At 43.7% G+C, this 72,089-nt stretch overlaps 1 protein-coding gene across 1 annotated transcript; it reads right to left on the minus strand.

Moving 5' to 3' along the window:
• Window positions 1-21,187: 21,187 nt before the first annotated feature.
• On the minus strand, window positions 21,188-22,117 carry LOC136524690 (uncharacterized). The gene has a single exon (XM_066517960.1). It carries the CDS (start codon window positions 22,115-22,117, stop codon window positions 21,188-21,190), a length of 930 nt encoding a protein of 309 aa, XP_066374057.1.
• Between the last annotated feature and the right edge of the window lie 49,972 nt (window positions 22,118-72,089).

A 72,089-nucleotide genomic window follows, 5' to 3' on the forward strand; every position in this document is an offset into this window, starting at 1 on the left:
CGAATCGATGTATGATATGCTCAGTAATGAACTCAATTACCTCCTTGTGCGTCATATTCTTCAAAGGAACTATCTCAATCCACTTAGTGAAGTAATCCATAGCAACCAAGACAAAGCGATGTCCCTTTAAAGATGGAGGATGAATCTAGCCAATGAAGTCTAGCCCCCAACCACGAAAAAGCCATGGTTTGATGATAGGATGAAGCATAGCAGCAGGCACAAGCCAAATATTCCCAAACCATTGGCACTCTTCACATCCTTTGTAGTAACGAAAGCAATCAACCATCATAGTTGGACAATAAAAACCGGCTCTACGCAATAACCACTTCATCTTCGAGGCCGATTGATGCATACCACAAATACCTTCATGGACCTCTCCCAAAGCAACTCTTGCTTGATCAGTCCCCAAACACTTAAGCAACAAGTCTTCGGCAGTCCTTCAGTAAAGCTAATTATTGTGCAATACAAACTTGAATGCACTCTGCCGAACACTTTTATCAACTTTAGTGCTTCGATCACGTAGATATCTCAATATGGGAGTCCTCCAATCCTCCAAATCGACTGTATCACTGCTGGAGATCAATTGGGGCCGATTTGGGAGTTTCTCAGGCCAGATATCCTAGCTGGCTAGAGGGGAGTCAGACTGGCCAATTGGGGCAGTCGGCTTAGCCGACTGGTTGGCCTGGCCGACTTCTAGAGTCGGCTGAGCAGACTTTGATGCACCTGCACACAAAACAACAAAGTTTTCTTGCATCAGCTTTTCTTTGATGTGAAAATTACACCCACCGATGTCAAAGCTAGATGCTTGTTTAGCTAACATGTTGGCCTTATAATTCTCATGCCTTAGAATGTGTCGAATTCGAAATTTGGCAAAGGATGCAATGATATCAAGGCACATATCAAGATAAGCATTAAGTGATCCCTCTAAGCATTGAAACTCACCAGCTACTTGCTGTACCACTAGCAAGGAATCACCATAGGCCTCAACATGTTTTACCACCATGGAATACAATATTTCCAAGCCGAACATAATAGCTTCATATTTGGCTTGATTGTTAGTGTAATAGTAATTCAATCAGCTTGACATCTCAAATTCAACACCATTAGGAGAGATAATGACTATACCAACACTTTGGCCTTCTTTACAAGCCGATCCATCAAAATAAAGTTTCCATGGGGTAGAAGTAAGGTAATTGATCTCATCTTCTAAATAAATAGCATGCTCAACAATAAAATCAGCAAGGACTTGACCCTTTAATGTTTTTAGTGGCTCAAACGTCAAATCATACTCAATTAATGCATATGCCCATTTGGCAATCCTTCCACAAAGGATTGGCCGATATAACATGTGCTTAATCACATTAGCCTAGCAAGCAACGACACATGTACTAGATAGCAAATAATGTCTCATTTTAGCACAAGAGTAGTACAGTGACAACAATAACTTTTCAATATGGGCGTACCTTGTCTCGGGATCAAGAAGACAACAACCAATATAAGCAATCATATATTCTTTACCATCATCTTCTTGAGTCAAAACAGCCCCAATAATCTTCTCTTCGGCAGCAATATATAATTTGAAAGGAACTCCCCTTTTAGGTGCACGAAGAACCGGTGGCATTGATAAATATTCCTTTATCTTCTCAAATGCCTCTTGTTGCTTTGCCCCCCAAGTATGGGGTAAAAGGAGTAATTTTCCCAGACAAGTTAGCAATAAACCTTCTCAAATAGTTCACCTTTCCAAGAAATTTTTGCAAGTCTTTCTTACATGTAGGTGCCTAAACTTTCTTGATGCTCTCTATTCTCTTAGGATCAATCTCTATGCCTTTATTATGAATAATAAAGTCTAAGAACTTCCTAGCTGATACACCAAAAGCACATTAGAGTGGGTTCATTTTCAATCCATAGCGGTGCATCCTCACAAGCCGATTGGATCACAATATCATCAATATAAACTTCCATGATCACACCAATCAAATCATGAAAGATCAAATTCATAGCACATTGATAGGTAGCACCAGCATTCTTCAACCCAAATGTCATCACAACCCACTCAAAGAGACCAACAAACCCATGACATATGAAGGTCATTTTGGACTTGTCCTCTTCAGCCACGAAAATCTGATTATATATGGCATTATCATCAAGAAAACTAATAACCCGATGTCCTGAAGCATCATTAATAAGCATATCGGCTATAGGCATAGGATATTCATCATTTGGAGTGGCTCTATTCAAATCTCTAAAATCAATGCGAACTCTTATCTTCCCAGAGTCTTTCTTCGCAACTGACATAATATTAGAGACCCACTCTGCATACCTGCATGGCTTAATGAACCCTGCTTCCAACAACCGATTAATCTCCTCTTTAATCTGGTTGTATATTGTAGAGTTAAAGTGGCGGGGGTGTTGTTTATAAGGCCTGAACCCATGTTTGATGGGAAGCTGATGCTCAATAAGCTCTTGGCTTAATCCAGGCATCTCCATATAGTTCCATGCAAAACAATCAGAATATTCTTTGAGAAGTGCAATTAACTCAGCTTTGTAATCAACTTTCAAATTTTGGTTTATTAACATCGGCCTAGGCATAGAGCTATTCCCAATATCAATTTGTGATGTGAGACCTTGGCCCAACTTATCAAGTTCATCAAAGTCATCAATCGCTTCACAAGCATCGGTCTTAGAAGTCTGATACTGCTCAACATGATGTTTTAACCATTCAACATTAGCATCCATTAAAACAATTACAAGATAATATTGAACCTATTGACAATCGGCTTCAAAGAGACATGTACAAAGCCTTCCCTAGTGACACTAATAAACAGAAATCAGAAAGGTCACGACCAGACAAATAAACAATACCATCATGCCCCCAAGCGAAGGAGCATCGGCCGTAGCAACGCAGGCCAATGAATCTGAATGGACAACCTCAACATAATCTCCCACCCACTGAATGAGAAACTAGTGCAAACTAGAAGGGACACACCGATTTGCATTAATCCAATCGCACCCAAGTATTAAATTATAACTACCTTACACCTCTACAACGAAGAAGGTGGTGGCCAAAGTCTTGCTCCCAATGGTGAGCTCCATGGACGCAACTCCTTTGGCCAAAATAGGATCACCTCCTGCAACCCCTCTGATTGTCATGTTGGTCTTGATCAGCTCATCATCTGTGCCACTAAGCTTCTTGTAAAGCGAATATGGCATCTAGTTTACTATCGCCCCGCTATCCACCAACATGTTGTGAACCGGCATCCCATTGATATGGCCCTTCACATGTAGTGGCTTGAGGTGGTTGACAGAGTTCTCTAGCTTCTAGAACATAGCACTTTGAGTAGCAAGTTGAACTGAGCCATTGTTGAATCATCTCCCACTACATAGTAATCGGAGGACAAATAGACAACATTGACTTCCATCCTCTCCGGAGTGGGCTCATAGTCCAACATCTCCTCATCTTGGTCCTCAGAAACCTCCTCAACAACTACATGATCATCAACAACAAAAGTGGAGGTGGAACCATCCAAGGATGCGCCAATAGCCTCTGAACCCGAGGAAGTCAGCTTAGCTGACTGGGAGTCAGCTAGGCTGACTTTGGGGTCAGCCATGTCAGCCCCTCATTTCAAGAGTCCTGAGTGTATCTGTATTTGTGCTAGGATCATGCGCAAATACGCACATGATAACAGAAATGGCACACAGATATATTATAAAAAATATCGAGCTTTTATTGATATCTAAATTAGGGTCTTACAATGGTAGTTCAAATGGCATAGCCATAGGCATTTTACGACTAGCGGAATGCTACTGCCGTGAAGCGGCATTTTATCAAAACAGGGTGGTAACTACTATAATGATATTTTACAGCGTAGCGACACACTATTCCACAGGCATGCTTGAGCACGGTCAAAACCCTAGATTCTAAGACTCCTTCCAATGATTCGCAAATCCTTTCATGGCTCCTAGTCCTCGTGGTTCGCCTCTTCATCATAGTTGTGGTCCTCTTCAGGGTCAAAATATGTGAGTCAACAATGGGTGAGTACATACGTACTCAGCAAGTCCCAACCATGGGGTATGGTTTAGTGGATGGTGGAGGCTATTTGGTGGATGTGGGAGTGATGGTGGAGGTGGAATTTGATAAGAGGGTACAGATATAAAGTTTGGACCCTAGGAGAGCATTACCATTCTCACTAGCTCCCGGTTAGTAGTTCATTAATCTTGTTAGCACATTTTTCATTACCCATAAAAGAATACTAATCATAAGAGACCTCATCCCAGCAGTTGCCCATTCCAAAGACGTGTTTATTCAAATAGATTCTATATACTCTGCAGAGGGTGTACACTTTTCCCCACATGATAGACGCAATCCCAACAATGATCAGTGGTGAAATAGGCCTAATGAGATCTTGTACCCAAAAGATGCGACCTTAGATTTCCATATAATTTTACCACGGCTTCTCAGGGGTCAGAAACCACACAATGGCTTGGAGAATCCCACATCATCCAATATAATATATATATATATACAAACACATATATATAAAAAGGTGCTCGCACATGGCACAACAATAATTTTACATGGAAGACCACATAGCAAACATGCCAACCAGACTATGGAAGATCACCCAGCATCCATGTCGTCTCCTAATAATCCACTACCACACCGGCCTCCTAGTAGAAATTATACTTCTAATGGGGTGTGAGATCAAGTCTACCCATTTAGTCATGTGGCTGTATGAAATATCAGGCTAGGCGAGATGGCCTATGAACCGGTCCTTATGTGACCGAGGCGAGTATCTCCCAATAGGAACCCCGACTAGGCGATCCTGTTGTTTACACCAAAATTTGGAGGGAAAAATGCGGGAACTCGAAGCTTCCAAAATTGTGTCGATCAAGGAACCGATTGCATAAGGATTGATATCAACTGATTTAGATACGACTCTAGAATCGGATCGCTTTGGATGACGTCAGCAGATAGCAATGATGAGCTATGGTTGGCGCCAGGAAACTACATGTCGGACTCTACAAAAAGAGAAAGATTAGGGTCCAAGTTATCTTAAATTATGAATATTTTTGTCTATGCCGAAGATTGTAATGAGTCGTGCTTGAGTAGGATTCATGTCTAGGCTCTGGGTATAAATATTAGACCCCTGGCCATTGTAAGGACACAATCAATTAAATACAAGTTCCTTACTTTTTTCGGCTCCGACCACCCCTTAGGAGTAGGAGTAGAGTAGATCTCAGCGAGTTCTTCAGTGAGCAGGGCTGCATCGGTCAGACCGTCCTCCGGCTTGTCTGTAAGTACCATCATGGCTTATACTTCTGTTCGTATGGCTGCATCAATCCGGTCGACCTCCACTGCGACTCTGGTATAAGCTAGTTATCGACTCTTGTTTAGTTCAATTACGGTTGCATCGATCCGGTCAACCTCCACTGCTCGAACTAGATTAAGGTCAAGTTATCAGCTCTATCTAAGGGTGGCATTCCTTTGGATAGATTCATTAAGTTACCGATATTGCTTATTGCTTTGATTATTTATTTAATTATAGCAATATCACTTTGCCCGATTGGGATTGATCTAGATCGGTCTTATATCCCGTTTAACCCATTGTTTGTTAATCTAAATTGATCTAATCTGCACCTTAAATGATGAGTTATGTTTTATCGGCTGTTTTATGTCAATCTTGATCGCCCATAGTGTGTGGTTAAGGCATGTTTTGTCTTGAATAGATCTATTGGCTAACGAAAACCGTTCTGTGGCCCGTTATCACGGCCTATGTGATTCTACCTCATACTCCACTGTTAGCACCATGGAGTGGGGATCGTTATTTGGTAGATCTATTCCTGATAGGGCATGACCTTAACTGTGCGCTATGCCTAAATCGATTGTTTTAGCCGATATCAAGCGCTTTCACATACGCAGTTCACGTCACAAGACCATTGAAGTAAAGATAGGTTGAAAGATGTGTTAGCCCCACGATCTTATTATTGTATTACAGCCTACATGATTCTGCCTCATGCCCCACTGATATTAGTAATAAGTTAGGGTCATCGAATCTATTGTTGTTTCTACTACCTGCATGATTCTACCTCATGCCCCACTGGTCATAGTGATAGATGTGATCTAATATGTTCATTAGATTTACCTTTATTAAATGGTTAAATGATGATGAGCTACTTCTTTTATATAAAAAGGGATTCAGTAACTTATAGTCATTGGCTTCACATAAATTGATTATTGTTGATATCCTATCGCCATTGACTAATATTTGTTTAAACAATGAGATTCATTCTGAACAATAATCGATGTTCCTTCCATAACCCATGAGCTTTAACTGATTTATTCTTATGAATATGCTAGAATTGACTATTTAGTCGATCTCCTTCAGTATTGGCTCTCAGAGCAGTACATTCAGGACTGTCTGGCAACACCGGCATGTTCCGCCTTAAATTACTGATTTGCTTTCTCTCCTTATCAATTGTAGGGTCAAATTGACTGGCATGTCTTGGGAGGAGTACGTAGGATTGACCACCCCTGCATTGAAGCTAGGCGGATCTACAGCTCCATCGAACAGACCCTTCCGGCTTGCTCGTGTGCCCTCGGTACGGGATGAAATTTTTGTGTCGGCACACGTTCTGGCACGCCCAGTGGGACCCCACAATCGTCATGGCGGTTTACAACAACAACAATGATATCCTTATGATACATTATGAAGACCTACCTGATGGAGATAAAGATATCATCGACAAAGCTATAGAAGAATTTCAGAACAAGTGTTTCTTGTCCTACATCAAAACACGTGACAATACAATTATTCAGAAATATCCACTACTAAGAGTTCTATTGCACAGGCAGACAGATGCAGATGAAGCTGAAGATAGGCATTTCTTCATGGAAGCTATAAACAAATCTGTTTGTGATGCCATATCAAGCCATAATAAAGCTTTCTTGGACACATTTCACAATGCCATGAAAGAGGTGTTTCATGGATTTCCAGTTGGTCAGGTTGGGCCGGCTTATTACAATATTCCACATCCATCGACCCAAGGGACTAATCAAGTCGGTACTAGCCATCAAGAAGCATCACCAACTAGTAATGATGATGTCCAGGCAGTTCAGAGTTCATCTGAACAAGCTCAAGGAGTTACTACAAATCAAATACAGTATAATCCTAGATCATCAGTGCAGCATGTGCAACAGCCGGCGGGGCAAGGTCAGAACTAGGTGATCAATTTTGGCACATTAGGTCACATACCGTCGTCGGCTCAAAAAATAGCATCATCAATTCAAAGATCCATAGAGATATAGATCCTAATGTCTATAATCAGAGACTTCAAGTAGCAGACTAGCAAAGGGCCCAGTAGATAGAGATTCCACAAGGATATCGTTATGGCACAAATTATAACACCCTTCATATGATTCCAAATCCAGGGTATCAAGGCACATGAGATTTCAATCCACAGATGGGTCAACAAGTGCAGAGAAATCCAAATTCACATGCTAACGAGTTGTTGAAGGTGACCGAGATGATAAAGAATCAGTTTGGTCTGAAGCCAAAAGGGCTGACCTTCTCGTACAAACATCAATATCCACAATGGTATGATTTGGTCGCTCTTCCTACATATTACAGGCTTCCAAAGTTTGCTAAGTTCACTGGCCAAGACAGTACAAGCACGATAGAACATGTTAGTCGGTATCTTACACAGCTGGGCGAAGCATCAGTTGAGGAGGACCATCGAGGTCGTTTCCTCTCCCTATCACTGTCAGGGCCAGCCTTCACTTGGTTCATCACTGCCAGTCCACTCCATTGCCAATTGGGCTGACCTAGAAAAGAAATTTCATACATATTTTTATACTGGGACTAGAGAAAAGAAGATTACCGATTTGACAACTATAAGGTGGAAAACTAATGAATCGGGCACTGAGTTTCTTCAAAGGTTTCGAGAGACTAGGAATTTGTGCTCCTCATTAAACTTGGCTAATGATCAACTAGCTGCTTTGGCCATTCAAGAAATGCTACCAATATGGAAAGAAAAGCTGCTGGGACAAGAATTTGACAACCTTGGTCAATTGGCTCAATGAGTGGCGGCGCTCAATAGCTAATTCCAGAGTATGCATAGAGATACCCGATTCTAGAAGAGTGCCACAGTGGCCAAAGCTTATAATCCATACTCAGTCGATGATGGCTATGAAGATGAAGAAGAAGAGGTCACTGTGGCTGAATGGAATTGGGGCAAAAGGATAGTAATGGTGCCAAATCCTTGGGAAAGAGGAGTCGAGGAGAGCTATGACTTTGATGTCACAAAATCAAACAAGCTCTTCGACTTCTTGCTTGAGAAGGGACATATCAAGTAGCCTAATAATCATGTTATGTTGCCCCCTGATCAGTTGAAGAATAAGAAGTTATGCAAGTTCCATAATGTTACTTCTTATTCCACTAATGAATGCAGAATTTTCTGGCAGCATATACAGAGGGCTATTCAGCAAGGAAGACTCAAATTTGATACGCCTTAGAAAATGAAAGTTGATGATAATCCTTTCCTAGGAGATCAAAACATGGTCGGTGCTAGGCTGCTCAAAGGAAAGACTAAGGTCCTGACATCAACTGAATTAAGAAAAGCTAAAATAGTCGATCCTGAGAGACAAATATCGACTGACGAATACAGAGAAATTAAAAGACGTCGCGACAAGCGAAAGAGCCGATATGAGCAGGGAGAAATGTCAAAAGAAGGGGCGACAAAGCCACGGATTACATCATGAGTTCTATTGAATAAATGGCAGCAGTAGAAAGAAAAGGATTATCAACGTTGGTTAGAAGAGCAAGAATACCAGCATCAACAGGAAAAAGAGAGGTATGAAAGAAAGAAAGCTGAATTGCATTGGAATTGTCCTTTCTTCAGACATTGCTAGAATGAAGGTTTAATTTGCCTACCAAGAATAGTTGTTTAGAGTGCAGCGATCAATATTGGGAGTTTAGGTAATCTCAAACCAACCACTGGTCTATCCATGCTCAAGATGCATATCATTATAATAACATGGATCGACACTTAAAATGAAAATGTTCATAATCGGCTTGGAAAAAGAGTTGTTGATCAAGATCGGGCTGATTATGAAGAAGAAAGTAATGAGAGAAAATAGGTTTGGTAGGAAGACCAATGGTGTCCAGGAGGTTTGACAAGAAGCCAGAAGAGAAGGGTGCAATGCCTAAGGAATAGAGAGTTGGAACAGGCTCATGCATCCGGTAAACCTCAAGTATGGCGTACTAAGCAAACAGCCGATAGAAAGCAACCATCGGCTAATATTCAAATAGCTTTTCTGTTGCCATCAGAATTCAGAGCTCCAATAGATTAAGAAGTTTATTCGGATTTCAATGAATCAGAGTATGAAGAGATAGTTGCCAAACTGACGGTTATACAGCAAGCTATATTTGATAAACTAGTCAAGCATCGCAAAATAAAGGCTTTATATGTAAAAGGTTTGGTTGATGGGAAATCGATGAACAAGATGTTGGTAGACTGAGGTGCTTCTGTCAATCTCATTGATGAGGATATCACTTCTTCATCACATATAAGCCAAGGAGAGGAGGAGGTCCAGCATGGGTGTCCAATTCATCTTTCTCATGGTGGAGGCCCAGTCCAACTGAAGTTGGAGCCCATCTCGGGTTCTAGGACTAGTCTGCCTTAAATTTGTCACCTAGGATGCATCCGGACTCCGTTTTCGACGATCCACATATGGTTGGAAAGCTATTTTGATAAGGAAGCTAATTCAAGTGGTCTTACATCAAAAGCCCTTTGGAATTAATAGGAATCATCAAAACAAGTCAGCATCCAGAATCTACCAGGGTGCTGCAACACTGTCTTTTGGTCCGTTGGACCGTGTATTGTGTTTGGGCCCATTAGGGGGCACGTCCATAGGGGTGACGCCCAAGACTCTATAAATAGCAGCCATCGCTCTTCTTAGGGTTTGTGTTTTATTTAGTTCTTGATTTTCTCGTGAAACAGACATCGTTTTGCTGTAACTTTGCCTCTAAGGCTACTTGCTGTGAACCAGGGCCCTAGTTCTTGATCTTGTTTGCCTATGGTGATTAGTCCTTTCAAATAAAGACTTAAAGTCCTTCTTGTTATCATAAGCCTCATATTTATTTGTAATTTTAGATTGCGTTCATCCCATTCTTGCTTGTGTTCTCGATTCGCTTGTAGGAAAGCCTTCTCAGCGAGGTCAATCACGATCACGTGGTTGATAACCAACAGAGCAGTGGTGTAATGGTTGTGGGGTCCGAATCAGTCTTGGTTCGAAGCCTAGATCATGAATGTCGAGTTTCCACCAATCGACGCTATCATACCTTTTGGAAGATCAGGCCTAGTCTACATCACTCATGCCTTACACCACTTTTCGCAAACTTAGCAAGGGGCCAGGAGATTTGATTGAGACTGACATGATGCTTAAGGACTTTGGGGGTAATGCATCCAAAACCCAGGGGGCAATGAACGTCGAACTAACAATCAGGAGTAAGTCTCTGCTCACCACATTCTTCATCATTGATGGAAAAGGGTCGTACAGTTTGCTCCTTGGTCATGATTGGATTCATGCGAACTGTTGTGTACCATCGACCATGCATCAGTGTTTGATTCAATGGCATGGAGATGATGACGAACTGGTTCGCACTGATGAGTCTATGAGCATCGCAACAGCCAATCTAGTCTTTTGGAAACTAGGAGACTTCGAATGCTTTTCTAACAAGTTATGGGAAGGAGGCTTCATTAATATCAGCAATGAAAGCCAACAGCCGATGCAAGCAATCGGCTCTGAGAGTTTATTTTAGTAAATAGTCACGGCTTCACGTCGACCATTGGATTAAGGAAGAATAAGCATTGATCCTGGAGATAGGCTTAGGCAAACATATGTGAAAGCTGAGTCGAATCATGAGTGCAATTTAGAGTTGATAGATCTATTAAAGGAAGTTTTGTTTCGCTTAATGAGGTACTTGGCCTGGATCGATCGATCATTTAACCTCTGGTATGAAAAGTTCTAGTGCAATCTATCAATAGCGGTCGATGAAAAGTATTTAAAGGGATGTTATCCTAGCATTTTATCAAAACTTGATAGCCGATTCATTTAGTCATCGGCTCTAATAGCCGGTACTAGAAGGTATCGCCTCTAGTTCAAAAAATAAAGATCTTTGAATATATAAAACCCGATACGATATGTACAAAGGAAAAGGAGCGATTGCGAGTGCAGATGTGTTCGAGGTCGGAGCCCTCGGCTGGTATTTGAAGCCATGGAACGAAGAGGTGGATGCCTCAAGACGTGCAAAAGGCAACCGCAATTAATTGGAGTTGAAGCGACACCTCGCTAATACCAAAGAGAATACGACATCGGGTGACTAAGGATGGAAGATCGAAGGGCTCTCTTAATAAAGGCCGTGTTTTCAGACCTAAATAGGATTAAGATCGAGAGTCTGAAATCGACTATTTTCAAAATCAACTCTTTAGCCAGAACAAAGAAAAACACAGTGAGACAACAGAAAGTGTGGTTGTCATTGGTTCTACACAAGACATATGTCAATACACAAATTACAAGTCTAGAACATCCTGGATCGCTTTCAACACTTCTAGCTGAATAGCATCAGCTTCTGTGATTTGTTGTTTATCTTCGTCGGATGATCCAACAATGCTCTCGAGGCTACTTCGGATGGCTCTGCCTTCTCTAACTTTGGTCAGTAGTTCCTGTTTCTTTTGTTGAATGGCATCAGGTATTTGAGCCAAGGTGGACTTATGATGATCAATGGCCACCTTCATGTTTTCTAGCTCCTTCTCAAGTTCTACACGCCTGGCTTACAATTGAGACAATTTTGGGTCAATACTGAGGGAGGAGTTCTTCAACTGACCAATTGACTGTGACAATTCTTTAGCCTCTTGCCTGTTAGAGTTCCCCTTGGCCAATAAAGTTTCATGATCAAACAGATTCCTCTAAGCCTGTTTCACCTTCAGGACCTGATCTTCAAAGATAGAAAAAGGAGACAAGACTCTGGAGAGAGCTGGGGATGGATTACCCTTGATGGCTAAGAAGACTCTATGCATTAGATCAGTATTTTGGACCAAATCAGCTATATTTTTCTCAAATATTGGCAGAACATCTCTTAGTTGATTTTTTATCTCTTCTAGGAAGGTTTCCTTGGAGGAAGTGGCTGACAAACTGATTTCATCTTCATCAAAATACTCCTCAAGATTGAAAGAGTAACTCGGGGCTGGAAGATTGAGTGTCTGTGTATAAGGAAATCTTGATTAGGAGGCTTAAATCAATTTATAACAAATGGATGGCAAAGAGGATACAGTACCTTCTCTGAAGTAGCCTCTACCTAGAGAGGAGGAACAGCTGATGATGTACTAGTGATGTCTGGTTGAATCGGCTCTGAGCTCTCAATGTTGACATCTACAAACCTCAGGGAGGATTTTTAGTTCATGTTTGTTGTAGAGAAATAAGCTAAGCATATGACTTTCTTACCATCAATTGTGTGCTGAACCAGGGAATCGACAGTTTGGATATCAGCAACAGTAAGATTATTTTCAATAGGGAGACTGTCAGACTCCTGCTCCTGCATATGTGTTTCCTCGGGAAGTATCTGACATGGCAAGGAATCAGATGAAGGATGGAAATTGAATAAAATCAGGAACTTTTGAGAAAATACTCCAACGAGCATCAAGGATAAAATGGAAAAGATTCACATTTTCTACCATTATGGGAGCATCGGTTATTGCCACTAAAATTGGCTCCTTGTGAGAATCAGCCGATGAAGGTTCAGTTGGCGCTGAATCAAATGCCTAGGACAGCAGCTCCGCACCCAGGGTAGATTAGGACGCAATGCATGATAACTATGAAAAAGGGGGATCAGAAGTTGAACATCAGTTCGAGAAGAATATGGATTATTTACATCATACACCTCCCAATCTCCACCCTTCTTCTCGGATACCCTATGGAACCAATCTCTCCACCCCTTGGGCATTTTAGGTCAATTTCTAAAGGGAGTTTTGGTATTCCAAGAGGATAAATCCACTGCAGACTGTTTGAAGGAGATTTGGTTGGTTTCTTGATGGATGAAATCAGATAGATCAGGATCACCCATAGGCCCAAGAAAATAAACATTGGAAGCAACAGCTGATGGAATCAAGATTTTGTTCCTCATTTCCTAGAAATTAGATAAAATGAATTTAAGAACAAAGGAAATACAGGGTAATGACCAACATTTCGAGAATGGGAATTTGAAAGCATACCTTGGGGACGTGGTTGATGGTTGCCATCAAAACCAAAGTAGATTTGAATTTGGGGAAGGCCACTTGAATAAGGGCTTGACGGGGTGAAAGATTTGCTAGGATTAAAGCTTTGGTGATGGCGGCGTCGGCTGTTGAGATTTGTTCGAGAAAGAAGGGAAAGCAAACAGGCCAAGTGAGTCGGAAAGGATACTATTGGGGCATTATATAAGACTCGGCACGGGAAGTCAGGAGTTGCATGTATATCTTGGAGCAAAATGGTTGCGACGTGGTAAACAGATAAATAGGAATTTTGGAATAAAATCGGTATGTGTTTACACCAAAATTTGGAGAGAAAAAACAGGGGAACTCGAAGCTTTCAAAATTGTGTCGATCAAGGAACCGATTGCATAAGGATTGATATCAACTGATTCAGATATGACTCTGGGATCGGATCGCTTTAGATGACGTCAGCAGATAGAGATGATGAGCTACGGTTAGCGTCAGGAAACTTCATGTCAGACTCTGCAAAAAGGGAAAGATTAGGGTCTAAGTTATCTTAAATTAGGAATATTTTCGTCTATGCTGAAGATTGTAATGAGTCATGCTCGAGTAGGATTCATGTCTAGGCTCCGGGTATAAATATTGGACCCTCGGCCATTGTAATGACACACAATCAATCAAATACAAGTTTCTTACTTTTTTCGGCTCCGGCCACCCCTTAGGAGTAGGAGTAGAGTAGATCATGGCAAGTTCTTCAGCGAGCAGGGCTGCATTGGTCCAGCCAACCTCTGGCTTATCTATAAGTACAGTCATGGCTTATACTTCTGTTCGTACGGCTGCATCGATCCGGTCGACCTCCACTGTGACTCTGGTATAAGCTAGTTATCGACTCTTATTTAGTTCAAGTATGGCTGCATCGATCCGGTCAACCTCCACTACTCGAACTAGATTAAGGTCAAGTTATCGGCTCTATCTAAGGGTGGCGTTCCTTCAGATAGATTTATTAAGTTACCGATATTGCTTATTGCTTTGATTATTTATTTAATTACAGCAATATCACTTCACCTGATTGGGATTGATCTAGATCGGCCTTATATCCCATTTAACCCATCATTTGTTAATCTAAATTGATCTAATCTGTACCTTAAATGATGAGTTATGTTTTTATCGGCTGTTTTATGTCAATCTTGATCACGCATAGTGTGCGGTTAAGGCATATTTTGTCTTGAATGGATCTATTGGCTAACGAAAACCGTTCTATGGCAGGTTATCACGGCCTATGTGATTCTGCCTCACACCCCACTATTAGCACCATAGAGTGGGGATCGTTAATTGGTAGATCTGTTCCTAATAGGGCATGACCTTAACTGTGCGCTATGCCTAAATCGGTCATTTAAGCCGATATCGAGCGCTTTCACATACGCAGTTCACGTCATGAGACCATTGAAGTAAAGATAGGTTGAAAGATGTGTTAGCTCCACGATCTTATTATTGTATTACGGCCCGTATGATTCTGCCTCATGTCCCACTGATATTAGTAATAAATTAGGGTTGTCAGATCTATTGTTGTTTCTACGGCCTGCATGATTCTGCCTCATGCCCCACTAGTCATAGCGATAGATGAGATCTAATATGTTCATTAGATTTACCTTTATTAAATGGTTAAATGATGATGAGCTGCTTCTTTTATATAAAAAGGGGATTCGGTTACTTGCCATCATTGGCTTGACATAAACTGATTATTGTTAACATCCTATCGCCATTGACTAGTATTTGTTTAAACAACGAGATTCATTCTGAACGATAACCGATCTTCCTTCCATAACCCCATGAGCTTTAACTGATTTATTCTTATGAATATGCTGGAATCCACTATTTAGTCGATCTCCTTCCATATCGGCTCTCAGAGCTGCACATTCGAGACTGTCTGACAACACCGGCATATTCCACCTTAAATTACTGATTAGCTTTCTCTCCTTGTCAATTACAGGGTCAAATTGACTGGCACATCTTGGGAGGAGTATGCATGATCGACCACCCCTGCGTTGATGCCAGGCAGATCTACAGCTCCATCGAGCAGACCCTTCCGGTTTGCTCGTGTGCCCTCGGCATGGGACAAAATTTTCGTGCTGTCACCTGCCAAGGTAATTTATACCACATAAATTACCCTTACTCGCCCCCTGTCGAAACAAGTTTGGGTTTACCAGTTTATAATTTATTTTAACACAATTATTATTCTCAAGTTCATCCACACAATAGAGCTCATAAATTACCATAAGAAGCTTTATCATAACATCAATATTCACATCATAACGCACGAGCTCATAACATATCACAATTCATTTAATCGAGTAGAGATAATATAAATTGAGTTTATTATTTTTAAGTGGAAAGGGATAGCGGTGGGTTTTATGGTGGAGGTAACGAGATATGGGGTAGTGGAAGGGGAGTTAGGACTTGCCTTTGTTGTTTTCTCCTTCCGTGTCCTCTACGTAATCTAGATCCTCGCCTTCCTGGTACTCACCGTCCTCTGTCGGTCGTCGCTAATAAATAAGACTACTTCCAAACATCCTAACAAAAGCAAAAGCAAACAAAGAACAATATGGTGGTACTAGGTCGAATAAATAGAGTTAGATTTTAGAAGAATTTTGGAGGTGGTTTCACGGGATTCAGAGCTAGGATGGCGAAGATATGATTTTTAGAATATTAAAATAGGGTTTTGGAATTAATGGAATTTATTGGAGTATTTTTTGGTAGATGGAAAAGGTATGGAAAAGTATGGGTATGTTACTGGGTACCCCTAGTTTATTTAGGAATTTTTCTAAGTAAGGAAAATAGGTTTTTAAACTTCTGTGTACACAAACTAGGTGTACCTAGCAATAACCACGTGCTGTGCCCTGTGTGAGTGAAGTGTGTGACTGAACGATGGGGCTAGGGGGTCAGTGGCGCGTGCTACTTACACGTGGGCTAGCCCGGCGTCTTAGGGCTTGTTTGGCAGGACTCTGGCTCCTCTGAAAATGGCTCTGACTCTAGCTTCTCTGAAGAGCAGCTCCTCTGGAAGAGCAGTTTCTCTAGAGGAGCTGAAACCGTTCTGGAAAACGTTTGACAAAATATCTCATTCGTACTAGACGACGTGAACCCACAATAAGGAGCCATGCGAAGCTTGTTTTTTAGGCTTCCTCTGCGTAGAAAAAAAAAATAGCTCTCCGGCTCTCAATGCGAAGTCCTTTTTAAAATAGGTATTTGGCACAGCTTCTGCAGGAGCCGGAGCTGAAACCCCTGTAGGAGCTCTGCCAAAGAGGCTGTTAGTTGGGACTGAGAGAGACGGCGTCATGGCCTCGGGCCCACCTGACAGAGAAAGAGGGAGTGACGGCAGCAGGACCGTGGCGTCCGGTGCGGCGGCGAGACAGGGGAAACAGCTTGGGCTCGCCGAAGCTTAGCTCGCCAACGGCGGTGTCCCTCTCTACGTGACACGGGGTGGCAGACGATGCTCGTGGAACAAATCTGCACCCGTTAGTGGGGTTTTCAGCGACGACGGGTGTTCGTTGCAGTGGTGGCGGCTGGCCGGAGTGGGTGCGGCGGCGCGATGACATGCAGGTGCGTGCACAAGGCCTATTATGGCCGGTTTTCTTTGTGTACGTGAGCGCAGTGGTGTAGTGAGTGTGCTAGGGGATAGGGTGGTGCTCGGCAGAGCCTCGTCGATGGTAGTCGACGACCATGGTGGCTCGGCGGAGGGTGCCTTCCAGCGATAGTGCGACACAGAGCGAGAGAGAGGAAGAGGTGAAGGAGAAGGTGGAGGAGGGACCCTAGGGCTCACCTTCTACTCCAATCGGCCTGAGTCACAGTAGAGAGTAAGGTTGAAGCTCGGCACTGATGGCGACGGCGGCGCACCCGATTTGGGGAAAATCGGAATAGAGCACGGAAGAGGAGGGGAGAAGAGGAATTGAGGGGGAGATGAGGCGTTCTAGCCCCGGGCAAAGCTCGTAGTGGAGCTGGTGATGCCGTAGCGTCACCGGCCAAGCCTATTTATAGGCCAGCCATGGCGGCGCCGGTGTCGAGATATTTCGCCGCCCATTGGATATTCCGCCGCTCGTGCACATGTTTGAATTCGTAAGGTGGTTCACAACAGTGCAGTCTTATCCATGTGCGGCCATGGGACCTCAGAGGTCGACCATGGTGGCAACGGTCAAATGACCTGTTACTATGGCGTGTCGAAGAGAAGTAGAGCAGGAGAGAGAGAGAAGAAGCTGTGGGGGCGAGAAGCTTCAGGAGGGAGCTATCGACCTTATCTGCTCGGCGCTGGCAAGGCAGTGGCGGCAAGGTCGAGGGACTGGCAGCAACGCGGTATTCGCATTCTGGTGGGAGGTAGACGACGGCAATGACAAGGAGGCCCCACGCGTCAGTGAGTGAGGGAGAGGGAGGAGGCGCTGCCGTTGGACCAAGCCATCAGCGAGAGGGAGTGAAGGAGGTGGGCGCGGTGCTCGGCTGGGCTAGGCTGGAGCCGACCCAGTGCGGGAGAAGAGGGAGAGGGAGAGGAGAAATTAGCCCTTGGCCTTTTTCAATTTAGGAATTCTTTTCTTTTTTCCTAGAAAATCATATTACACTAACTTATCCTCGAATAGATATGAAAATTCCTTTTTAAGATCATCTTCTCTTTCCCATGTGGCCTCGGTCTCGGTATGATTGCTCCATTGTACTTGACAAAACCTTACTGCTGTTCTTCTTGTTTGTCGAGTGACGGTATCCAATATCTTAATTGGTCTCTTCTGGTATTGTAAATCAGGCTGGAAATCTATTATTTCTACGGGTGTTTGCTCTTCTGGAACTCTCAAGCACTGTTTAAGTTGTGACACGTGGAACACATTGTGTATGTCTGCCGTTTTCGGGGGTAATTCCAGGCGGTAAGCTACAGCTCCAATCCTTTCAATGATCTTGTAGGGTCCAATGTATCGCGGCGCTAATTTCCCTTTGACTTGGAATCTTCGAGTGCCTCTAATCGAGGATACCTTTAAGTAGACAAAATATTCTGGCTGGAATTCTAATGGTCTACGTCGTGTGTCCGCATAACTTTTCTGTCTGCTTTGTGCGGCCTTTAAATTTTCTCAGACCTTAGCTACATGTTCTTCTGCGTCCTTAATCATATCTGGTCCGAACAAGGTTCGTTCTCTGACCTCGGACCACATTAGCGGGGTTCGACATTTTCTTCCGTATAGTGCTTCGAATGGGGCCATTTTCAAACTTGCTTGGTAGCTATTATTGTAAGAAAACTCCGCGAACGATAAGCTTCTTTCCCGGTCCTTTTCATAGGTGAGTACACAGGCTCACAACATATCTTCCAATATTTGATTTACTCATTCCGTCTGTCCGTCTGTTTGTGGGTGATAGGCTGAGCTGTAGTCCAGGTGTGTACCCAAGGCAGCATGTAGGCTTTTCCAAAATCGTGCTGTAAACTGTGTACCATGGTCTGACACAATCCGGCTTGGTACGCCGTGTAATTGGAGGATATTGTCTATATATAACTGTGCCAGTTTATCTCCACGGTAATTGGCTTTCGCTGGTATGAAATGAGCTACTTTGGTTAGTCAGTCCACTGTGACCCATATTGAATCATTTCTATTTTGTGTCCTGGCAGCCCTACTATAAAATCCATGCTGATTTCATTCCATTTCCATAGCGGAATATGTAGTGGTTGAAGTAATCCATTCGGTCGTTGATGTTCCGCTTTTATGCGTCGACATGTATCGCAGCGTGTGACATAATCTACGACGTCTACTTTCATTCTAATCCACCAGTACTTTTGTTTGAGATCCATATACATTTTTGTTGAACCTGGATGAATAGAATATGCTGAACAATAGGCTTCGTCCATAATCAGCTTCTTGAGCTTCTTGTCTTTGGGTGTGCATATTCTATTTTCATACCATAGTATTCCTTGTTCATCTACTATAAATCCTGGGGTTTCCTTTTTGGCACTCTGCTTCTTGAGGCATTGTATTTCTTCATCTTTGTCTTGAGCTTCTTTTATTTGGTCTTCCAATGTTGGACTTATATGTAGGGTATTTAGGGTGCCATACAGTATGATTTGTAGATTCAGTTGACGCACTTCCTGTGCTAGCTCTGGCCTTCGGTTTAGGATTATGAGGTAATAACAATAGGATTTCTTGCTCAAGGCATCGGCAACTACGTTGGCCTTTCCTGGATGGTACTGTATGCTCAGGTCATAATCCTTAATTAGTCCAAACCATCTTCTCTGTTGTAAATTCAGGTTAGGTTGGGTAAAAATGTACTTTAAACTTTTGTGGTCCGTGAATGTTTCACACTTGTTTCCAATAAGATAATGTCTCCATATTTTGAGTGCATATACCACAGCTGCTAACTCCAGATCGTGTGTCGGATAGTTTTCATCGTGCTTCTTTAACTATCGGGAAGCGTATGCGGCGACTTTATCATCTTGCATCAAGACACATCCTAATCCTTGTCGGGAAGCATCACAATATACTACAAAACTTCTATGGATGTCGAGCAATGTGAGTATTGGGGCCGTGGTTAATCTCATCTTTAATTCTTCGAAGCTCTTCTCACAAGCTTCTGTCCATTTAAATTCCTTTCCTTTCTGAGTTAGGAACGTCATGGGTCTAGCAATTTTGGAAAATTGTTCGATAAATCTTCTATAGTAACATGCTAATCCAAGAAAACTGTGAATTTCTATTACATTTGTAGGTTACTTCCATTCCGATACTGCCTTAACCTTTTCTAAATCTACTTTTACTCCATCGACGGTAATAATATGCCCCTGAAAAGCAACTTTTTGTAGCCAAAATTCACACTTACTGAATTTAGCATACAACTCATGTGCCCTTAACTTGTTCAGTATTACCCTCAAATGTTGTTCATGCTCTTCGGCGCTCTTCGAGTATACGAGAATATCATCAATAGATACCACGGCGAATTTATCCAGTTCTTCCATAAAAACTTTATTCATCAGGTTCATAAAATATGCAGGTGCATTTGTCAGTCCGAACGGCATCACAGTAAACTCATATTGTTCATAACGAGTTACAAATGTTGTCTTTGGTATGTCGCTGAGCCGGATTTTTAACTGATAATATCCTGACCTCAAGTCTATTTTTGAGAAATATTTTGCTCCTTTCAAACAAATCATCAATCCTTGGTAATGGATATTTATTTTTGATGGTAACCTCATTTAGCGACCGATAATCAATACACATTCGGAGACTTCCATCCTTCTTTTTCACAAATAAGACGGGCGATCCCCATGGTGATGAACTTGGCCTAATATACCCTTTTTCTTGTAATTTTCGTAATTGTTTCTTCAATTCTTCCAACTCATTAGCTGTCATCCGATATGGTCTTTTCGCTATTGGAGCAGTTCTAGGTATCAGATTAACGATGAATTCCAAATCTCTGTCTAGCGGCATTCCGGGTAAATCTTCGGGAAACACATCGGGGTATTCACATGTCACTGGCACTTCTTCAACAGTCTTAGCTTCTATGATGCAAACCATAGGCTGAGCTTTTGGAGCTTGGGGGTGACATTCCACTTTTATTCCGTTGTGATTTATTAATATTACTGCCCTATCTCTGCAAGATATATTACCATGGTGCTTTCTTAACTAATCCATTCCCAAAATTACATCCGGTCCTTCCATCTTTAATACCACTAAGTCCGCTTGAAACTCAACTCCATCTATCATTATTTTTACTCGAGGACCTTTTAGAGAACATTTGAGGACAGCTCTAGGGGTGCGTATCAAGAGAAGGGTGGGGAGTAACACTGTTCTTAAATCATTTTTAAGCATAAAACAAGCAGAAACAAACGAATGCGAGGCTACAGAATCAAACAACACGCTTGAAGAAGCGGAGTTAACGAGGAACCCACCGTACACAACGTCAGGTGCTGCTTGTACTTCTTTTGCATTCACGTGACTGACTCGGCCTTGGCCCAAAGTCTGAGTGTTCCTCTTCTGCTGTCCAGAATTCTGAGGTCCAGTGCTTCCAATTCCGGAGGCTGCAGTCCGGTTATTTCCTGTGGATTGTGCGGGAGCAGGGGCTGCTGATCGGTTGATGTATGGGCATTTGCTATTCTGTGTCCGGGTTCTCGGCATCCGAAACACGTCTGTTCCGAGGTTGCATTATTTTCATTCTTAGGCTGGATACCGGTGTTGTAGCTTCGGTAGGTGGGAGTGGGCTGCAGAGAGTTGGGTCCAGGCGATCTGTACTGCATAGTGGGTTGGTACTTCGTAGGTGGAGCATTGTTGGTTTTAATCCTCTGTGCCCTTTCTTGCTGACAAACTCGTTGTAAGTTAAATTTACGCTTCCTTTCTCCCTCCATTTTTGAGCGTTCTTCTTCAAGCAGGATGGTACGATTCATCATGATATTGAAATCAGGGTAGATGTGGGTGATTAGTTGTGTCCTTAGGGATGAGTTAAGCCCCCTTCTAAAACATCTTTGCTTCTTCTTCTCAGTATTAACATCTTCAAGTGCATAGCGAGACAGCTTCATAAACTTCCGGATGTACTGATTTACGGTCATTGCTCCTTGCTTTAGGTAGCAAAATTCCTCGGCTTTCATTTCCATTACTCCTTTAGGAATGTGATAGTTGTGAAATTCTTCTATAAATTCCTCCCAAGTGATGGCTTCCGGGTCATCAACAGCATCTTGATAATTTTCCCACCATTCTCCTGCTGCTCCAACAAGCTGATGTGTGGCCAAAGTAACTTTTTCTTCGTCGGTTGCTCGTACGGCGTTCAATTTCTTGGTGATAGTTCGTAGACAGTCATCTGCTACTAATGGATCATCCTCCGAACTATCAAAAGTGGGTGGGTGAAGCCTCATAAATGCAGCCATTTTTCCTTGTCCATTTCCATTTTCCGACCTTCTAGCTAGTGTTTCCATGAGACGTGTCTGGCGATCCATAATTTCTTCTAAGGTGGGTGGAGGTGGTCGAAGTTCTTCGGCTTGTTCTGCATCATTTTCATTATTATTTTGGTTAACTTCTTCTCCTACTTCTTCATTTGCCACTCCTTGTGCTGGAACATTGTTGTCCTGTGATTGTTCTTGCCCATGATTTTGATTTGGCTGCCCGCGATTTTGTTGTCTTCCACGGTTTTGCCGGCCTCTAGGTGGTGCAACATGTTCCTCTTCTTCCTGTACTTGCCTCTTAGCTTATCGCTCACGGTGTTGCTGAATCCAGGCGGATCTCCTTTCCATCTGTTGCTGTTGAACAGCAAGGATGAGGAGATATCCCATTTGGCTTTTAAGCAGAGGGAAGGTATTTTGAAAAAAAAAAATAGAACAAGCAAGCAAGAACATACAAGAATAACAGACACACACATTATATTACATCGCACAAACAGTTACACATATATGATACAGGGTCACATCATACACATTAACTGCTGGGACGATTACTACGCGATAACTCGATCATCAGGGACTCGTGACGATTCTAACGGTACTACTACTAAAGACACTTATATTACAACCGAATACTACTACTAAAGAAACTGCATCTCGTGAAGGTCCCGATACACAACCTTGCCCATTTCTTTGGCTAGCTGTTCATCTTGCAACGCATAGAGCTCACGTGCATATCCATCATCAACACCCTGCCTGGAAGGGACTCGTGAAGGCTCAGTGGTCATGGCATCCCCAGTGATCTTCTTGTTGTTGAAGTTGTCAGCGACGGATTCTTCAGTCTCAATGCTTTCAGCATGATCAGAGTGTGACTCCCTTGGAATGTACCCATTTAAGTCAAAATGGGGGTGTTGTGGATCATACTCTGGCATAGTTGGTGCCTTACCCGTGGATCTATTCTAGGAATTTTTATTCTGTGGTCAGGAGGCTTGGCGAAGGTCCTCCTTCTCTTAGTCATCTTCCTTGAATATTTCTTGTAGTGTAGACGTTCCAGGGTCTCCTGTAGCTCTTGTCGGTAGGACTCCATCTTATCTTGCATGGTTGCCATTTGTTGATTTGATATAGATAATTCCAGTTTTAGAGATCGCAGTTCAGCCTCAGCCACTACTACAGTAAGTATTTGTAGGGGCGGCTGGTGATGGTTTGTAGAGGCGGTTTTACCAGCCGTCCCTACAACACCGTCTCTATGTAGAGGCGGTTCCCAAGCCGCTCCTACAAATCGATTCGTAGAAGCGGCTTGTGTCACCAGCCGCCCTTATACAACTGTATTTGTAGGGGCGGTTGGTAACACCAGCCGCCTCTACAAAAATAATTTGTAGGAACGGTTGTAACACCAGCTGCCCCTATAGTTCCTATTTGTAGAGACGGTTCACTCTAGAACCGTCCCTATAGTATATTTTCATACAAAAAAATTTAAATTTGAAAATTTAAATATGACCAGAACATATATACATATATATATATAATATAATTCACAAGGACATTATATCATCAACTAATTGACAAGAAGATATATGCAGTACAAACTCATAATAATTTAAATGACTTAATTACAAACCCATTTATTACAAACACATAATAATTTAAATTTGTTCATTACAAATCATAATAATTTAGATCAGTTTATTATTACAAATAACAATAATTTAACTTCATAGAATTTTCTAACGTCGTACCACGTATTAGGATAAGTGCAGATCATTCATTTTATATGCCAAAATATCACTGATGTAGCGCAATGTATTTACTAGTGCACTCTCCCTTGCTTCATAAGACCGTTCACAAAGTCTACTGACGACGATCAGCATTGGTCGAAAATCTTCACTCCTAGTCACAAGAATTTTTTCTTGGATTCCCTTTGAAGTGAGAACAGGGCCATCATATTCCCATTTATAGCAACCCAAGTGATACATGGCCTGGTTTAAAATAGCTTCAAAGCTACAACTTGCGTATGTTACGTCGTTCTCCTAAATCTGCAAGTGTTGGGAAAAATATGGTTATCAGAACCATGTATATATATATAGACATAACAATTAATCTAGATATAAGTTATGAGACTGACCACATCACTCATGTTGTCCTCAGGAAGCTGTGCACAAAACAGTCCAATATCGTGATGGAGGCCCACATTCAAAGCTCCAATCCTTATGGAGGAGTATGTAGGAATATTATACCCAATATTTTGAAGCGCCCTTAAACATGCTTGCACAGCATATTTTTGCGCACTAATGTCATGAGGTTGACCGCTGCTCGTCCTATCGATGTATAAAACCCAGTGTTCGCCTAAACGGATTAAACGGTCGTTTAAACGGCCAGTAAACGGTAAACGATGGTAAACTATTTTATTTAGGGGGTAAACAAAAATTAAACGGTTGACCGTTTAAAGGGTCAAAAACGGAAAAAACGGCCTAAACGGAACGAAGATAAACAGCATTAAACGGGCTAAACAACTGTTTAAACGGTCGTTTAGGCGAACATGAGGTAAATCTAGTTCAGTTTTGTATGGATAAATTTGTATAATTAAGTTTATTGTATTTGTAAATGTGTACACTTGATATGTTACATGCATAATTATCTATATTTGGTTCTTTTCACATGCATAAATATATATACATGCCAAAATAATTGATTTATACTCGGATAAATATGTATAAATGCTAGAATACTTGATTTTTTACATGCACATATATAATTATATGTATTTTTTTGAAAATACAAAACCGTTTAGATCATTGAACTTTGTTTAAACACCATGTAAACAGCCTAAATGCTAAACGAAGGGCGACCGTGTAAAGACCGTTTACCGTTTATAAAAACATTGATAAAACCATACCTTGTTGGTTACCCGCCCTAGCGAGAATAGAAAAGCCAATTCGACATTGCTTGAGTCGATCATCTATAGAGAATGTACCAACATTGAGGAAGTCAACCCCGAAATTTGAGAGTCTCTCTGAACCATGGTATAAGATGAATTGTCTACATTTAAGAATTATATATATAACAAAATATCCATAGAGGTATCTTTAAAATATGTTACTTACTATGCTTGGATATGGGTGGTTTGCCCTCCCCAATGCTGGTTGGAAACCCAAGTCATACACATAATTATTTGGCAGATTCGGCTAAGGGAGTTCGGCCATATCTTCTCCTAAATTTATGTAAGGAAAACAGTTATGGTAGAGAAATAGGAGAGGAGAGGAGTAGGAGAAGTAGGAGCAGAGGACAGGAGAGAAGAGTAGAAGTAGTAGGACTAGGAGAGGAGGATCTACAAAGCAGCATCAGTATTATTAATAGATAATGTTGCATTACAACCAAAATATTGCTGTCAACATAAATTAATGTTATCCAAACTAATAGGCCTAAGACACCATAATTAAATTATCATACAATTGTGTTATCCAACTATATTGATCATCTAATTGTGTCATCACAGGCCTAAGTATTGCAGTTGCATTGGCAGTTCATGGAAAGCCTCATCTAAAGTCCAAACACCATCACCAACAGACTAATAATCACCACATTCTTGCAAGAACCACTCTTACCACTCTGAGGGGGATGCTTTCACCATAATCAGTTGGGACCAAATTAGGGGAGGTAGTTGTTGCTCCAACATAGGCATTGAAATCTCTAAGTGTATGGTCATAGTTGTTGTACTTCTTGTGTATAGCATTTTTGAACCCAAGCACATGTTCACTAGCCTCATGCCAAGACATGTAAATCCCAAGTTTCTTTCTGTCGAAAACAACATAGCAAGGGTCCATTTCCTAGTGGAAATGAAGAAAATAGCCATCAATCAAGTTCAAACTAACTCACAAAACGAGTAGTAATAGTAGTAGTAGAGGTAGAGGCCTCAGAAACATGTCAATCATTATTTGATAAAGAACTTGGAGCATAAAGGCATCATAAACACAGTGAGCATATATAAAAACAGTGAGCATATAGAAAAAGACAGTAGGAGCGGCCGGTAATGATGCCAAGTTCCTCACAAGTTCTTGATCATCAACTCATATTCCATATAATGTATGGACATGGACAATTTCATCATCGGCAAAACAAAGGAGAGGAGAGGAGAGGGGAGATTTGGCAAAAAAAGCAACAATTGCTTAGCAAACATAGAGCAGCAGCTGATGGCAAAAATAGCCAAAAAACATCAGCATTGGTTTCATTACAATGGCTAGCTTAGCAGGATTGCAATGGGGTGAAGCAGTTTAGGCATGAGACCATGATCTAGTGTTGCCTGCTCACGGCACTCGCTGCCGGTGATGCCTACTCGCGGCCCATGCTGCACGAAGCTCTGATTAGTGTGTATTCTAAAAGAAGATATCAAATCATCATGACTAGATATGCCATGTTCAATCCTAAATTATTTGGGTCATAAATTGTTGATGTCGAGATCGCTGATGGTATAGCTTATTAGCTATCAGTTGAATTAGCTATATAACAGTTGTACTAAATAACCACTTTACTTTCTCCAAAACTAATACTCTTATATTTTGTATGGCAGATGCAGATCATTTCTGAAAGCATTTGAGGAACAAAAAGTAACCTCATTTCTGGAGCATCAATTCTAAATTAATTCACCACTCAATGCAGATTTTCGTTGAAAGCTAGAACATCGGCAGACCCAGGAAGTGTAATTCCAGTGGAAGTTGGAAAGTGTAACAAAAAAATACGTTGGTAGTGCAGTGAGTTGCTTAGGCCACCTTCAATTCAATCATGATGAAGATCTACATTATCAGTACGTGTTTGTAGCACACAATGAATGGTTTAAATTTGAAAATTACTAGGTAGGTATTTAGTTTGGGCAGCACCCACAAAAATTGTTGACAGATCCAATATAAGTATCATTTGCTATCACATATAAGCTTGAATTACCCGTTCTGCCCAGTTCTTTAGCCTCTTAATCTCTGAGCCATTGGTCTTAAAACTGTCTTAAACATTGCTAAATGTTACAGTAATACAACCTAAGTAAATTTCAATCTTCCCCATGACATATTTCAGTTGTAACCTACTCCCTGGAAAACACTACCTTTGCATTAGGTAGTGGCAAACCTAAATATTTCAAACTGAAATCGCATAGTAGCAAAATTGCAAAAATATGTGCCCAGCAGAAGCAAGCAGCATTGCCCAACAAAAACAGTATTAGCTTGATGTATTTTTTTTAATTTTCAGGTACTACGACACTTGCCATAGTAGTTGTCTCCACTGACAATGGTGGTTCCCAGCTAGCACAACTGTAAAAGTACCAAGAATACATGTGACAATATACAGTTCTTTTTTTAATGAAATAGTGGTGCTCTACTATGTACTGATAGCTAAAGACAGTATAATAATCTAGTATATGAACCAAAATGGCCACAACCAAATGAGCTAATAATTTCTTAGTCCAATATCCAGGACATGGTGGATGCACTTGATGCAAGAAACAAACAAATTAAGGAGTCGGAACATGACAAAAAGAATCTTGAGCAGGAGAAGCTAAAGGTGGGCAATTGCTTTCATATGAGGCAACATGTTTTATCAACAAGAATTATGTAATAGCACCAATATTGCAGCAGCAAATTCATGAGATTCAGCAAATCATTATTGCACGAAAGCCCTTTGCCTCAGTTTTGAAGTCACATTATTCATCTCATGAGCAGATAGGAGAAAGAAAGAAAGATAGATAGAGATGAGCGAGAGGGAGGGAGGAAGGTTCCGGAAAAAAATTCTTAGTTGGCCCTAGGACTACTAGGTCCTGCCCCAAACTAAAACAAATTAAAAGACAACTCATTTGCCGAACTAGAAGTAGTAGTAGAAGCAATTTTTGGGGTGCTATTAAATTAGTAAAAAAATATCACCGATAAAGGGCTTGTGCTCAGTACAAGTAGTAGTAGTATAAAAAACATCACCGACAAAGAGCTCTGAATCAGTTTGGAGGTTTCCTCCTAAAATAATCGTATCCCACATTAGATTATTTACATACTCAAGCCAAAAGAACTAAAAACATAGCATTTTGTGGCCTAAAAAGAGAACTACTACTTTCTAAACAGATATGGACTTGAGAATTTCATAGCAGCAAGTACATACCCAGATTAGCATATAGACAAAGTTTCATAATTTTTGAACTACTACAACAGGAGATATGAAAAAGGCAAAAGTTACTAGCCTAAACAAGTTAGCATACTTAGAGAACAAATCTAGGCCTAAGAAAATTACAGCAGAATCTAGATACTCAAGATAGCATACTGTAAAGTTTTCATACTTTTTGGAGCCATGAAACTTCAGTTGCTGGACAAAAAACATATAACTAGTTGGGTTGCTGGACGAGCACAAATGTTTACTGCCTTTACTTTTCATGTTCTCAAACTAGGCCATTGCAGCAAGAACAATAATACTACTGCCACCACCACACCTCACCAAATTGAGTTCACAGCTAATGCAAAGTATCACATTACCAAACTAATGCAAAGTAAAGATTTACAGGAGCCAATTAAATAGCTAATCAACCATATTTCTAATAAACAAAGAAAGGAATACCATAATACCTACTGCTCAGCTGCAAAAAAATAGCAGCTTTGGTTCAACTGAAAAAAGAACTATAATCTTAGCAAAATTCCTGATGTTCAAATTAACTAGAACTCAAAGAAGCTAATAATCAACATAGATGACCTCCATTCACACAATTATTTTAGTTTCACCACAAATTCACATAATTATTTCAATTTAACTAGAAAAAGAACTATAAGTGCATGCTCTGTTCTTCCTCAGTAACCCATCACTATAGGAATTGAGGTGAAGGGGATAAATGTAGGTGAAGGGTTGAGGCATACCAAGGGGTATGGCAGCAATCAAAGCTCGAGGTCGGAGAGGGAGCACCGGGGGAGGTCAAGGTCACCGAGGGAGCACTGGGAGAGGTCAGAGCATGCGGGCGGCGACGTCGTCGAAGATAGAGGTCGGTGAGGGAGCGCCGGTGGCGGAGCCAGAGTGCATGGCTAGGCCGAGGAGCACAAACCATAGCCCCCGCAAGGTCGTCAGAGCGTGCACGTGGGCTGGCGAGGTCAGAGCTCTAGGTTGGAGAGGGATCCACGGCGGTGCCGGGGATGGCAGACAGAGCGCACGGCCGGGCCAGGGGAGCACAAACCCTAGCCCCCAACAAGATCGTCGGAGCGCGTGCATGGGCCGGTGAGGTCAGAGGTCAAGGTCTGAGACCGAGCGGTGGCAGGTCGATCGGCCGTGCGAGCTCTCGCAAACCCTAGCCGCCATGGCGGCCTAGGGAAAGGTAGCATTTGGGGCATGGAGGAGGCTCGGAGGACGGAGACGATTATGGGAGGAAGGCGGCGGTAGGCCACAGAGATGGTGGTGGCGGCGGGGGTGGCGGGGGTAGCCTAACGACGTCTGTGAGGAAGAAGACGCTTAAGACTTGGTGAGATTTTAGCCAGGCGCGGGCTCTGAAATATATACCTAGAGTCATTGGTAGGGGCGGCTCTAAAGACCAGTCGCCCCTACAAATGCATTTGTAGGGGGTGATTTCTAATTCAGCCGCACCTACAAATATTTTCGCATATTTTTAAATATTGCTTCTGTATATTTTTTTTATAAATGTGTAAATGTATATATAAATGTATAAATGTAATAAAAATAATTTGCTATATTTTCCCAAACACATAAAAAATTACTTGCTTATATATAGATATAATGATACATTTTATTTTGTAAAATAAAAATATATTTAAAAATTAAAAAATTTGAATTTGTGAACTTTGAAATGAATTTTAAGACAAAAAATGATCTAAAATGAAAAATATTGCAAAAATCAAAGTTGTAGAACTCATCAAGATGTACAACTTATATTTTGGTCATCTATTCATTTGTTCAAATTTTGAATTTCAATAAATAGCAACTCCAAACAAGATTTTGAAACCTTAAATGATTTCAAATAAGAAAGTCATAAACATAAAAATTGTTGAACACATCACTATCTACAACTTTTATTTTGATCATCTTTTCATTTGACAAAATTTCAACAGTTTAAATTTTGAATTTCAATAAATGACAATTTCAAACAAGATTTTAAAACCTTAAATGATTTCAACTATAAAAGTCATGAACATAAAAGTTGTTGAACTCATCACTATCTACAACTTTTATTTTGGTTACTTCTTCATTTGACAAAGTGTTAGTAAACATTGTTCACAAATTTATATATCTCTCATAGTTTCATGAACTATATGAGAGACATGTTGATTTGTGAACAATGTTTACTATCACCTTGTCAAATAAAGAAATAACCATAATAAAAGTTGTAGATCTTGATGAGTTATACATCTTTGGTATTCATCACTTTTTTAACTAAAATTATTTGGTGTTTCAAAATCTTGATAGAACTTGTTATTTTTTAAAATTTGAAAATTTGAATTGCTCAAACTTTGTCAAATGAAAAGAATAACCAAATCAATACAGTAACTTGATAGGGCATGATTTTAGAAAATTTTAAGAAAAAATCATCATATTTGGAGTTAGTATGAGGGAGAAAGACTAGTTACAAATTTACCTAGAGATTAAAAAGAAAAATCATAACTGTCTATGATGATCAATGTTGAACAAGTATAATTTCTCTTTTTAATTTGTGGCTGAAACTTGTAACTAGTTTTTATCCCTCGTACTAACTCCAAATGTGATAGTTTTTTCCTAAAATTTTTTAAAATCGTGCTCTATCATTTTAGTCTGGTCATATATCTTTGTCACTAGTTTTAGACAATTGAAATTTTGAATTTCAGAAAATGACAACTTTAAATATGATTTTCAACCACTAAATGATTTCAGCAGTAAAGGTGATGAATATAAAAGTTGTATAACTCATCAAGATCTGATGAGGACATCGCCACGCTGGACACACCGACGCCATGGTCTTTCCCAAGTTCCAATTCATTCCCAACTCAGCTGCCACGTCGCCCTCGGATTCAGTAGACACGTCGTCACTGTTTCGGTCATAACTTCCTCATACGACATCGAAATGGGCCGTTCTTAGATGTGTTGGAAAGGGGACGACGACACCGTCGTTTTGGATCTAGTCCTAGCTCCAGAAGGTCCGTGGATCATTCTGTGTGACCACGACAAGGTGCTGCGTCACCTATTTGGGCCAACTTGGCCATGTATCGTGTCGAGCCTTAAGCCCAAGTTGTGGGCGCCCAACCCCTGGCTGTCCCCAACCCTAGGTCGAGTCTTAGACTATAAACATAGCCGCCGCCGTTGCTACACAATTGGGTTCTGTTTAGAGTTTAGTTTTCCATCGAGGAACTGAATCGTTCATTGTAACTGTGGTGACAAATCCTTTTACAGTGATCCAGGGCCCCCGTTCTTGATCTCCTCCACTGTGTCGATTAGTCCTTTGGAACCGAGTTCTTGAATCCTTTATTGATATTCGCGTCATTCATATTTGCAATTTCAGATTGCGTGTTTTACCTTCTTGCTTGTGCTCTTCGATTCGCTTGCAGGAAAAGCCTTCTTGGTGAGGTCAATCAAGTTGTGCTTGGTTGATAACCAACGGAGCAGTGGTGTAACGGTTGTAGGGTTCGAATCGTGTCTAATTTAAAGCCGGATCGCCAACGTCGAGATCTCCACAAATCGAACTTACCGGCTACCTCTTGGAAGATCGGGCCTGTACTCATCAATTGGTATCAGAGCTTTCAGGTTTACCGCGAGGTATAATCTCGTTTGCCTTAGATTCATATTTGTTCATTACCTAGAGTCCACAAAAAGCCCAAAAATATTTCAATTTCCGCTGTCCTATCGCCCTTTGTGCCTTTGCAATTTCGTTTCAGATTCGTGTTGTTGAGTTTGTATCCGTGGTCGAGTCTTGTTGCTGGTTTAGGATTGTGTTCGTGGTCGTAGTTCAATCGCCCGTTGCTGTGATTTTGTTTTCCGCCGCTATCCCATCCACCGTTCCCAAACAACAAGTCGAAGCCACCACATTACTCGACTTGCCCCGCTAGCCGCCTTGTGTAACTTCTCGCCGCCGCGCAAACCCTAGATAGGTTGCCAGCCGCTCTTATTTTGCCTGCATCGCAGCCCTCCTTACATCATCAGGCGAATACCTACTGCTGTGATCGGTGTTAGAGTTTAGGGACGCTTTGCCCTAACTGCCGCCGCCATGTTGTGCCTCCCGAAAAACATACCTTGAGATACCTTCGGTAAAACAGGCATAACTTTTCGCTCGTTTATCAAAAAAATCTGAAATTTTTTGTGCAGCTTCTTGACACCATTTGGACCCGACCCAAACTTGGCTTCGCCCTGTTTGGTTTCATTAGAATTGCCAAAACAATTCGGGAAAATATAGAAAAAAATTGTCAAAGTTTTTGCACGTTTTTCAGAGAACGTGCTGAATTTCTGTAGACCACATCCCACCTCAGTTGTAGGTGCCAATTTTTGTGGTTGCATCTTTTGTGATCCTTGTTCAGAGAAAAGTATAAAAAAAATAGTAAAAAAAATTTTGTTTCCTACTAGTGCCTTTTGGAAAAATCCGGGAAAAAAATCAGGAAAAAGTTGAAATCCGGGCTATTTGCTTGTTCTGTGAGTTCTTTCGATCTTTCTTTGTTTTCACCTTGTTGCGCTACGTCTCGACACATCTTAGCCAGCACCTATGATTTGTACTTTGGATCCAGATTGAACAATCGCTACTCTACACTCGTTAATTGCTAATCCTTGCTGTCATATTGTGTGCCTACCCATAGCTCCACAGATTCTTCTGTCAGCACAGGTTCATTTTGCAACTGTTATCCACGCTCAACAACAGATTGCTTCACCACTTTGGTTTTGCTCCTGTTTGGCGTTGGTAAGAATACAGGCAAGACGGTAGTAAGCCGCTTGTGATTTTGCATTCCACTTTCACCACCATCACCACCACTTGTTTCCTTTTAGTTGATAGGGATAATATTTTGGTGTTGTCTTTTTCTATCTTCTAACCATGGCAGGAACTCCGACGGACTTCAATGAGTGCGTGTCTAAGGGCGAGCTTGCAACGTTCATGACTGAACAACGCAATCTTATGACTGAGCTGACACGCAACGTGAATAATCTAGTCACTCGCATTGAACAGCTTGAGCAACGCCCTCCACCTTATCGTGCTGATGATGAAGATGCGGATGCTTTTGGTGATGAAGATGCGTATGCTGACGGTGGTGCCCATCGCCGCCTCAACTTCAATCGTCGCGGTATGGCAGGTAATAATCATGGTAATAATAATCCTTTTGCTAAAATTAAATTTAGTCTACCACCTTTTGCTGGTAATGTTGATCCAGAGGCATATTTAGATTGGGAGCTTGCTATTCAACAAAAATTTGATTCTCATAATGTTCCTGCTGAGCATAGAGTTAGACTTGCTACTAGTGAGTTTACTAATTTTGCTTTGTTCTGGTGGAGTGATCTTTGCAATGCCAATAATGCTGCCGCTGTGCCTCAAACTTGGAATGTTTTAAAGCAACGTATGAAATCTCGTTTTGTTCCTCCTTATTACCAACGTGATTTACGTTTGAAACTACAAACTTTAAAACAAGGTGATAAAGGAGTAAAAGCATACTATCAAGAATTGCTTATTGGTTTAGCACGTTGTGGTATAAATGAAGATGATGATGATGCTAGTGCTAGATTTTTTTGTGGTTTAAACCATGATATACAGAACATACTTGATTACAAAGAATGGCGCAATTTTTCCCAATTGTATCATCTTGCTATTAAGGCCGAATGAGAAGTACAGGGATGCAAACAACACCAGCCTTTCAGGTCTAACAATGGGAGGAATTTTCAGCAGCGTTCCGAGCCGGAGACGCCCAAGCTTCCTGTTGCACCATAGCCATCTACACCTCCATTTTCTTCCAGGGTAAGTAAATTGTCTAATGTGCAGTTTCCACAGCTGAAGAAAGGTGGCACTCCGGGTGCTTCTACTAGCTCCTCCTCGTCCAGCTCTAAAATCATTTGCCACCGATGTAAAGGCATGGGACATGTCATAAAGGAATGCCCCAGTCGTCGCGCTTTCATTGCTACCGAGGATGGATATGTAAGTGCTAGTGATGTTGAAGATGATTTAGCCCTTGCTGCTAACATTGATGCAGATCCCACCGAGGGCGATCATGACAAGGAGGCCATCACCATTGACTCCGTGGCTGCTGCCGCGGACTACCCTAGCCTTCTTGTGCAGCATGTGTTGAGTACACGTGTGGGTCATGAAGAAGAGATGAAGATCCAACGCCACAATTTGTTCCACATGTATCTCATTGTGCAGGGTTGTCATGTTCTCACTATCATTGATAGCGGGAGTTGCAACAACTTGGTGAGTTTAGATTTGGTTGACAAGCTTGGCTTGACCACACGACAACATTCGTATCCATATAAACTTCAATGGTTCAATAATAGTGGTAAGACTAAGGTAACTAAATCAGCACGCATTAGCTTTTTCATAGGCTCTTATCATGATACTGCTGATTTTGATGTTGTCCCTATGCAAGCTTGTTCCATTTTGTTAGGTCGCCCATGGGAATTTAATAATGATGCTTTACACCATGGTAGAACTAATACATACACTATCATACATAAGAACAAGAAAATTACATTACTGCCTTTGTCTCCTACGGATATTATTAAATATGCTAATGAGATCAAAAATAAACCTCCAACAGACATTGCTAAAAATAATGGGATTAAGTTAAAAGGAGGTGCTTTTCTTGCTACAACTCCTGCTACTGCTGAGTTATGTGATAATCCTTATGCACCATGTTATACTATGTTTTGTCAACCTTTTATGTCTGGTGCATTGCCTGCTGTCACTAACCTTTTGTAGGAGTTCGCTCATGATGGGATGGAGTCGAGGATGACTCCAATTCTACAAGGAGGGGATGATGAGGACATCGCCAAGATGGAGTCGAGGACGACTCCAATTCGAGAAGGGGAGGATGATGAGGACATCGCCACGCTGGACACACCGACGCCATGGTCTTCCCCAAGTTCCAATTCGTTCCCAACTCAGCTGCCACGTCGCCCTCGGATTCAGCAGACACGTCATCACTGTTTCGGTCATAACTTCCTCATACGACATCGAAATGGGCCGTTCTTGGATGCGTTGGAAAGGGGACGATGACGCCGTCGTTTTGGATCTGGTCCCAGCTCCAGAAGGTTTGTGGATCATTCTGTGTGACCACGGCAAGGTGCTGCGTCACCTATTTGGGCCAACTTGGCCATGTATCGTGTCGGGCCTTAAGCCCAAGTTGTGGGCGCCCAACCCCTGGCTGTCCCCAACCCTAGGTCGAGTCTTAGACTATAAACACAGCCGCCGCCACTGCTACACAATTGGGTTTTGTTTAGAGTTTAGTTTTCCATCGAGGAACTGAATCGTTCATTGTAACTGTGGTGACAAATCCTTTTACAGTGATCCAGGGCCCCCGTTCTTGATCTCCTCCACTGTGTCGATTAGTCCTTTGGAACTGAGTTCTTGAATCCTTTATTGATATTCGCGTCATTCATATTTGCAATTTCAGATTGCGTGTTTTACCTTCTTGCTTGTGCTCTTCGATTCGCTTGCAGGAAAAGCCTTCTTGGTGAGGTCAATCAAGTTGTGCTTGGTTGATAACCAACGGAGCAGTGGTGTAACGGTTGTAGGGTTCGAATCGTGTCTGATTTAAAGCCGGATCGCCAACGTCGAGATCTCCACAAATTGAACTTACCGGCTACCTCTTAGAAGATCGGGCCTATACTCATCAATTGGTATCAGAGCTTTCAGGTTTACCGTGAGGTATAATCTCGTTTGCCTTAGATTCATATTTGTTCATTACCTAGAGTCCACAAAAAGCCCAAAAATATTTCAATTTCCGCTGTCCTATCGCCCTTTGTGCCTTTGCAATTTCGTTTCAGATTCGTGTTGTTGAGTTTGTGTCCGTGGTCGAGTCTTGTTGCTGGTTTAGGATTGTGTTCGTGGTCGTAGATCAATCGCCCGTTGCTGTGATTTTATTTTCCACCGCTATCCCATCCACCGTTCCCAAACAACAAGTCGAAGCCACCACATTACTCGACTTGCCCCGCTAGCCGCCTTGTGTAACTTATCGCCGCCGCGCAAACCCTAGATAGGTTGCCAGCCGCTCTTATTTTGCCTGCATCGCAGCCCTCCTTACATCATCAGGTGAATACCTACTGCTGTGATCGGTGTTAGAGTTTAGGGACGCTTTGCCCTAACTGCCACCGCCGTGTTGTGCCTCCCGAAAAACATACCTTGAGATACCTTCGGTAAAACAGGCATAACTTTTCGCTCGTTTATCAGAAAAATCTGAAATTTTTTGTGCAGCTTCTTGACACCATTTGGACCCGACCCAAACTTGGCTTCGCCCTATTTGGTTTCATCAGAATTGCCAAAAAAATTCGGGAAAATATAGAAAAAAAATTGTCAAAGTTTTTGCACGCTTTTCAGAGAACGTGCTGAATTTCTGTAGACCACATCCCACCTCAGATGTAGGTGCCAATTTTTGTGGTTGCATCTTTTGTGATCCTTGTTCAGAGAAAAGTATAAAAAAAATAGTAAAAAAAATTTTGTTTCCTACTAGTGCCTTTTGGAAAAATCCAGGAAAAAATTCAGGAAAAAGGAGAAATCCGGGCTATTTGCTTGTTTTGTGAGTTCTTTCGATCTTTCTTTGTTTTCACCTTGTTGCGCTACGTCTCGACACGTCTTAGCCAGCACCTATGATTTGTACTTTGGATCCAGATTGAACAATCACTACTCTGCACTCGTTAATTGCTAATCCTTGCTGTCATATTGTGTGCCTACCCATAGCTCCACATATTCTTCTGTCAGCACAGGTTCATCTTGCAACTGTTACCCACGCTCAACAACAGATTGCTTCGCCACTTTGGTTTTGCTCCTGTTTGGCGTTGGTAAGAATACAGGCAAGACGGTGGTAAGCCACTTGTGATTTTGCATTCCACTTTCACCACCATCACCACCACTTGTTTCCTTTTAGTTGATAGGGATAATACTTTGGTGTTGTTTTTTTCTATCTTCTAACCATGGCAGGAACTCCGATGGACTTCAATGAGTGCGTGTCCAAGGGCGAGCTTGCAACATTCATGACTGAACAACGCAATCTTATGACTGAGCTGACACGCAACGTGAATAATCTGGTCACTCGCATTGAACAGCTTGAGCAACGCCCTCCACCTTATCGTGCTGATGATGAAGATGCGGATGCTTTTGGTGATGAAGATGCGTATGCTGACGGTGGTGCCCATCGCCGCCTCAACTTCAATCGTCGCGGTATGGCAGGTAATAATCATGGTAATAATGATCCTTTTGCTAAAATTAAATTTAGTCTACCACCTTTTGCTGGTAATGTTGATCCAGAGGCATATTTAGATTGGGAGCTTGCTATTCAACAAAAATTTGATTCTCATAATGTTCCTGTTGAGCATAGAGTTAGACTTGCTACTAGTGAGTTTACTAATTTTGCTTTGTTCTGGTGGAGTGATCTTTGCAATGCCAATAATGCTGCTGCTGTGCCTCAAACTTGGAATGTTTTAAAGCAACGTATAAAATCTCATTTTGTTCCTCCTTATTACCAACGTGATTTATGTTTGAAACTATAAACTTTAAAACAAGGTGATAAAGGAGTAGAAGCATACTATCAAGAATTGCTTATTGGTTTAGCACGTTGTGGTATAAATGAAGATGATGATGGTGCTAGTGCTAGATTTTTTTGTGGTTTAAACCATGATATACAGAACATACTTGATTACAAAGAATGGCGCAATTTTTTCCAATTGTATCATCTTGCTATTAAGGCCGAACGAGAAGTACAGGGATGCAAACAACACCAGCCTTTCAGGTCTAACAATGGGAGGAATTTTCAGCAGCGTTCCGAGCCAGAGACGCCCAAGCTTCCTGTTGCACCACAGCCATCTACACCTCCATTTTCTTCCGGGGTAAGTAATTTGTCTAATGTGCAGTTTCCACAGCTGAAGAAAGGTGACACTCCGGGTGCTTCTACTAGCTCCTCCTTGTCCAGCTCTAAAATCATTTGCCACCGATGCAAAGGCATGGGACATGTCATGAAGGAATGCCCCAGTCGTCACGCTTTCATTGCTACCGAGGATGGATATGTAAGTGCTAGTGATGTTGAAGATGATTTAGCCCTTGCTGCTAATATTGATGCAGATCCCACCGAGGGCGATCATGACAAGGAGGCCATCACCATTGACTCCGTGGCTGCTGCCGCGGACTACCCTAGCCTTCTTGTGCAGCGTGTGTTGAGTACACGTGTGGGTCATGAAGAAGAGATGAAGATCCAATGCCACAATTTGTTCCACATGTATCTCATTGTGCAGGGTTGTCGTGTTCTCACTATTATTGATAGCGGGAGTTGCAACAACTTGGTGAGTTCAGATTTGGTTGACAAGCTTGGCTTGACCACACGACAATATTCGTATCCATATAAACTTCAATGGTTCAATAATAGTGGTAAGACTAAGGTAACTAAATCAGCACGCATTAGCTTTTTCACAGGCTCTTATCATGATACTGCTGATTTTGATGTTGTCCCTATGCAAGCTTGTTCTATTTTGTTAGGTCGCCCATGGGAATTTGATAATGATGCTTTACACCATGGTAGAACTAATACATACACTATCATACATAAGGACAAGAAAATTACATTACTGCCTTTGTCTCCTACGGATATTATTAAATATGCTAATGAGATCAAAAATAAACCTCCAACAGACATTGCTAAAAATAATGGGATTAAGTTAAAAGGAGGTGCTTTTCTTGCTACAACTCCTGCTACTGCTGAGTTATGTGATAATCCTTAAGCACCATGTTATACTATGTTTTGTCAACCTTTTATGTCTGGTGCATTGCCTGCTGTCACTAACCTTTTGCAGGAGTTCGCTCATGATGGGATGGAGTCGAGGATGACTCCAATTCTACAAGGAGGGGATGATGAGGACATCGCCAAGATGGAGTCAAGGACGACTCCAATTCGAGAAGGGGAGGATGATGAGGACATCGCCACGCTGGACACACCGACGCCATGGTCTTCCCCAAGTTCCAATTCGTTCCCAACTCAGCTGCCACGTCACCCTCGGCTTCAGCAGACACGTCATCACTGTTTCGGTCATAACTTCCTCATACGACATCGAAATGGGCCGTTCTTGGATGCGTTGGAAAGGGGACGATGTCGCCGTCGTTTTGGATCTGGTCCCAGCTCCAGAAGGTTTGTGGATCATTCTGTGTGACTACGGCAAGGTGCTGCGTCACCTATTTGGGCCAACTTGGCCATGTATCGTGTCGGGCCTTAAGCCCAAGTTGTGGGCGCCCAACCCCTAGCCGTCCCCAACCCTAGGTCGAGTCTTAGACTATAAACACAGCCGCCGCTGCTGCTACACAATTGGATTTTGTTTGGAGTTTAGTTTTCCATCGAGGAACTGAATCGTTCATTGTAACTGTGGTGACAAATCCTTTTACAGTGATCCAGGGCCCCCGTTCTTGATCTCCTCCACTGTGTCGATTAGTCCTTTGGAATCGAGTTCTTGAATCCTTTATTGATATTCGCGTCATTCATATTTGCAATTTCAGATTGCGTGTTTTACCTTCTTGCTTGTGCTCTTCGATTCGCTTGCAGGAAAAGCCTTCTTGGCGAGGTCAATCAAGTTGTGCTTGGTTGATAACCAACGGAGCAGTGGTGTAACGGTTGTAGGGTTCGAATCGTGTCTGATTTGAAGCCAGATCGCCAACGTCGAGATCTCCACAAATCGAACTTACCGGCTACCTCTCGGAAGATCGGGCCTGTACTCATCAAGATCTTCAACTTTTATTTTGGTCATTTCTTCATTTCATAAAGTGTTAAGTTCTTGTTTTAAGTGTTTCAATAGTAGTTCAAATATGTTGCAGTAGTAATAAGTGCCTGTTTCAAGTGTCTGCGTGTTACAACTATTTTAGTAGTAATAGAATGGATGTGGCAATAGGTTCATATGGATGTTGCAAAGGGTAGTCTCACACACATGCATAAATATAGTCTCACACACATACATAAATATATAGTCTCACACATATACATAAATATACAGTCTCACACACATGCATAAATAAAGTCTTACAAACACACACACTTACAAAAACACTCCATGTTCAACAACTAGCTAGCCCGTTGTAACGACTTTTCTCTTGACACCTTTTTGTTCCCATGGCAATATGTCTTTGGACAGGTTTTTTTCCACAACACTGATCTCCTTAGGAAAGTCTGTGAATAGCGGCATCTCATCGTAGTTATTATAAGCTTTAACATCGTCCACGCCATCAACTCTGATAATGGGTTGTTTCTCGGAGGCAACCACGTGCTTTGTCTTCTTCTTCGGGGGAGGTTACTTTGTGGGTCATGCATATAGAAAACTTGTGTGACACGTGAAGCGAGCACCCAAGGGTGATCTTGGTAGCATAGATTCTCGAGGTCTAGGACTATCAATCTGATCTCATTTAGTTGGTGTTGTTTGATCCAGCGGCATCGAAACAGGGCCACCGTTATATTCCTTCCATAGTCAAGTTCCCATATCTCTTCAATGATGCCAAAGTATTGGATATTTTGCCCCACTCCATCGATAGCTTCTATTCGAACGTTGTTGTTTTGGTTCATATATTTACTATCCTTTGTGTGGGTATAGTACATGTACCCATTGATGTCATAAGCTTTCCAAGATGTCACTTGTCTCGATGGCCCCTCCGCCAACCTACTGATGGTAATAGAGTCTATGGTTTCTTCAGGCGGTATGTTTTGGTCCTTCAACCATGTAGGTAGTCGTTGCTTGTGTTGTTTCATGACCTGATCATCTGAATGACCATTTCTCTCCGCTGTAATGATAGCCAAGTGTTCATCAATATACGGTTGCATTAGTTGTGTACTCTATAAGACACTATAATGCGTCCGACTAACTTTTTTGTAATCATGATCCATGAACACTTTTCTACCACTCGTGCCCTTCCCAGCCAGCCTACCCTTGTGACGAGAATCGGGTTTACCAATCCCATTATGCACTTTTAGGTACTCTTGACAGCACTCGATGACTTCTTCAGTACTGTAACCCTCTATCATGGAGCCCTCTAGGTATGCTCGATTATGCATGTATCGGCTTAGAACTAACATGAACCGCTCGTAGGACCACATTTCATGCAAGTAGCAAGGCCCAACACCTGTATCTGATGAACCATGTGAATCATGAGATGTGGCATTATATGAAAAAAAGCAGGAGGTAAACACATCTCTAGTTGGTTTTGTCACCACCACAAATTCATGTAGGTCACTCAGCTCTTTCTTGACAATCAACCCCTATGAGATCTTCAAAAAGAAGTAGCACATGCGGGTGCCATTTTCAAGAACTCTGGCTTTATAGCCCTGATTGCAATAGGTAGAAACACTGTTAGCATCACATGACAATCATGAGCCTTTTAGTGTGTTATTGACAAAGTCCTTCATCGACACTAGCTTCTTCACATTCGCTGAAACCCAGTCGGGACTTTGACCCCCCTTAGGAAAGTGCATATAGCTCTATTCTCTTCTGGTGTTAAGTTGAAGCACACCGTGGGTAGAGTGTATTTTCCTGTCTCAGGTACCGGGTGAAGCTATGGCATCATGTTTAGCTGCACCATGTCTTTCCATGATTTCAGACCATCCTTTGACTTGTCTGTGTCCATCAAGGTAGCAATGAGACTCTCAAAGATATTCTTCTGCACGTGCATAGCATGAATAGCATGGGGGACCTCCAAGTCTGGCCAATAAGGCAGATACTGAAAGAAGATCGATTATTTCTTGAAAGGTACGCCTTCAACAGGAGGTGTGCTTCTATCTCTGTTCGTCCCATTCGAATTCTTCTTTCCATAGACGATGCGTATGTTTTTCACCATTCTGTACATGTGTTCTCCATTATGATGTCTCTCCGGAGAGGGTTCAATCTCCGAGGTGTTGTCATAAATTCTAAAGAACAATTTGCTGCGGTACTTGTGACTTGTCTTTAAGAAGCATTGGTTCTTTAGGTAAACTATCTTCTTGGATGCATCCAGGAACACCCATGTAGTACCATCCAAGCAAACTAAGCATCACATCTTCCCTTTGATCTGTCCATACAAAGCAAACAGCGCAGGGTAATCATTGGTAGTAACAAATATTATTGCTCTACATATGAAGTCCTCCTTTCGAAACGCATCATACATCGGCTCCCCATGCCTCCATATCCTCTCCATTTCTTGCATCAAAGGCTCGAGGAACACGTCTATATCAATGTCTAGTTATTTAGGGCCAGAAATAAGAATAGTGAGGAGAAGGTACTTTCTCTTCTGACACAACCACATTAGGATGTTGTACATGGTCAAGATCACTAGTCAAGTGATGTGGTCGCTCATCCTCTCATTGAAGGGATTTATTCCATCGGTGCTCAAGCCAAACCGTACATTCATTGGGTCATCGCTAAATTCTTTGTGCTTATCATCGATCCTTTGCCACTGACTATAATCTGCCAGGTGTGCAATCTTATCATCATCCACCTTGCGCTCATCATCCCACCATGTCATGAGTGCGGCTTCTTTAGGGTTTAGAAAGATAAGTCTCAAGCGGTCGGTCACTGGCAGGTACCACATTACCAAGGCAGAAATTCTTCTCTGCTTTGTATCATTGCCTAATGGAGTGTGAATTTTTTGTTTTGGTAAGGCAAAGAAGGAGGAAAATCTATATACACAATTATTTGGTTGTGAATTAGGTTCTTATCCATGTCGGTACCTTGGTCTCCCTATGCACTACAAAAAATTGAATAACAAGGATTGGAAGAACATAGATGAAAGATTGAGAAAAAACTCAGCTGTTGGAAGAGGAAGATGCTGTCAGTTGGCGGTAGATTAGTGTTGATCAACTCTATTATGTCCAGTCTTCATGTGTTCATGCTCTCTCCTTCTTTGAGATTCCTAAGGGGGTCTTAAAGAAGCTTGAGTATTTTAGATCACGATTTTTCTGGCAGAATGATCAACACAAGAAAAAATATAGGTTAGTTAGATGGCCTATTATTTGCCAACCTAAGGAACAGGGGGGGCCTTGGTATCCAAAACTTGGAAATCCAAAATAAATGTCTGCTCAATAAATGGTTGTTCAAGCTTTTGAATGAAGATGGTATTTGGCAAGAACTTATTAGAAACAAGTATATTAAAAATAAGACTTTATCTCAAGTGACTAAGAAACCAGAGGATTCTCACTTCTGGATGGGTCTTATGGGGGTAAAAGAGCAGTTTCTGAGATTAGGAAGATTAAGGTCTTGGATGGCTCCAAAATCAGGTTTAGGGAGGATCGTTGGCTAGGGGAAGTTCTTCTGAAAGAGGTCTATCCATCCTTATACAAGGTTGCCCGTAGGAAACAATCTACGGTGGCTGAGGTTCTACGGTCGGTACCAATAAATATCACCTACAGAAGAGCGTTAGTGGGAAACAAGTTGTTGTATTGGCAGGACCTAATTGGTAGGATTGCGAGTATTAATTTACATGATGGCAGGGACTCCTTTTGCTGGGACTCGCATTCTAATGGAATATTCTCTGTCAAATCCATGTATGCGTACCTAATAAACAATGGTGTCAAAGTCTCTCAGGACATTTAGCGACTTAGAATCCCATTAAAGGTTAAGATCTTTACGCGGTTTCTAAGGAGAGGGGTAATTCTAACAAAGGATAATTTAGCTAAACGGAATTGAAGGCGAAACCTAAATTATTGTTTTTGCTCTAAACTAGAGAGTATTCAACATTTATTTTTCAACTGTGTGATGGCCAAAGCCTTGTGGCGTGCTCTCTATATGGTACTTGGTTTAAAACCGCCAACGAGAACACGGAACATTTTTGGTGCTTGGCACAAATAAAGTGGGAGAGAATTTAGAAGCTTGTTGCTTATAGGAGCTGCTCCATTGTGCTGGTTGCTTTGGCTTACAAGGAATGAGCTAGTATTTAACAAATGCAGTCCAAAATCTATTTTGCAGGTCGTGTTTAGAGCTACACACCGGCTCGGGCAGTGGGGGCAGTTACAAAACGAGTGAAGACATGAAAAAGTTTATTGTCCAAAGGTGCCGGAAGTTAGAGACTGCGGCTGCGTTTGGTTGACCCAAAAATTTCACTGTAGCGGCTGAAAAATATTGTAGTGGTTGATATTTTGTGAGAGAAAAATATTGTTCCAGCTAAAAAAAGAAGCGGATCAAGCCGGGTTTGGGGTCAGCCGAACGCAGCCTGTAGCTCTGCAATGCTCTGCTTTCTTCAAATGGTCTTACGCTCTTAGACTTAATGTTTAGTCTTTGGTTAAAAATTGGTTTTGTGCTGCCTTGAATGTCTTGGTCAGCTGGTGTGTTGATGTTCTTCTGTATCAAACTCTTGGCCGAATTCCTTTTTGAAGGAAGAAGCCAGTTGTTTAATCTACCAATATCTAAAAAAAAAAACGGTTGTTTAATCTACAAATATCTAAAAAAAATGTCGCCACGGGTGGAGAGCCTGCTGCGAGGGCGGCGGCGCACAGTTACGGCATCCTGGGCAGAGACCCTGCAGCGAGGGCGGCGGCACCGAGGGACGGAGAGGGGGGCGGGAGCGGGTCACGCTGTGCGAGCATGGCGCCAGAGGAGAGGGCATCGTCGCGCGGGATTCGGGGAGATGATCGCTCGCACGCTGGTTGGAGGACCGGGCGAGATTTGGGGAGGTGATTGCGCGCTGATTTTCGCGAGGGGACGGATGTAGTATGACGCATAGCAGCATCTAGTCTGAATTAATTAATCTATCCAGCTCGAGGGACGTGACATGGTGGTGTACGGAAGCCCGACAGCGCATCTAACCAGACAAACTTGACCGTGAACAGCGTCAATGGATAGAGAAGTGTGGAAATTGTTGGACGTACTCCGTGTCCCAGAACAACTATCATTCTCGCTCCTCGAGAAGGTAAACGATTTTAACTTTAATCAAATATATATAAAAATATTAATATTTACAGTATATAATTAGTATCATTAGGTAGATCAGGAAAGCTATTTTTATAATAAACTTATTTGAAGATATAAATGTTGATAATATTTTTTATAAAATTAGTCAACTTTAAAAAAATTTGATCGGCACAAATACTATAGTGATACTTATTTTGAGATGAAGAGAGAATACCTTAGGCCCATAAAATGCTAGGCTGAGCATATGATCAGGAATGAGTAAATTTTGCAACGATTAAAGAACGGAAGGAAATCATCCAATTAAACGTATGGATATTAGTTTGCTTGTTGGTTTTAGTCAGGGCTTATCAGTTATGGTATAATATTTTTCTCTCGTAATAAATCAGCCGTACAAATTAGCGCAAGTGGCGTATCGAACTAGCGAACAGGCTGATTGTTTAAAATACTGTATGAGCTCGTGTAGATATTTTTAAAAAATGCAAGATATTTTCGAGCACTTTATAAAATATCTATTCCGACCTAAGTCCCTGTATGCACCTACGCCAGTCCTGTGTGATTTTTTCTTTATAAACTAAACATGGCGCGTGCGTAATACAAAACAAAAAGGATTGGATGGATTTCGCTGTCCACCGGCTCTCTTTATTCTGTGTGCGTGAAGCTTGAAGTCGATTAACAGCGATTCTAGCATTTCCAAGGCAGAATAGGGGCATGGGCAATGTTGACAGACCAAGTACACATTGAGCGAGAGATTTTTTTTAAATAATATTTTTAATGATTAATTATAAATCTTGTATTTTTGTTATGAAAAATTATAAATGCAGTAGACTGTCGGCGACTGGAGGGCCGATAGGATCCTTATCAGCAACTCGAGGGCCGATAGGACCCTATCGGCCGTCCAGCAGCCCACTAGACCTCCATTACGACAGCCCAGTGGGCCATGATAGGTATATCGGCTCCCAACGGGCCGATAGGGCTCCATCGGCTATCCACTGGTCAATCGGGGCTTGTCGGCTATCCGCTGGCTGACAATCCTTACAATATCTACCGGCTTCGCCCTCGCGCTCTCTCTTCTCTCGCTCGCTTTCTCGCTCCTGTCGCCGTCGACCACCGCCTGCTCGCCACCCTACGCTGCGGGCGGCCGCTCCTCGCCGGCCTCCGCCAGATCCGGCGGAGGGCATTGCGCCGCCGCCCCCCACCCGGCCCGCGCGAGCCCCCGCCCCGCCTGGCGCTCCTGCGACGCCAGCGTTCGGCTGCCACTACAGGTAATTTTTTTTTAGTTTAGTTTGATTTAATTTTTTTTGTTAGTTTAGTTTGTTTAGTAAGATTACTTAGTTTATTTAGTTAGCTTAGTAATGTTTATTTAGTTTATTTTAGTTCGATTACTTAGTACATTTAGTTTTAGGGTTAGCATTGTTAGGGTTAGTTTAAGTTGTAGATTAGTTTGTATAAAGTTTTATTTTTAGGGTTAGTTTTTCACGGTTAGGTTCTAGGTTTAGTTAGTTTTCGTTGTTGTTAGTCATTTTTAGTTAGGTTCTACGGTTAGGTTTAGGGTTCTATTTTTAGTTAGTTTTCGCTGTTGTTAGTAATTTCGATGTTGTTAGTTATTTTTAGTTCGGTTGTAGGGTTCGATTTACTTAGGGTTAGGTTAGTTGTAGATACGTTATTTTTAGTTATTATTTTTCCTGTAAGGGTTAGTTTTCTTTTTGTTTTTTTTGTTTAGTTAGAGTAAGTTCGCATGGTACTTCATTTAACTAACACGATACTTTGCACGATGCGATCAGGAATGTCGACCGATTTAGTCCCTTTCAGAATTTACCATGGCAACGGTGAAATCAGATACGGGAACAGCGGGGTAGACCTTAGCGAGTTCCAGGTCTTTGACATAGAACTGAATTCGCCGCTAGATTATAGCCAAAAACAAGTTTTAGCCTAGCTACATGAATACTTGGGTATTCCGCCCTCCCAGCATCGTTTCAGGATTAGTATGTTGGTGCCAAAATTACGGGAGAATGGATGGAGGTGGGAGCTGTACGAGGCCAATAACACGAAGAAATGGCATTTTCTCGTGTCTAAGGCGTTGGAGCATAATTATTTCAACATCATGCATGTTGAGTTCCTAGATGGTGGCATGTAGGGTGAGAGTAGCAACACAGGTGCAGCAGAGGACAATTTAGAGGCCGCAAATGTTGAGCAGACCTATGTTAGCGATCCTCAGGCGGTTAAGAACACTACAGAGGATGGAGAAGCGGAAGAGGATGGTCCATACATGAAAGCTGACTAGGGTGAGGACGAAAGAATAGTGGAACATATGGAGGCTGGCGATGTGGAGCACCTCGCCTTCGTGGATGAATTTGCAGGCAGGAGCTTTGATGACGAGACCGATATCCCTGAGGATTGGGCTCACATAGCACCAGATGCCATGACAGTCGATGATGGTCATCATTCGTCGTGGGAGTATTCAAGGATTGAGGTCAGATAGGGGCAGATGTTTCATGACAAGGTTCATCTGCAGCACGTAGTTTGGCGGTGGGCTTTTTCCAAAAAGAAGCCGTTTAAGGTGGTTATTTCTAACCCCATGACGTGGGACGTTAAGTGTGTGACCCCAGGTTGTACTTGGAGTGTTCATGGTCACATGCCACGTATCGAGAGCAACTTCATAGCCACTATTGTTCAACCACGCAGTTGCATGCTGCAGACAACGTTGATGAAGCATAAGAACATGACGACGGAATTCATGGCAAACATAATGTATGGCGAGATAGTTGAAAAAGTTGGCATGTCTCCATTTCAGATAATGCTTGCTATTCAGAATTGGTATGGTTATGAGCTTTCTTATGACATGGCTTAGAGAGCAAAACAACTGGCCTTGGAGAAGAGGTTCAGAAATTACAAGGACTCATATCACCACCTGCCAACTCTTCTAGCAACCATTCAAGCGAGAAACCGTAGGACTATAATTGATATTGATGACTACATCAACGAGAAGGGAGACCGTGTCCTTAAACGAGCCTTTTGGTCTCTTGGGTGCATGATACAGGCCTTCAAGCATTGCTGACCTCTGCTCTGTGTCAATGGTACTTTCTTGACTGGGCAGTACAGAGTTACGTTGCTAACAGCCATAGGGGTTGACGACAATGACCAGGTTGTGCCTATTGCTTTCGCCCTGGTTGAATCAGAGAACAGCGAAAGCTGGTTGTGGTTCCTGAAGCTGTTGAACCGAGCTCTTGAGGAAAAAATGGAGAATGTTTGTGTCCTGCATGATCGTAATGTAGGTTTATTGAATGTAGTGGATAAGTTGAAGAACGGTAGGGATCCAGAGGTCCAATGGGCCAATATACAAAGTCGCTGGTGCATGAGGCATCTAGCTAGTAATTTCTACAAGCAATTCAGGAGCAAGCGCCTGATGGACCTATTCAATAGCCTATGCAAGCAGAACCAGAAAAAAATTCGGTTTCCTTTGGCAACGGTTAGATGAGCTGACCACAAGCCACATGAACAAAGTGTGTCATCATCCTGTTGTGGCACGAGAGGAGCTGCAAGGCCTTGGTCCCAATCCTAATGTGCCTAAAAGCAAAACTCATCAACGTAAGGGGGGCAGGTCTTTAAAGTGTTTCTCAGATTGGATTAAAGAGGAGCCCGTCGAGAAGTGGTCGTTGTTGCATGACACCTATGGTGCACGCTATGGCATAATGACAACGAATCTAGCGGAGGTTTACAACTGGGTGCTCAAAGGTACACGGTCGCTTCCTTTGGATGCAATTGTGGAGGGTATCCTAAGGGGCGCAATGTTGTATCTAGGAGAGCGTTGTGAAGCGGCAGCCGCAATCATTCAGAATCCACAAATGACATATTCATGGAAGATTTTTGCATACATTGAAAAGAAGAGTGCCAAAGGGTCCATGCATAGGGTGTTTCCTATTGGCAACCAGGACCTTGTGTATGAAGTCATGCTGCGTGACCAGGGCGGACTTGGCACTGGTCCAAGCGAAATAACTATGGAATGTCAGTTATGGCCAGAGGCTAACAAGTGCGAGTACACATGCAACAAGCCGAAGTACTACCATTATCTATGCTCCCATGTGCTTGCTACATGTGGAAAAGCCAACATTCCGATGACTTTTGTGTCCGATTATTTCAAAAAGGAAGCCGTATTCAACACATGGTGTGGTGAGCTTCGAGGTTGGAGGGCCGTCGCTGATTTCACTAAGGCAGTTCATGACTTGGACCATTATTGGTCTCCGGATCCAGATCAAAGGGTGGACACAAAGGGACATTGCAAGAGTCATCGTATTAGGAATGACATGGATGCTTCAGAGGCTTTAGACAAGCATCCCTTCTGCCTCGCTTGCGGTGGAAATCATCTGAGGAAAAATTGTGATGCATATCCCACAAATAGGATTCCAGATGGAACGGAAGTGCTGCGTATTCCAAAACGCAACTCTAGGCAGGCCACTCAACGCGGCCCTAGCGCTTAGCATTATATGGGTTTGAACTATGTCTTGTAATATTTTAGTTTTGGACTATGGTGTAATATTTTAGTTTTGGAGTATATTGTAATATTTTAGTTTCGGACTATGGTGTAATATTTTAGTTTCCTACTATGGTGTAATATTTTAGTTTCGGAGTATGCTGTAATATTTTACTTTGGGACTGTACTGTTTTGAGTTTCCAACTAAATTCGTATTAACATGGATTGTCATGTGTTGTAAGTTACTTTTATGAAATCATGTTCCATGTCTCATACTTGTGTGCTGAATTACTTATTTATATGTTATTGTATTTTGACACATGACTTGGTTTTGTAGGATGGCGGGCATGGAACTCATCGAGCCTGTTGTCGACCAGAGGCACCGCTCTAACTTGTAGGATGGGCAGCTTCCCCCAGCCCTCTGTCTTCGTACCCACGATGAGTTGTGGCTACTTGACCACCGCTGGGTTCCACAGTTTGTGTACTTTGTACCTTGTACGTTCCAGCCTTGCGTGTTCAAATTCGGTAATCAATATTCTTTTTTTGATCACAGGCTATGTGCTGCTGGTCTACTTCTGTTCGAACGTCTGGTTGAGCGACACCGACACAAGAGTGCGCATTTTTCGATTGACCATGCGCTCCTCTCTACTTGGGTTGACCACTAGACACCGGTGACGCACACGTTCCACCTACCTATAGGTGGGGTGACCATCACTCTGTAGGACATCGCCATGCTGTTCGGTCTACCTCTCGCCGGTGCCCCTATAGTAGTGCCGGTGGACTAGGAGGACTAGCTCCTACACCGTTTTTAGGGTGTCTTGCAGCCGGGGGATGGAGAGGATGAGCAGATCGGCTTCCACGACCGCCACGGCCCACCGAAGGCATGGTTGTCTTAGTTCCGTGCAGAGAGGCTCATGGCGAATGAGGACGACTGGATGGTCTAGCGACACATGGAGGCGTACCTGTTGTGGCTGTTTGGCTAGGTACTCTTCATGACTTCTCACCATGACACCGTCGATAAGCACTTGGTCCACTACGTGGTGCAGATAGCGTACTCACCACTTGAGGCGATTCCCCAGTACAGTTGGGGTTCAGTGGTGCTTGCAGCTACATACCGAGCTTTGTCCGATGCTAGCACTCGGAGGAGCCCGAAAGGTACGTTGGCTGGTTGTTTGTTGTTGGTGATGTTGTGGTCGTTTGAGCGGTTCGATATCAGGAGGCCGACCTTAGCCTCGTATGATCCATATGAGGACGAGATGTACGATATCGACCAGGTTGGTATGGCCGATGAGCTCGACACCCCGATGATGGGCACACTCTGGTTGTCCCACGACGTATGAAACAACCCCAATTTCCACGAAGGGAAATCCACAGAGTTGGAGTGTAATAAGACCGTGGTAGATCATATTACCCAAATTCCAGTCAAATATCACATCCATACAACGATAATATCAGAGTACAAATAGTGCAGAATTATATAAATTATTACATCGCCGCATTGGCGGAATCAAAAGTAGCATTCATTCAAACAGCTTGATGATAAGATCGCCAAACTCGAGCGTAGGCACGAACCTCTCAACCATCAAACTCCTCGGAGCTATACTCTCCAGCAGAACCTGTATGCCAAAATTTATCAGTACGATTTGTACTGGCCACTCCCAACCCTATGAGCATTGCTTTGTGGAAATTGGATGCAAGTTGGATATAGTCAAAAGGAACCTATAAGGCTGGGGTTTCCTATGCATTTAGCATATCAAGTATATAATAGTATAGTCAAGTTTTAACACCATTCCCACACACATTCCACTCCATTTCCTTTTCTGAGCCAGGTTTCGATCCTGGGATCGACACACCACACCATCATCATACCATAACCATACCATCGCTTAGTCGACAGGCCAACTCCCTCTCGGCACTGTCTCAAGGCCATAGCCCTAGGCTACGACCGAACACTCTCTTCCAGGGGGAGAAAAGAATGACTCATCTCATTATCTAGTTTAAGCGAAACCCAGGAAAGGTCCATAGCCGACAAGTCGGCACATGTATCGATCGATCAACCATACACTCTGCAAAGGTTTTACATAACCACAAGATATGCCTTCCTCGTTGACCGTCGTCAACTGGGCTGATTCCGGCCGCTTGCTAGCCTAGGATAATGCCACTCTACCATTCAGCCCTGGTACACCCCAAGTCTAATCTAGGGTGGCTGAAACTGTGAGTCATGAGCCAGGTCCACAAGGTCTCCATGAAGTCTCAGAAGGGTGTGGGGGAAATCCTCCGTGCCCCATACCTCCTTACACTGTCCGCTATCAACCTAGCAGTAGTGGCAATATCCTACCAAGTAGTCCGGCCGTCCCGCACCATATAGGGCGAGTGGTACGTAAGGCTTCCCGGTGAATCTGAGTACTAGTAAGTCCTTAGGGGTGACCAAGCCAAAATGTCTTCATCAGGGTTTCCATTTATTGTGCCACCACAGCACCTCCATCCCGGGCTCCTCCCATCATAGGTTCACACTCAGGACCACCTCATATACCGTTTACCCACCACAGGTATCCATTCCAAGGGTGCCCAGGTAGCACCACACGGCATGACTTGCCCTAGGCTCGTCATATACTCCAACTTGGTTGACACAACCCTCACCCTCCACACACCCAAGTCACACACGCAGCACTCTCCCCGTAGTCCAGAATACACCACGCATTAATGTAGTATAAGCGTAGTAGAAGTACAGGCAAATAAAATATAGCAGTAAGCGTGTGTCAAACCTAATAGCAGGGTATGTAGGGGTAAGGTTGTGTCAAGGTAAAGGTCATCAAGAAAGCATACTACCATGCAAGTCCTATCATAGTATGATTATAACAGTAAAGTAAAGCAATAGCAGTTCTACATTAGCCATGCGTAATGGGTGCTACGAGATTGGGTGGGATGTGGCACCTTCGGTGTAGTCGTCTTCGTACTCCTCACGGTACTCACGATCCTCATCCGTCCGGTTCTCCTCTGAGTCTGCAAACGATCGCGTTATAGTCGCGTTAGCGACGTCTATAGAGTAGCACAAAGAAGCAATGAAAATTTAAAAGAGCCAAATGCACTCAAACATGGGTTCATTGTGTAGAGCTTGATTTTAGATGAATTTTGGTCCTGGTTTCATATTTTTCTAAGGTCGTATGATTTAGTTATGAATTTCCAAAGTTTAAATCATTTCTGAAAATGGAAAAAGGCTGAATTAATCCTGGGCTAACATGTGTCATGCTGTGGTTGGTCCACTTGGCTTGCTGACGTTAGCATGACGTTGGTATCACGGTTCCGAGCTGACAGGTAGGGTTCAGCTGATGTCAGCATGACGTCATCAATGTCGTCCACACCGATAGGTGGGGCCAAAGGCTATTGAGTCACTGATAGGTGGGTCCGATCAAAGTCAACGTCGGTCAACGGTGAGTCAATGGTCAATGGTCAACGGTCAACAGTCAGGGTCACTGACATGTGGGCCTGGGCTGCTGACGTCAGCAGCTGATGTCAACATGACGTCACCCTGGCTACGTCGGCTGCTGACATGTGGGTCCCATGTGACGTCAGCATTACGTCAGCGCCTGACGTGTGGGTCCAGAGTGTCCGTGTCACTAACATGTGGGGCTAGGTCAACGGTCAATGTTGACCAGTCAATGGTCAATACGGCTGGGTCTCAAACGAGCTTCGGGTTGGGCCGGGCCGGGCCGGACACGTGGCACGCTGTGACGCTGCCACGTCACGGCCGTGGGCTCTTATTGGGCTATGGTCCACGGCTTGCGGTCTACGGTGGACCAAGTGATGCTGGTCCATGGACCGCGGACTGGTCTACGGTGGACCGAGTCCACCCTTTGATGTTCAGCCTTGACCCTATTACAGGTGTCACATCGTGCCACATGTCCTACATGTCTGTCTTCATGCGTTTCCACCAAAAGTGTTTCTTCAAATCTTGATACATTTTTGAACCTCCAAGGTGGATACAGTACTTAGAATCATGAGCTTCTGACAGAATTTCCTCTCGTAGCACTGGGTCAGATGGAACATAGATTCTGTTCTTGAACCAGATGGTTCCTAGTTCATCTTCATGGTGTTGGTCTTATAGCCTAGTTTCATCAGACCACAGAGATATTCGATTTCTTCACAATCTTTCTGAGCTTGATGGATGCATTCTGTGAGATCATACTGTATGCAGAGCTCATTCAACAAGCCGTGCGGTAGTATCTCAAGTTGGAAATCATCAATCTCTTCCTTGAGCTCAGGTGGTATGGATTCAGTGATCAAAGTGTGACAGTAGCTCTTGCGGCTAAGAGCATCTGCGACTACATTAGCCTTTCCCAGATGATAGTGAATTTCTAGGTCATAGTCCTTGATCAACTCTAGCCAGTGGCATTGCCTCATGTTCAAATCTTCTTGAGTGAAAAAGTACTTCAAGCTCTTGTGATCTGTATAGATATCACACTTGTTGCCTATCAAGTAGTGTCTCCAGATCTTTAGGGCATGCACAACTGCTGCTAACTCAAGATCATGAGTAGGGTAACGGTTCTCATGTTCTTTCAATTGTCGAGACGCATATGCTATCACTCTTCCATCTTGTATCTGTACACAACCAAGTCCTTAACGGGATGCATCACAAGAGACTATGAAATTTTTGCCGATATCAGGCAATGCTAGCACAGGAGTTGTGGTAAGCTTCTGTTTCAATTCCTAGAAGCTTTGTTCACACTCGGGTGTCCATTCAAACTCCTTGGTCTTCTTCAGAAGATTGGTCATTGGACGGGCTATCTTGGAGAAGTTTTCGATGAATCGGCGATAATATCCAGCCAATCCCAAGAAACTTCTGACTTCTGTCACATTATGGGGTTGATCCCACTCTTTCACAGCTTCAATCTTGGCTGGGTCAACTATGACACCTTCAGCTGATAGTACATGGCCTAGGAAGGCAACTTCCTGTAGCCAAAACTCACATTTGCTGAACTTTGCGTAGAGCTGATGTTGGGCTAATTTCTCGAGCACAGTTCTCATATGATGTTCATGTTCTTCAGCGGTAGATGAATAGACAAGGATGTCATCAATGAATACCACCACGAACTTATCCAGTTCATCCATGAAAACCTTATTCCTCATGTTCATGAAGTATGCGGGAGCATTTGTGAGTCCAAAGGACACCATAGTGAACTCAAACTGCCCATACCTGGTCACAAAAGCTGTCTTCGGAACATCATTTTCTCGAATCTTCATCTGATGATAGCCAGATCTGAGATCAATCTTGGAGAAATACTTGGCACCTCGAAGCTGATCAAGCAGATCATCAATTCTTGGCAGGGGGTACTTGTTCTTGATGGTGACTGCGTTCAAGTTCCGGTAATCAATGCACATTCTCATTGAGCCATCCTTCTTCTTGACAAACAGAACGGGGGATCCCCAGGGTGAAGCACTGGGTTTGATATATCCCTTTGAGATGAGCTCATCAAGCTCTTTCTTGAGCTCAGCCAGTTCATCAACTGGCATGCGATAGGGTCTCTTGGCAATGGGTCCCATTCCCGGTAACAGATCAATGATGAACTCTACATCACGGTCTGGTGGCATACCCGGTAATTCTTTAGGGAATACATCAGGATAGTCTCTGACTACTGGCACATCATGAACTGTCTTCTCCTCTTTTTGTGATTCTGAACTTGCTTTAAGGGCACATAGGATAGAGGTGGACTTTCCAGACTGGGGTTCACATCTAATGACTTGGCCTAATGGGTGGGTCACTTGGACGTATCTAGGTGAACATGATATGATACCTTGGTGAATGGTTAACCAATCCATACCTTGGATGACATCTAAGCTAGTGGACGGTAAAAGGGTTAGGTCAGCTTTGAAGATAAGACCCTCAATGGTAAGACTTCTGAGCAGCTAAGTTCTGAGGGCACTCAGCGGCTTTGTGACCTGGTTGGCCACAAGCAAAGCAGGTGAAGGGCATACCGCCTATAGGGGTTGGCGTGGGTGCCTTCTAGTTTACAGTGCTTGGTGCGGAGCGATTCTATGTTGGGCATTCATTCGCTGAGCGGGGACGGTTGAAACGGTCCTGAGTGTTGTGATCCTACGCATAACGGTCCCGGGTGTAACAATCTTGAGCAGGGCAGGAGTATTTGGCAGTGTAACCTCCACTACCCCTACTCAATCTAGGATTGTCATCCCTGTTGTGGTGAGAGCGTTCCCTAGATGGTGCATCTCTGTGGAACCTCTTGCGATCACAACCACGGAGACACTCCTCAGGCTTACGCTTCCTCTCCCTGTACTCTTCTCCAGCTTCAGCACGGTCCTTCTCAATCTGGATGTAGCGATCTACTAGAGCACGCAACGTTTTACTCTCAATACCGCCAAACTTTAGCTTGATGTGCGGGTTAAGTCCCTTGCGGTAATAGTATAGCTTCTCTTTCTCCGAGTTCACAACATAGGGAGGCGCATAGCGCAGAAGGTTAGTGAAACGGGTAGTGTACTCAGTCACCCTGTCCTTTCCCATCTTGATGTTGCGGAAGTCCTCAGCTTTGGCCTCCATGATACCCTTGGGAATGTGGTACTTAGTGAATGCTTTAGCGAACTCATCCCACGAGATGTGGGTAGGGTCCTCATGGGAATCACTAAAACTGTCCCACCAGGCGCGTGCTGCACCCGTGAGCTGGTGTGTGGCTGCTCCAACACACTCATCATCAGTGAAAGTAGTGAGGTCAAGCTTCTTCTCCATTTCCTTGAGCCAATCATCGGCTACAAGTGGGTCAGGGTCGGTACCATCATAGGTAGGTGGCCTTAGCTTCAGGAATCCCTCTAGCTTCCTTTGGAAGTCATTCTGCTGACCTCCCTAGTGATGGTTTGCTCCTTCAACAAGAGCTGCAAGAAGCTAGGTCTGCTGTGCCATCACTTCTGCCAGGTTTGGTGGTGGTGGTGGAGGAATGTCCTCCTTAGGTGGTGGGGTATTCTTCAGGTGGAAGGGTATCCCTCCATGTCTACGGCCATGGCCACGGCCACGGTTGTTGCCACCACGTCCCCCATTGGGTTCAACTGGTTCAGGGGTGGGCGCACGTCCTCGATTCATTAGGCGATTAGAACGGCGGTTCGGCATCTGCAACACAGATCATAGGGAATTTTAGTGCTTGTGCCATTAGTGCTTATAATTCCTTATGATTACATGATTTTGATGATTTAAAGAAAAACATTTATGCTATCCAACACTCATTACAAAGAAGCAATAAGATTCATAAAGATGCATTAAGATCTGAAACATTCATTACATGGGTTTTATTACAAAGCATCATCTCTAGTAGCTACACTTGAAGACGTGTGAGAATCGTTCTACGCATAGTGTCACATAATACATCTCATAAGGGGTACATCATGGGGTACAACTTACGGAAGCTACTAACATGACTCATGACCACGTAGGGTCATCTACTCTAACTCGTATACCGCAGCTGGGATATGACTGTTCTCGATCTCGATCTCCTCGTTAGACTTGTGAAGTCGGGACACGTACTTCAAGGCCTTGGTGAGCTCCTCAGTAGGCTTGGCTCTAGGTAGGGTAGGGCAGGCATCTAGGTTGAGGCGAGTCGGGGCTAACTCAAACTCCTCTATCCTAGGCTTCGTCTTGCTGTGAATCTCCTTGGGTAGCTGATCCCACATACCCTTCATCTCCCTGAGGCGCTTCCTGTCAGACTTCTGCCAGGCCTGTCGAGTCCTCTCACACTTGTCCTATAGGTACTTGTTCTGCCTGAGTGCCTCGATCAGGTGACCCTAGTTGCGAATGGCCTTCTTTCTGAACTCTTCTAAATCTTGAGTCATGGTCTTGTTTTGAGACTGGATCTTCAGCATGTCAATCCCCTTGGATCTCTCTTTGTCTCCTCTGCGGTTGAACTCGGCCTTCTTGTCGTCCAACTCTCTCTGCAACTCCAAGACCTTGCTGTCAAGGTAGCAGTTCCTGTTGCCTAGGTTGGCTGCTTTGTCCTATAAGTTAGCGACCTTGGCTCTGTGGACTTCATCACGACGGTTGAGCTCATCCTATAACTTGGCAACTGTCTCAAGTAGACTAGCTCACTCCTATGCTCCCTATGAGTCTCGCTCCTAGTGCTCCCACAGAAGGGCCTGGTACTGATGTCTCCTCTGCTCCAGCTGGGTCACGTACCTATCCTGCTCTAATAGGTGAATAGCTGAGACACGAAGGCATCTATCCTCCTCGGCAAGGATAACTCTGCCTGCTACAAAACTCTGCTCACTAGGGGTAAGGCTGAGGTTGAGGGCCTGGGGAAGTAGACGGAACTCTATCATCTTTAGGTGCTCGTAGTGGTCCCTCATCACTCTGCAAAGTGCCTTGTGTGAGATAGCCTGCAGTCCCTTCTCGACTGTGTCCTCTATAGTCAACTCGGTGAAAACTAGGACAGAAGGTAAGGTAGTGCTAGCTGGGAACTCCACTGAGGTGACAATCGGTCCTTCGATTCCCCCTTCCTTAGCTGGCTTCTCGGTGTAGGTAACCTTGACAAGCTCGTCGGGGACACCTAATGTGACGAGAACTCGGCAGAGGGTCTATGCAAAACCCCTGAGCTCACGTAGGTCAAAGGTAAGCTTGGCGTGGTCTAGAGGTAGCGGTCCTAGAGGCGGCCAGTCGACGTTCGTTGCCATCTGCATGTTTCAAGGGGACAGGTGTTAGCAGGATAATAAATAGATAAGCCTTGCATAAAAGTAAATGCAGGGTCAGTATATAACCGAAAGAAGGTTGTCCACATCCTATTCTATCGTCCATTTATGAGGGTTTCGTCCTATGGTCAAGTCTGGCTCTGATACCAACTGAAACAACCCCAATTTCCGTGAAGGGAAATCCACAGAGTTGGAGTGTAATAAGACCGTGGTAGATCATATTACCCAAATTCCAGTCGAATATCACATCCATACAATGATAATATCAGAGTACAAATAGTGCGGAATTATATAAATTATTACATCACCGCAATGGCAGAATCAAAAGTAGCATTCATTCAGACAGCTTGATGATAAGATCGCCAAACTCGAGCGTAGGCACGAACCCCTCAACCATCAAACTCCTCAGAGCTACACTCCCCAGAAGAACCTGTATGCCAAAATTTATCAGTACGATTTGTACTGGCCACTCCCAACCCTATGAGCATTGCTTTGTGGAAATTGGATGCAAGTTGGATATAGTCAAAGGAACCTATAAGGCTAGGGTTTCCTATGCATTTAGCATATCAAGTATATAATAGTATAGTCAAGTTTTAACACCATTCCCACACACATTCCACTCCATTTCCTTTTCCGAGCTAGGTTTTGATCCTAGGATTGACATACCACACCATCATCATACCATAACCATACCATCACTTAGTCGACAGGCCAACTCCCTCTCGGCACTATCTCAAGGCCGTAGCCCCTGGCTACGACCGAACACTCTCTTCTAGGGGGAGAAAAGAATGACTCATCTCATTATCTAGTTTAAGCGAAACCCAGGAAAGGTCCATAGCCGACAAGTCGGCACATGTATCGATCGATCAACCATACACTCTGCAGAGGTTTTACATAACCACAAGATCTGCCTTCCTCGTTGACCGTCGTCAACTAGGCTGATTCCGGCCGCTTGCTAGCCTAGGATAATGCCACTCTACCATTCAGCCCTGGTACACCCCAAGTCTAATCTGGGGTGGCTGAAACTGTGAGTCATGAGCCGGGTCCACAAGGTCAACATGAAGTCTCAGAAGGGTGTGGAGGAAATCCTTCGCGCCTCATACCTCCTTACACTGTCCGCTATCAACCTAGCAGTAGTGGCAATATCCTACCAAGTAGTCTGGCCATCCCGCACCATATAGGGCGAGTGGTACGTAAGGCTTCCCGGTGAATCTGAGTACTAGTAAGTCCTTAGGGGTGACCAAGCCAGAATGTCTTCATCAGGGTTTCCATTTATCATGCCACCACATCACCTCCATCTCGGGCTCCTCCCATCACGGGTTCACACCCAGGACCACCTCATATACCATTTACCCACCATAGGTATCCATTCCAAGGGTGCCCAGGTAGCACCATATGGCATGACTTGCCCCAGGCTCGTTGTATACTCCAACTTGGTCGACACAACCCTCACCCTCCACACACCCAAGTCACACACGCAGCACTCTCCCCGTAGTCCAGAATACACCACGCATTAATGTAGTATAAGCATAGTAGAAGTACAGGCAAATAAAATATAGCAGTAAGCATGTGTCAAACCTAATAGCAGGGTATGTAGGGGTAAGGTTGCATCAAGGTAAAGGCCATCAAGAAAGCATACTACCATGCAAGTCCTATCATAGTATGATTATACCAGTAAAGTAAAGCAATAGCAGTTCTACATTAGCCATGCGTAATGGGTGCTATGAGATTGGGTGGGATGTGGCACCTTCGGTGTAGTCATCTCCGTACTCCTCACGGTACTCACGATCCTCGTCCGTCCGGTTCTCCTCTGAGTCTGCAAACGATCGCGTTATAGTCACATTAGCGACGTCTATAGAGTAGCATAAAGAAGCAATGAAAATTTAAAAGAGCCAAATGCACTCAAACATGGGTTCATTGCGTATAGCTTGATTTTAGATGAATTTTGGTCCTAGTTTTATATTTTTCTGAGGTCGTATGATTGAGTTATGAATTTCCGAAGTTTAAATCATTTCTAAAAATGGAAAAAAGGCTGAATTAATCCTGGGCTGACACGTGTCATGCTGTGGTTGGTCCACTTGGCTTGTTGACGTTAGCATGACGTTAGCATGACATTGGTATCATGATTCCGAGCTGACAGGTGGGGTCCAACTGACGTCAGCATGACGTCATCAATGTCGTCCACACCGACAGGTGGGGCCAAAGGCTATTGAGTCACTGATAGGTGGGTTCAGTCAAAGTCAACGTTGGTCAATGGCGAGTCAATGGTCAACAGTCAATGGTCAACAGTCAGGGTCACTGACATGCGGGCCTGGGCTACTGACGTCAGTAGCTGATGTCAACGTGACGTCAGCATGACATCACCCGGGCTGCGTGGGCTGCTGACATGTGGGTCCCATGTGACGTCAGTGCCTGACGTGTGGGTCCAGAGTGTCCGTGTCACTGACATGTGGGGCCAGGTCAATGGTCAATGTTGACCAGTCAATGGTCAATACGGCCGGGTCTCAAACGGGCTTCGGGTTGGGCCGGTCTGGGCCAGGTCGGGCCGGACACGTGGCACGTTGTGACACTACCACGTCACGACCATGGGCTCTTATTGGGCTGTGGTCCATGGCTTGCGGTCTACGGTGGACCAAGTGATGCTGGTCCATGGACCGCGGACTGGTCTACGGTGGACCAAGTCCACCCTTCATCTCCTAGGCGTGGTCCATGTACTTCGGGTGCACGCGCAGGTGGTCGATGAGGGGGGGGGGTGTTCCCCTGTTTTTCCCGCGGCGGTGCTCCTGTCGACGGTGAGCTTTGCTATGAGCCTCCTGTGGCAGCGCTGGTGTCCGATTGGGGTGGGGAAAAGCTTCCTCTCGCTGTGGCGACTGCGTCGATGGGGTCAAGGTGGCGGTCAAAGCTTTTCAAGGCACTGGCCACGGTGATCGGCGGCTCGAGCTTCACCGGCGTGCGGGAATGGTGCGGGTGCTGTGGCATAGGCTGATTCTATGGTGCATGTGGGCGACACTATGCTCCAGTGGCCAGGTTGGGCAGGTCGAGGGGTCCTCCAGGGTTGCCTGTGGCTTTGGCCACGGCGGCGGCCTTTCGAGCACGACGGCGGCGTCGGTGAGGTGGCTACGGCCACGATGAATCGTCTCGGTGGGGGTGTGTGTGGGTGCGTGTGTTCCTAGTGGCCGGAGACAAGGCGCTGGCCTACGCACTCCAGGTGTGGAGCGCCATGGCCGACGGTGAGGTTCGACGGCAGAGAGAGACCGGAAGGAGGGCTCACCATGGGTGGCGTGGAAGTATGGATGGTGGTGCCGTGTCGATTTGAGGCCATGTAGCTCTGGTAGCCATGTAGTGCCATGCCGCACCGCATCGGTGATGTAGACGACAGTGTCGCCCTCGGCTCCGGCGACTTCGGCGAGCTATTCCCCTTCACAGCGGCGTCAGCGTCTTCCCCCTTTCTCCCCCACTATTCTCTCTTGGCTCAGGTATGCTGTGGTCAGCCACCACGGTGGCGGCAGGGCATTGGGAGAACCCTAGGGCTCTGGGCGTGGTTTTATAGCCAGAGCTCTGAGCTCCATCTTCAGCAGACGGGCGGACGGTTGGTGTTGCACCGTGGGCATCGAACAGCATTGCATCGTGGGGTGGTTGGCACGGAGGTCGCGTGGGCGATGCGCCAAGGGGGAGACAGGACCATGCCCTGGGCATGACCCCTGGCCCACTCTGCCATCGCTGTCAGCCTCCGGTCGGCTGGAGGTTGAGCGTGAGCGCGAGGAAGATGAACAGGGGAAGGCTGACGGGTGGGGTCCATTGGCAGCGACTGTGGCAAAGAGAAAGGGGTGTGCGGGTGAGCAGCGCTCGACTGACATGTAGGGCCCAGTGGCAGTGACAGCGAGCGAAGGCGGGGAGGCGCGGGGCATGAGCAGCGTGTGGGGCTGGCCGCTGGGCCTGTGCGTGTTGGGCCGGCTTGCTGCGCGCTGGTGGGGCTGTGCTGGCAGGCCGAGAAGCTAGGCTGCGAGGCCCACTTCTTCTTTTCTTTTTTCTATTTTCAGTTCTCTTCCATTTGTTTGAATTCAAATTTGGTTTTGGTTTTTGATTTCAAAAATTGGTGCACCAAATTCATTAGAGTTTTAGATATGTGACCCACAACACTCTTATATATATCTTATGAATTTATTTAGCCATTTTGTATAACAAAAGTAAGTGTAACAAATCCTTATTCTTTGATTTGATTTGATGGTTTATTACTTTTAAAGGAGTTGTTAGGCATTATATAAAACAAATGAAGATCCAACTCACAATTTGAGTTAACAATGTATGCAACCCTTTATTTGTTAGAAATTAAATAACATAATCAGCAAATGTCATGCTATGCTTATGTGATGACTTGGGTTGGGGTTATGCCTAATGCAGCCCTCAGGTTGGCTTTCTATACATGACACTCATCACTACATGGGAGTTCCAAGAAAAATTTTTGTAGTTGGTATTTTTGGTGTATGGATTTTTGGGTTGTTACAACGTAAGTATTGTGTCTATACTATTTGTTCACTTATATTAGTATTCTGCTTTTAATGTTCAACAAGTTTGTTCTTCTTTGCAGCCGAGGTGGGCAACTGGCACGGGTAGAGGCACATACAATGCGTATGTCGCTGCATTGGACCAGCTCACACCTGACAGGGTTTGGTGGACCCCGTACACAGCACTTGACATATAGGAACATGCTCCACGTGGCTTGTCGGAGATGTGCTACTGTGACCAGGAGCTGTGGTGCACGAGGAAACGACTGGTGTTCGACATCTTCGTCGAGCCATACTATCCGAAGCAGGTGGCATGTTAGTTTGGGCATGCATAGGTCTTCCCCCTTCCCCAACTTCAACTTGATGGGTCGCACGGGTAAGTCTTGTTGTATTCATATTTCTTCTTGATGCTGGTACGGCTCTATTCATTATTAATTGTATTATAGGATTTCAAGGAAATGTCAAGGTATAGTGTTCGAGCAGTCATGGGTAGATAGGACGATGCCTTGGGTCAACGCCTAGGCCAAGGCAGCCGCTGACGTGCACGACCTACGTGAGCCATTCAACAAGGCCATGTATCGCTAGTACTTGTGTTGGTTCCACGGAGCCACACGTGTTTGTTGCTTCCCCATGCCAGTAGAGGCTGAGCCGCACGAGACTGAGATCACCGACACGTTCGCGATGGAGCCACCAGCTGCTTTCCATGCGCTGGTAAGTAAATTTGTAAACTATTTTGTCCTATCGTTACTTTGCCATTGAGTCACAACAATTCATGGAACAATACATGCCTGGCTTGCAGACAGATATCTATAGCGACGTGGACAACGAGCTGCTTTCGTATGCTGGGTGGTTCGAGCAGAACGCCCCAACGGTTGGTAGGAGCGAGTTGGTTGCAACCCTTCGATGACTGGGGCAACGTTGCTTGGTAGGAGTACACCAGGCATCGTGTCGCCACACCACAGACATAGTTGTTCACGTCCAGCAGGGTGTGCCTCTAGCTCCACCTCCACCTTCGCCTCTAGTCATAGGATCTGGAGGACGTGCTCATCCTTCGCACCATACGGTTGGAGTTCTAGGTACTTCTACGATGACCTTCTGATTTCTTCATGCATTATGTACATAACATGGTCTATGTGAGCTTACAAATTTTTGGTAGGTGGACATGCTTCTTGCAGTGACTACACAACAGGTACTAGCAGCTTCAGGACCTTTTACACCAATGACACTCCTCCTTGGGGCCCTAATGAGGCTGTGCCCTCACAGCTTTTTGGTGCACCTCTGCCGACTCAACTGACTCAGCCGACAAAGTCAACCATGCCGACACGCTAGCACCGTCCTCCAGACCAGCTCACTTACCCTACGGCGTAGATTCGTCACTGAGGAGCACAGGCCGTCAAGCGTGGGCGCCATGCTAGTTGACCTATACTAGTGCTATGGTTGTATGCTTGCATGGATGTGAACTAATGTACTCCTAGATTTCTGATGCCTCCAACCGTATTAGTTGATTTAGAACCATTTAATGGAGGCAACGCTCTAATAACTTCTGATGCCTCCATCAAGGCAAAGGACAATTTAGTGGACAAATGACGTAGGCTTTGCAGGTTCGTAGACTTTTTAGGGTAACGTCACTTCAACAAAGGAATTGTAGTACACATATACAGACGTAGCCTTTGTAGTAAGTTGTCACTTCATCGTTATTTAGGCTTTGTAGCGAGTACTCACATCAACACAACAGGAACCGTACTGAATCCACAGTCGCCACCTCCAAACTCTACCAACGTCTACCTTTGTAGGCTTTTCAGTGAGTTTTCATGTCACCGTCGTCTAGCTTTGTAGGCTTTTCAGGCTTCGGTCAGGTCACTTAATGGCAGTACAAATGTAGGATGTAGCCTTTTCAATGAGTATTCACTTCTACACTACATGCTACATACACTGCATGCTACATAGCCTTTTCAGAAAGTTATAACATCAAGCTACATAGCCCACGTCAATGGCACTTGCTATATATCGACGGGTCCAAGTTGTTAGTGGCCACCGAGCGCAAAACTGAAGATACCACCCAATAGAGAGAGTCCATACCAATGTCGGGTGCATTAGGGAAGGGGAAGGGAAAGGGAAAGGGAAGTGATCCCGTGGTTTGGCTAGGATCTTATGGTCTAGATTGGTACCCAGATCCACTAGAGAACTTCCCATTGGAGGGTAAGAAGGATTTCTGTCCACCAAGTAGGTTGTGACCATATGAAAAAAGGAAAGAAGAGTGGCCAAAATGCTGCCACAGTGACAACTACATAGTGTAGGTGTATGACAGTGGGCTTCATGGAGGGCGTTGGTTTTTCAGATGCCCTCGAGGATGGGTAAGTCATACCACACATCTTATCGTAGTAGCCATCTTGTGCATACTAACAACATTACGTATTGTGTAGACCTTCGATGATGAGGACAACTATAGTTTCACTAGATGGGTTGATCCACCACCCATTTACCCATACAAAGAATACATTCATTACCTATAGAACCGCATATTTAACCTCGAAAGAGAGGTTGAAACCATGTCCGCTCCCAAAGAAGAAAACACTCAAGAAGAAGAAGGACAAGATGTTACGATGGAAGACAAGCTAGTGTGCAATGATCCATATTACAAGTGCCCTGCCATGGAAACATGGGGCCTACTCCACCTCCTCCACCTCCTCCTGCATATGGTGGAAATTGGTACTATGGACAAGGCTCTTCACAGTGGTCCTCGCAACAATCCATGTTCTCTGGATGCGAGAGTGATTAAGACCTAAGTTTTGTTGGCTGAAGCTTTAGTACAACTGTATCGTATGCTTTCAATCCATTGTATGTATTTTGTGCGTTTGTAATTCCTGCAGTGTACCTTGTTATTTCAATCCGTAGTCTATAGTTTGTGTGTTTGTAATTCCTGCAATGTACCTTGTTGTTTCAATCCGTAGTCTGAGAAGGCTACATTGTATCACGTATTTCATGGAACATAACATTTTATGCAAAGGACAAAAAAGGCTACGTTGTACCAATGTTTGAAAATGTTAGGGTCTATGAATTTATAACTATAGCGCTTGGATTGCTTAGATGCTGGTGTCGCTAAAGAGCACACATGCTCGTCTGCTAGTGCTCCACTACGCCCATATGCTCCCACACACTCTCCCTCTCTCCCCATCTCTCTCTCACATGCGTGCCTGCACGATCTCCTCTTTTTTCTGCACCCGACCAAAACATGCAAGCCGGCACGCTCTCCTCTTTTTTCTACACCCGACCAACGCATGCAAGCCGGCACGCTCTCCTCTTTTTTCTACACCCGACCAATGCATGCAAGTCGGCATGATCATTCTCAACATGGACCAACATGGACTAAGTCCACTGCACCATAGAAACTGGCTGTATAAAAGGCCTCGTGTGTGTTCAGCACACCACATCTCCTCCACCTCCCCTCAACATCGAAACAAGATGAGCCCGTTGATGATCTTGGTCAGGCCATTCGTGACGCACAAAGAGAATGTGAAAGTGAAAAGGAGAAGATCAAGTTCGAGCGTATGCTAGAGGATCACAAGAAATTGCTATACCCAACTTGTGATGCGGGACAGAAAAAGTTGGGTACCACACTAGAATTGCTACAATGGAAAGCAAAGAATGGTGTATCTGACAAGGGATTTGGGGAGTTACTGAAAATCCAAAAGAAGATGCTTCCGAAGGATAACGAATTGCCCGTCACTACGTACGAAGCAAAATAGGTAGTCTACCCTTTGGGATTAGAAATCTAGAAGATACATGCATGTCCTAATGACTACATCCTCTACCATGTCGAGGAGTACGAGAAGTTAGATGCATGCCTGGTATGTCATGCATCGCAGTATAAGATTAGGCGAGATGACCCTAATGATGTTGAGGGCGAACGTCCCACGAAGAAAATCCCTACCAAGATTATGTGGTATGCTCTTATAATACCACGCTTAAAACGTCTATTTAGAAACAAAGACCATGCAAAGTTATTGCAATGGCACAAAGAAGACCGTAAGGTAGACAATATGTTGAGACACCCTACTAATGGGTCCTAGTGGAGAGCATTCAATAGAGAATTCTCGGAGTTTGCAAATGACGCAAGAAACTTAAGGTTTGCTTTAAGTACGGATGGTATGAATCCTTTTGGGGAGCAGAGCAGTAGTCATAGCACTTGGCCTGTTACTCTATGTATCTACAACCTTCCTCCCTGGTTATGCATGAAGCGTAAGTTTATTATGATACCAATGCTCATCCAAGGCCCAAGGCAACCTGGCAATGACATCGATGTGTACCTGAGGCCATTAGTTGAAGAACTTCAACTTTTGTGGAATAGACCAGGTGTACGTGTGTGGGATGAGCACAAACAGGAGCACTTTGACATGCGAGCATTATTGTTCATAACAATCAATAATTGGCCTGCTCTAAGTAATCTTTCAGGACAATCAAACAAGGGATATAATGCATGCATGCACTGTTTCAATGACATTAAAGGTATATTCTTGAAAAAATATCGAAAGGTCATGTACCTTGGCCATCGTCAATTTCTTCCTACGAATCACCCCCTAAGAAAGAAAGGCAAGCATTTTAAAGGTAAGGCAGACTGTTGACACCGTTTTTTGCACGTGTCAAAATAATCGGAGTGGACTAATCGGCAAGGGGAAAGTTATTGAATACTTTGATAGCCGATGAAAGCCGGTTTGTAAAGATGGTTGCCGATAGCTGGTGATGGTCGATGGAAAGGTTGATTTGGACTCGGGCGTTGCCGATGAGGTTGGAGGTGTTATTGTCGATGCCGATGAAGGGAGGCTTGAGGACTACTGCCGATGAAACATGGAGTATGCCGATGAAGGGAGGCTTGAAGACTACTGCCGATGAAACAGGGAGTGTGCCGATGAAGGAAGACTTGAAGACTACTGCCGATGAAATAGGGAGTATGCCGATGGGAAGGAGGACGGTGAGATTTCCATCGTAATTGAGGCGGACAGGGAAATAGATAGGAGTTGATTTCCTTTTCTATATTTGTTAGGGTATGATTCATGTAAGAGTCACGTGTTTCCTTAGATATGGGATTGGTGTCCTAGTTGTGTTTGGTTGTGTCTCTTTAGATCAGGGTATAAATATGGAGTAAGGGGCAATGTAATAGATGATATCAATCAATATCAAAACCAATTTTTACTCCTATTCGCATCTACTTACTTTTCGGCGACTTCGTCAATTTGCATATTTTTCCTTTTTTACGAGTTCTCATTGATTCGGCGAGCTGCATCGTTTCAGTGCGACCTTCGGCGATTCTTGAGTTCCGCGTGAGCACCTCTTGGCCGTGACTTCCGGGCGTATCACTGTTGTCAGGACCAAAGTGTTCGTATCTTCATCCTTGTCGATTATCAGGTCAAATCGACTGGCACGCTTTGGATATCGATTCGGGTATTAGCCCTTTGTGTTTGCAGATCCACTTTTGCATCAACACATCTTTTGGCACGCTCGGTGGGACCAATCAATCAATATGTTCAATTCCGAGATCGATTCAGGGAACATTATCGCAGTATCAGAAGAAGATCTCAAGGAAGAACAGAGGCAGGCTATGGAAAAGGCTGTAGAAGAATACAAGCAGCTTTGTCTGAGATCGTTTAGCTTGAACAAGAGTGGACAAGTCATCCAGAAGCAAGATTTGCCGTTGCCTCGGCAGGTTACCTTTGACTCCAATCCTGGTAAACTTCAAGAGATGGTTAATTCTGCAGTAAATCATGCTTTGATTAATCATTCCAATGTGCTGTCCAATACTGTTCATAATGCTGTGGTTCGAACTCTCAAAGAAGGACAAGCGGCACCACATTACGTTGGGCCTGCCTATCATCAACCAGAGCCGGCATCTGTCAAAACTCCATCGGCTCCTTCGGCCGTTGTGGGTACAGAAGTTACTTCCCCTCCAGTATTGGCAGGCTCACCTAATATTCAATCTACACCGATACAATCAGATCAGGTACTACCAGGAGGGCGAGTTCAGCTTAATACAGATCTATCGGCATCAGCTATGTCAGGCCCTGTGTCTCAGAATAGCCAGATTCCTACTAGTTGGTGGGGATATGGCATGCCTCCAGAATCATCTGCTTTCAATCCTAGATTACCTCAAGTGTTTGATGCAGTAGGAAGAGCACCTATACCATCGGCCGTTTTGCCGATGGCTCAAGTGCCTCAATATGCCGCAACTACTTCTGTACAACCAACTCCAGGAGGTTTCCAGATGCCTATGGTTCAAACATTCAATTCAAGTCCATCGGCGAGCATACTGCCGATGCAGCAGAAAGCCCCTGCTATGAGTCAAACTGGGGTTCAGTTCATGCCTCAAACCAGTTATAATTATCCAACAATATCAGCAAATTACCAGCCATCGGTAAGTTTTGTACCGATGAGTTCTAATAATGATTGGTCAGGACAGTTACCTGTTCAACATACAGTTCAGCGAAATCAGTAGGTTGCAGGGATTCAACAAGGTCATATGCAAGCTGGTTTCCAGAATCAACCATCGGCAGCCCAGCCGATGAATCCTTTCCAACAGGCTAATGGACCACAAGTAACGGCAAATATGCCGATTGCTGGAGATCGTGGGCTACAAAGATATGTGGAGGGATGTCAGCAAGCACCTCCTGTAGAAATTCAACCAGTTCGTCAGCAGGAGGCTGATGCTTTTTGGGCCGATAAGATAGCAGAAATTGTGAAGGATCAGTTTGGGATAAAGCCCAAGGTCAATACTTATTCTTATCGAACTCCATACCCTCCTGCATACGATTTAATTCCTCTCCCAAATCGGTACAAGGTACCGGATTTCACTAAATTCTCTGGGCAAGATGATACATCAACAATGGAACATGTCAATCGTTTCATTATTCAATGTGGAGAGGCAGCTAACAGAGATGAATTAAGAGTTCGATTATTTTCATCATCTTTGTCTGGATCAGCATTTACATGGTTCATTTCATTACCACCAAATTCTATTATTACTTGGGTTGATCTAGAAAAACAATTCCATAAGTATTTCTTTGCTGGAATCCATGAAAAGAAGCTTACCGATTTAGTAAAATTGAGACAGCGTAATGATGAATCGGTAGAGAGCTTTGTACAAAGGCTACGAGATGTAAAAAATAAGTGCTACAGCCTGGTGCTGGATGATCGGCAGCTTGCCGATCTGGCTTTCCAAGGGTTATTGCCACATCTTAAGGACAGATATGCTTCTCAGGAGTTTGAAAGCCTCAGTCATCTTGTGCAAAGGATCTCTGATCAAGATACTAGGGTTTTTGAACCAAAAAAGAACTGGAGTAAAAAGGTATCATTTGTTGAAGAAGTAGGAGATTCTGACTCTGATGAAGAACCAGTTATCGGCTTAGCTGAGTGGGTTAAGAATAAAAAGCCGATATCATGTCCCTTTGGTCAAAAAGAGCCAGAAAAGTTTACCTTTGATATCACCAAGGCCGATAAAATATTTGATCTTCTGCTTCAAGAGGGCCAAATTAAGCTGTCACCTAATCATGTGATCCCATCGGCAGAAGAGTTGAAGAAGATTTTGTACTGCAAATGGCACAATGCAACTTCACACAGTACAAATAAGTGCAAGGTATTCAGGCAACAGTTACAATCGGCTATTGAATCTGGGAGAATTAAGTTTGGTACTTCCAAGACCCAGAAGCCGATGAAAATTGATCAACACCCTTTTCCAGCAAATATGTTGGATGCCAAAGGAAAGACCAAGGTATTGACGTTAGAGGCTGCTGAGAAAAACGCGTCAGTGGACCCCCAACATCGGATAACTACCGATGATGCAAAGAGTAAGGGTTTGCTAGGAGAAAGCAGTAGTTCCAAAAATCCTCCTCGACCTGGCATTGTGATTACTCATCGAAGGCAGCAGGAGGGTTGGCGTCAACGTAATGACCGATATCGACAACAGCAAGAAATGAGACGTCAGGAAGAATGGAATCGACATAAAGATCATTGGAGATGTCCGTTTTTCATCCATTGCTGGGAAGAAGGTATTAAATTGCCAACTGTTGAAAATTGCCCTGAGTGTAATGGTTATTACGGAGTTAATCGTTCAGAAAGGAGGTTTCAACGTGGTAATCAAGGTTTGTCTATCAACGAGCCGATTAGAGGCAGAGCATCAGTGCATGATCGGCTGGGGGGCAGACTTAGTGTACATGAGAGGCTTGGTAAACGCGCTGGATATTTTCCAAGGAATCAAGAGGAGCTTGAGGAGATGGCAAACGCAAGAGTTCCCGATGAGGAAATATTCTACAGGGACCCTAATATACGTCGTGTAGAACCAACTAGGACTTGTTATCAGTCGGTTTGGAAAACCAAGTTTCCTCGATGGTGCCCAGAGGGTCTGACAAAGACGCAGAGAAGGAGGATGCAACGTGAGCGTCAGGAGGATTTATACCAAGAGGAAAATTCCTCCAATGAAAGGCCTGGTCATCAGCAGTGGCAGGTAAAACACAAAAATAAGGGTCCATTGGCAGATGTTAATATGGTATTCATGTTGCCGATGGAGTTTCTGGCACTATCTGATAATGAGGAAGAAGTTGTTCTCTCTGATCAAGTAGCTCAGCTAACACTAGATCCAATGATGGCTGTTTTTGAGAAACCTACCGATGACGAGAGACAGCATCTTAAGGCTTTATTTGTGAAGGGCAGAGTTGATGGGCAGCCTGTGTCTAAGGTACTTATTGATGGAGGGGCTGCGATTAATATTATGCCTTACGTGATGTATCGGAAACTTGGTAAAGGAGATCAAGACTTGACCAAAACCGATATGATGTTGAAAGATTTTGAAGGCAATGTGTCACCGGCTAAAGGGGCAGTGTGCGTTGAATTGACCATCGGCAGCAAAACCTTGCCAACGACGTTCTTTGTTATCAACGGCAAGGGTGCATATAATCTGCTTCTAGGGAGGGATTGGATTCATGCTAATTGTTGTGTTCCTTCTACAATGCATCAATGCCTCGTACAGTGGATTGGGGATAAGATTGAGGTCGTCCCTGGTGATTCTTCTTATATCATCGCATCGGCAGAATCAGATACTTATGAGCGGACTAAATGCATATCAGGAGAAGCTTGGGAAAAAGAGTTCCTTAGAGTTGCTGATTATGAAATTCCACCGATCCAAGCAGTCGGTTCTGAAGAGGAGTTTTAATGGATAGGTTTGCCGATGATGGAAAATTAGGTCAAGGGTTCACATCGGCAGATGATTTAGTAGAAGTAGATATCGGTGATGGTGATAGGTCAAGACCTACTTTTATTA

This window comes from Miscanthus floridulus, chromosome 18 (genome assembly GCF_019320115.1).
Source record: "Miscanthus floridulus cultivar M001 chromosome 18, ASM1932011v1, whole genome shotgun sequence".
NCBI lineage: Eukaryota > Viridiplantae > Streptophyta > Magnoliopsida > Poales > Poaceae > Miscanthus > Miscanthus floridulus.

What these genes read in the sequence shown, in the direction of transcription:
- LOC136524690 (XM_066517960.1), bottom strand. Translation starts at nt 22,117, where the DNA reads ATGGCTGCATTTATGAGGCTTCACCCACCCACTTTTGATAGTTCGGAG.